Source organism: Saccopteryx leptura, chromosome 1 (genome assembly GCF_036850995.1).
Source record: "Saccopteryx leptura isolate mSacLep1 chromosome 1, mSacLep1_pri_phased_curated, whole genome shotgun sequence".
Lineage (NCBI taxonomy): Eukaryota > Metazoa > Chordata > Mammalia > Chiroptera > Emballonuridae > Saccopteryx > Saccopteryx leptura.
The window spans coordinates 386748620-386820066 of record NC_089503.1 but is presented as its reverse complement, the minus strand read 5'-3'; the positions used below and the strand labels follow the sequence as shown (position 1 = coordinate 386820066).

General features: G+C 50.1%; 1 protein-coding gene and 1 pseudogene across 1 annotated transcript; both read left to right on the top strand.

Moving 5' to 3' along the window:
* Nucleotides 1–13300: 13300 nt before the first annotated feature.
* LOC136388492 (patr class I histocompatibility antigen, A-2 alpha chain-like) lies at nt 13301–26392 on the top strand (annotated as a pseudogene).
* Nucleotides 26393–40608: 14216 nt separating this feature from the next.
* LOC136387726 (class I histocompatibility antigen, Gogo-C*0203 alpha chain-like) lies at nt 40609–69824 on the top strand. Its single transcript, XM_066359696.1, has 4 exons — nt 40609–41158; nt 41353–41637; nt 68799–69074; nt 69661–69824. Exons 1-4 carry the CDS (start codon nt 40957–40959, stop codon nt 69699–69701), a joined length of 804 nt encoding a protein of 267 aa, XP_066215793.1. The 5' UTR covers nt 40609–40956; the 3' UTR covers nt 69702–69824.
* The last annotated feature ends 1623 nt before the right edge of the window (nt 69825–71447 follow it).

Genomic DNA, 71447 nt, shown 5'->3' with positions numbered 1-71447 from the left:
CACATCCAGGTCAGAATTTTAAAAATTAGAAATGTCATATAATAAATGTAAATCCTTTTCTTTTCATACAATAATGAACAGGCCTGGACCAAAACTAAAAAGCTAAGCCTTTTTTTTTTTTTTCTATTTTTCTGAAATTAAATCAAGGAGGAAGTCAGACAGACTCCCGCATGCGCCCAACCGGTTCCCACCCAGCCTTCCCACCAGGGGGCGATGCTCTACCCCTCTGGGGTGTTGCTCTGTTGCAATCAGAGCCATTCTAGCACCTGGGGCAGAGGCCATGAAGTCATTCTCTGTGCCCAGGCCCACTTTGCTCCAATGGAGCCTTGGCTACTGGAGGGGAAGAGAGAGACAGAGAGAAGAGAGGAGGAAGGGGGAAGAAGCAGATGGGCACGTCTCCTCTGTGTCCTAGCCAGGAATTGAACTCAGGACTTCCACATGCCAGGCCAATGCTCTACCGCTGAGCCAACTGGCCAAGGCCTAAAAAGCAAACCTTTTGAACGCATCAACATATAGAAGAGTCGGACTTATCCTCTAGGTCTGCATTCATCTGGCAGCCCAGCCCCCCGTCCTAGGGACACAGGGTGTGACAGGCGTGCCTCTGGTTAGAAAGGCTCACAGCCACACACACAAATCTCCTCACACACAGCCCTGCTCCTACAGTTCACACTGACGGTGGGTCGGTGGGTGTTGTTTTCTGTGGCAAATTATTGTGAAGGTGAAGAGAGGGTCTAATTTTGGTCTAATTATTCATTTTACATAAAGTATAGAGCAGCTATTTTCAATGGGTCTGAAACAAGAATTTTTCAAACATGCAATTACTGACTATTTTGTCAGGGGCACTGACCTCTTTTCCTCTAAATTGTCAAATAAAAAATGGCAACAACCAACACAACAATAGCAATCCATCAAGTGTGAATGAATTAAAATTAAACATATTTTTTTGGTCAGATAGGCAGAAAATATAGTTTTTGGTGTACTACAAAACTTTAGCAATTAGTTTCTGTGTGCTATGAGATGAAAATGATTGAAAATTGCTGTATTAATTCTTGTTCAAATGTTGAACTAGCCTTGCACACCTGGGACAGATCCCACGTGGCTGTGATGGACAGTTCTCCGTATACACTGTGGGCTTGATGTGCTGATATTTTGTTGAGGATGTTTATGTCTGTGTGATGACAGATATCAGTCTGCAGTTTTCCTATAATGTGTGTCTGGTGTTGGTATCAGGACAATGCTGCCCTCACAGAATGAAGTGGGAGGTATTCCCCTCCCATCTTCTGAAGGAGACTGTGGAGAATTCATATAATTTCTCCCCCGGACGTTTGGTGGAATTCACCAGTGAACCCATTGGGGCTTGGTGCTTTCTGTTTTGGGATGTTACTCATTTTCATTCAATTTCTTTCTTCCTTCCTTCCTTTCTTTCTTTTTTCTTCCTTTCTTTCTTTTTTGACAGAGACAGAGAGAGAGTCAGAGAAAGGAAAAGCTACGGATAAAAGGACAGGAAAAGAGAGAGACGAGAAGCATCAACTCTTCATGTCGTACACTACTTGTTAAATGATTGATTTCTCATATGTGCTTTGACCGGGGGACCACAGCAGAATGAGCGACCCCTTGATGAAGCCAGTGACCTTGGGCTTCAAAGCAGCACCCTATGGACTCAATGAAGCAACCATGGGGTCATGTCTATGATCCCACCCTCAAGCTGGCAACATAGGGGGCACCACCCGCTAGTTAGGGAGTGATTCAATTTCTTTCATAAATATGATTCTGTTTGGATTGTCTGTTTCATTTCACTTTTGCAAATTATTTTTGAGTAATGTTCAATTTACACAGGAGTTGTAAAGGTAGAAAACAGAGCTCCCGTGTGCCCGTCACTCAGCTTCCCTTAATGTTAACATGTAACAGAGTCATGCTGAGACTAAGAAACTCAGCGATTTAACATTGGACACACTGTCAGCTGAGCTACAGACTTTGTTTGAATGTCACCACTTTTCCCAGTAACGTCCTTTTTCTGTTCCGGGATCAAATCTGGGAACCTGAATGCACTAAGTTGTTGTGTCTCCTTAGTCTCCTCTGATCTGCTGAATTATTTTCCCTGTTTTCATGACCTTGAAAGATTTGAAGGATCCTGAGCAGATAATTAGCAAAACGGCTCTCATTGTAGGTTTGTTTGATGTTTGTCATGATTAGGTTGGGGATGTGGGTCTGGGGAGGAATTCCATAAGGACAAGTGTCTTCCTCATCACATCTTGTCAGGGGATGCGTGATATTAACATCACTTTTCTACATGATTATGGTGATTTCTACATCATTTCTCCATGTAAAATACAGGTGATCTTTGAACATGGGTAGTAGGGTCACATTTACTCTACTCTGTAGAAAATCTGTGTATAACTTTTGACTTGCCGAAAACTTAACTACTAGTAGACCTTACACATAACATAGTTTATATATTATATAGCATTATATACTATAATCTTACAGTAAAATAACTAGAGTAAGGGAAACGTTGATCATAAAATCTTATAGAAGAGAAAATACATTTACAACACTGTATGTATTTATTAAAATAATTCTGTGTGGGCCCTGGCTGGTTGGCTCAGCAGTAGAGTGTCGGCCTGGCGTGCAGGAGTCCCAGGTTCGATTCCAGGCCAGGGCACACAGGAGAAGCGCCCATCTGCTTCTCCACTCCTCCCCCTCTCCTTCCTCTCTGTCTCTCTCTTCCCCTCCCGCAGCCAAGGCTCCATTGGAGCAAAGATGGCCCGGGCGCTGGGGATGGCTCTGTGGCCTCTGCCTCAGGTGCTAGAATGGCTCTGGATGCAACAGAGCGACGCCCCAGAGGGGCAGAACATCGCCCCTGGTGGGCATGCCGGGTGGATCCCGGTCGGGCGCATGCGGGAGTCTGTCTGTCTGCCTCCCCGTTTCCAGCTTCGGAAAAATGAAAAAAAAATTAAAATAAAAATAATTCTGTGTGTAAGTGGATCGGCACAGCTTAAACCAGTGTTCTTCAATGGTCAGTTGTTGTGAGTTACAGTTAGTCATTTTTCACTTTCCATGGTCTATATTTTGGAAGCAGGTCACCAAGTCCAGCCCACATTCAAGGGGAGGAATTAAGCTCCACCTGCTGGGAGGGGGATTCTCTTCATGTAGAATTTGGAAATCTAAGAAAGTCTTGCCCTCACTGAAGTCTCAGTCACTTAGAGGAGCATGCACTCATGGTCCCTGCTTTGTATGTGGGCTACACTTTCTCATCGTGTCACGTGAGCTCACACTGTCCCCACTGTGCTCACAGCAGCTCTTTCAGGTTGGCCCCGACGTCCCTTGACATGCTGCACATGTGGGGTACACCCCCTCCCTGGCACTGCAAGATGTTCCCAGCTCATCCTGTATTTTCTTCTGTCTTAGCCCTAAAATTAACCATTTTACTAGGAAGCCCTGGTTCTTTCTATTGTGGAATGGTATTTAGAGACCAAGATCTGTCCATCACTGATGTGTCTCTTCCCCCAGGTTCTGTTCCACTCAGTCCTGAGTCCACAGTCAGGAAGTTCCTGCCCACAGCCAGGAAAGTCTGCTGTTGGCAGGTGAGAGACCAACACGCAGCCTCCCACAGTGTGACTGCCCACACCGTCCACTTCAGTCACCACAACCTGGGAAACCCTGGGCTCAGGAAAGCGACAGCAGAGATGATGGGGGCTTCCCACATCCACTCCCCATCTTTATTTCCTCCCTCCTCTCCTGGTCTTCCTCCACACAGCAGTGCCCCCACCCCCAGCTCCAGGACTTCTAACACCCAGGGCAGGAAGGAGACACCATGGCCCCAGTGACCCCATGTGTGCCCACCTCTGTGCCCACTGCGGTTTTATCACCTGCCCTGTGCAAAGTCCTGGGTACGTGCAGAGGGCGATCCAGGAATGTCTTTCCATCAAATTTCTGCATGGTCAGTTTCTCAAGTCTGCTCAATAGTCACCTCAGTGGGACCCACTCTGACCACCTTATTTAAAAGTGCCACGTCAGGGTTCTGGTCAAGATGGCAGAGCAAGTAGACAGTGTGCTGGCCTCCTCCCATGACCACATCAAAATCACAGCTGAATTACAGAACAATGAACCTGGAGAACCCTGTGAAGTCCGCCTGAGCAGGAGTCCTATAACTGAGGGCATAAAGAAGGAGCCATGTTGAGACAGTTGGAGGGTGGAGACAGGAAATGGGCTGGCCCCGCACCCACATGTGGCAGTTGAGGATCAGGAGAGAGATCTCAGCTACAGAGGTTCCCCCAGAATTGTGAGGGGTCCCAGTCCCACACGAGGCTCCCCAGCCCGGAGCATCAGCGCTAGGAAGAGGAGCCTCCTCAACACCTGGCTGTGAAAATCAGGGATTCCATCTGACTGGGTGAGACAGGGGCGGCTGGAGTCCCAGGTGTTCCTCTTAAAGGGCCAGCACAGACACCCTTGGGCACTCACCCTAGGCTCCAGAGGAGGGACGGTGGCTCAGGGGGTGCCAGAGACATGTAGGGAGAGACTGAGTTGTGTGGCTTCAGACCGAGGGTTGGAGGGACAGCAGTCCCCCCACCAGGCAAATATGACACTTCATTAGCCTGGTGAACACCATTTGTCTCAGCCTAAGACCCCACCTCATCCAACACCTGTGCACCTGAGGCTCTTTCAGGGACTGAGCCTTACAGGCAGCAGGCAGGTGGCAGTGAGTTTCAGGGTGTCCTCTTCCTTTTGCTGGCCTGCCCCAGGCCTGGTACTGGGGGCAGCTGGCCTCAGTTCACAGCGTGGCCTCTCCCATGTGCCTCCAGGCCCAGCACAGGGAGCTACCAGCCACGGATCACTGTAGCTCCTCCCAGGTAGTGTTGGACCTTCGCCTGCACTGCAGCCCCTCCTAAGAGGCCCCAGAACCAACACACTCAGTGGCCGGCTTCAGACACAACACAGCACCGCACTATTAGCTCCACAAGCAGAACAAGAACAGGGCATTTTTGGCAGACACAAGGCTGCTCTGCTGAGTCTTATTTTATTAGGACAGCCCCCCAAAAGCAGCTCTTATGCTGTGGTTGTGGACAGTACTCACAGCCAGTCAGCCTGAGGGTCAACCCCACCCACAGATGTGCCAACACCAATCAAGGCTCAACAACAGGGCACACGAAACTCCTACAAGGGTCATTCGTGGAACACCCAGCTCAGGGGACCAGGCGACTGCACCTCTGGGCCCCCACAGGACACCTCCTACATCAGGTCACCCTGCCAAGACTGGGAATCAGAGCAGATTCATCTAATACATAAAAGCAAAGGCAGAGAGGCAGCTGAGATGAGGGGACAGAGGAACAGGAGCCAAATGAAGGCGCAAAACTAAAGTGCAGAAACAGAACTGAACAGAGTGGAGACCAGCGTCCACTAGAGGCGAGTCCACAGCACTGGTGTGAGGGGCTCACGGAGCTCAGTGAGGACTTCAACCAGAGAGGAGAAGGAGAGAAGGGACACAGGAACCACTTAGAGAATCCAGTCAAAGTGAAGAACACGTTAGATCAGCGGTCCCCAACCTTTTTAGGGCCACGAACCACTTTAATGTCAGAAAATATTTTCACGGACCTGCCTTTAGGGTGGGACGGATAAATGTATCACGTGACCAAGACAAGCATCAAGGGTGAGTCTTAGACGGATGTAACAAAGAGAATCTGGTCATTTAAAAAAAATAAAACATCGTTTAGACTTAAATATAAATAAAATGGAAATAATGTAAGTTATTTATTCTTTCTCTGCGGACATGTACCAAATGACCCATGGACCGGTACCGGCCCATGGCCCGGGGCTTAAGGACCACTGCGTTAGATGGAATCAACAGCAGAACAGATGAAGCAGAAAACTGAATCAGCGATTTGGAAGACAAAGAACTAGGAAACACCCTCTTGGAACACACACACACACACACACACACACACACACCCAAAGAACGAGGAGAGTTTAAGGGACCTCTGGGACAACATCGAGTGTAACAACATCCGCATCATAGGGGAATCGGAAGAAGAGAGAAACAAGGCATTGAAAACCTGTACTAGAAAATAATGACTGAAAACTTCTCTAACTTGGGGAAGGAAACAGACACAGACATCCAAGAACGACAGAGATTCCCAAACAGGATGAGCCCAAGGAAGCTGACACCAAGACACGTCACAATTAAAATGACAAAGGTGAAACAAAAAGAACCTTTTTAAAATTTTTTATTTAGAAAATCAAATGTGCCTGACCAGGTGGTGGTGCAGTGGATAGAGTGTCGACTTGGATCAGAGGACCGAGGTTCCAGACCTCAAGGTTGCCAGCTTGAGCACAGGCTCATCTGGTTTAAGCAAAAAAAGAAGAAGAAGAAGAAGAAAAAGCACACCAGCTTGGACCCAAGGTCGCTAGCTTGAGCAAGGGGTTCCTCGGTCTGCTGAAGGCCCCGGTCAAGGCACATATGAGAAAGCAATCAATGAACAACTAAAATACCACAATAAAAAACTGATGACTGATGCTTCTCATCTCTCTCTGTTCCTGTTTGTCTGACCCTATCTATCCCCCTCTCTGACTCTATCTCTGTCTCTGAAAAAAAAAAAAAAAAAAAAAAAAGAAAAGAAAAGAAAAGAAAGAAAGAAAATCAAATGTAATGGGGTCACATTGATCATTAAGAGTACATGGGTTTCAGGTAAAAATTTCCTATGGTGTTTGAACTGTTGATTTTGTTGTGTATCCATCACCCAGAGTCAGATCATTTTCCATTACTGAGTATTTGTTCCTCTTTCGTCTCCTCCCTCCACCCACTCCCCACCTCCTTCTTCCCCTGGAAAACTCTTCACTTTTCTCTATCTCCATGAGGCTCTGTTATATATGACACCTGTGTCTGAAATCACCCAGTGCTTAGCTTTTTCTGACTTACTTATTTCACTCAGTGTAATATGCTCAGGGTCCAGCCATGTTGTCCTAAATGGCAATGTGTCATTTCTCGTGGCTGAGTGGTGTTCCAGTGTATATATGGACCACATCTCCTTTATCCAGTCCTCTCTCAAGGGACACTTTGGTTGTTTCCATGTCTTGGCCACTGTGAATAATGCTGTGATGTACATGGCAGTGTCTTCGTGTACCAATTTTTTTAGTTTTTCTGGGTGGATACCCAGTAGAGGGATTGCTGGGCCATATTTTAGTTCAACTCTTCATTTCCTGAGGAACCACCATCCTTTCTTCCATACCAGTCTACATTCCCACCAGCAGGGAGTGAGAATTCCTTCTTCTCCACAGCCTCTCCCACACTTGTTACCTGTCTTGTTGACAACAACCAGTCTAACAGGTGTGAGGTGGTATCTCATTGTAGTTTTGATTTGCATTTCTCTCAGAGCTAGAGAAGATGAGCATCTTTTCATATATCTGTTGGCCTGACACAGGACGGGGTCCCCTCCGTGTTCAAGGCCCTGTTCTGTGCTGGGAGCAGAGGGAGACCCCAGGAAGCCCCCGCTGAGCAGCAGAAAGGGAAGCTGGTCTTCCGTCCTCAGCGCTGTGACCACACGGGGGCGCCCCGCGAGGCCCCCAGACGCTGACTGCGCGCTGGGAGGGTCTGGGCCGCAGTGGGTCAGGGGCAGCTGACCAGAGGCTGGGCCTCCCTGGGGGTGAAGAGGCCTCCGGGCGTCCTGGGCTCCGCAGGTGTCAGGGTCAGGGATGGGCAGGACTGAGGGGGAGCAGCGCTCCGGGCCCTGTGCCGTCTCCGAGGTGCCCCCTGCCCACTGCGACCCCGCTCTCCAGCCCCGTGATGAGGACACGACTCCCGGGAAACTGGAAAGAAACGTTTCTTCTGCTCTGTGTTTACAGCGCTCCTTCTCCATGTGCAACAGTAACAGCACTTGTGTGAGATTCTCTCAGGAAGGACACACAGAAAATGGTCACAGGCTCATCCCTGGCGGGACACCTGGGAGCCCGGGGCTGCGCAGGGAGGGACACGTCCCGTTTCAACTCCTGGAAAGTCTGCAGTGACCTTTACAAAATGTGTTACATTTGCAGGACCCTTTCCAGACGGGCTCAAGGGACAGAGCAGTGGCTGTGAGAGGGCCCCCCCCAGGTCCCCGGTGTTCCTCCTGCACAGGCGCCCAGGGTGCTCACACCTCAGAGCCCTTGCTGAGGCCCAGGGCCAAGGACCTGTCACCAGGCAGCACCTCCCTCCCTGACCGTCTCCCCAGGTCCTCCTGAGGGGCCTCCCTGTCCTGCCTGGGTCACCTCATCCTCCCTCTCCCCTCGCTGCTGGGCTTTTGTTCACACCCAGGTCACTAGCACACTTTACACTGTATCTATTTGTTACAATCTGTCCCTTCCTGAGACTGTAAGCTCTGTGAGGACAGGGACAGGGATGTGATGTCCACAGCTGCATTTCCACTGCCCTGAAATGTCCCGTTGTTGTGTTGAGTGAATGAGTGAGTGAGTACACTCAGACTGCCACACTCACGGCTGCACACCGACACACTGAGTGTACAACCGTGGCACACTCACACACAGCAACACACTCAAACACATGGACATGCTCTCACACGTACACACAGAGACACACACTGACATCCTCACACAAACACTTAAAGCCTAATTTTCGTTCAACAGCATGTTGTGAATGTTTCCCATGTTATTATGCATCATTATTTAAAAATTTTCTCTAAGTTACTATGATATATTTCAAACATACCTAAAGTTTATAAAAACTTCATTTAATCACTTTAATATTTTGCTATGTTTTCTTTACATAATGTTTCTATAATTTTTGTTAAACTATTTGAAAGTAACCTACTAACATCATGACCTTCACCCCTAAACATTTCAATATTAATTTCTTTTTTTTTTTTTTCAATATTAATTTCTTAAAAAATAACATTTTCTTTCAAATAATGTCATTGTTACACTGAAGAAAATAGCTGTAATTCCCTAATGGTGTAAATTGTCAAAGTCACACAAAGTCCTCTGTGTCATCCACCCAGAGCCTCTCACGTGGAGAAGAGGAGCGCTCAGGGCCTTGTGCCGTCTCTGAGTGTCCACCCCTCCCGGCCACCCCTCTCTCTGTCCCCTTGATGGTAACACCAGAGAAAACAGAGAAGTAGGAACATTTCTTTCACTTCCTATTTCTCAGTTTTTTTAAACTTGGATTTTGAAATGGAATCATCTCTAATTTGGGAACAATCTTCATGTCTACATAACCGTCCACAGTGTGGACATGCACACGGGGCTCTGGGGCTCAGAGCACAGCCCCCTGGGCCTTCTGTCTTCTCATCAGGACAGAAAGGTCCCTTGTGTCAGGGTCACACCTGGTGCCCCGGTACCCACAGCTCCAGCAGCAGGTGTCACACTGAGACCTGTGTGGGCACAGTCCCCTCTGTCAGGGTTAGGAGTGAACTTCTGAACATCATTTAAGACTTCTTCTCTCCTCCCACACTCCACTCCACAATCAGGGGGTCAAGAAAAGGTCCACACACTGGAACTAACACGGACCACCACAAACCTTCTCATCCCCATCGACAGAGCTCAAGTGAGAGCCCCAGACCCCTGCCCCTCCCACCTACCTCTCTCACACTCACCACCATCTGCCCTGAATACACCAGGATGAACCTCGTTCTCTCCTTTCCCCTGTCTGTCTCAGTCACCCCTGGTCCCCAAAATATCTTGCATGCTCATCTCCATAGGCTCCGTGCACCCCTACTCTGTCTCCCCTCACACCCTCTCCCCAGCTCCTGAAACCTTCCCACTGTGTCCTCGGAGGTCTCAGACAAGGATCAACCAAATCCGCACAGTCCTCCCAGGGTGTTCCTGCACCTGCAGCTCTGACAGGGACCTGGGTCTCCCTGAGGACATGGCTCCCTCTGAAGTCCTGCCATGGGGGTGTCTCCCTCCCACACACCTTGTGCCCTGGGCCTGGGGGTGGGTGGGGTCCTTCTCCTCAACTGCTTTGACTTTTCCCCTCTCTCCTCCCTAACATCCCCTAATCCATCCTCAGATCAGACCCCTCACTCCCCTCACTGTAATCCCTGAAGACCCCAAGGCCATTTCCCAATTACTTTTAGCTCCTGGCTCACTGTAATCATCCCCAGAGTGCCACCTCCTTGATCTTAGTGATTTCAACCTAATCAGATGTGGAAGGCTGAACACTGGTCCCCACGATGTCCAGCCTGAATGTTTGGATACGTGGACAGTCTTCCTAACACGGCAAAGGGACTTGGTGATGTAATGAAGGTTAAGGACCTTAGGACAGGGAGACCATCCTGGATCACCTGGCTGGGCCCAATCACGTCACATAAACCTAAAAGCAGAGAGGTGTCTCTGGCTGGAGTCAGAGATGCTGCAGGAGAGATGAGGGTGAGGGGATGGCAGGAGGAGGTCCCACGTGGGGGAAGGGAGTTGTGTGTGCTGCCTGGGGGGCCACGTCCCAGGACAGGAAGACATCCTCATGCGGAGCTCAGGGTGAGCTCCCAGCCTGATCACCCCAGCTAGGACACAGGGTGACTCAGTCCCACATCTGCAAGAATCTAAGTCAGACAAGCAAGTGATGCTGAGCATGGCAGTGGATTCTTCCAGAGTACCCCAGTGGAGGGCAGGGAGACCGCTGACACCCTTGTTCCCTAATTCTAGTGAGGACAATTGTCGGATGTGTAACCTGCACAACATTGAGAAAATAAAGGGCTTCTTGTTTAAAGCCACTTGGTTTGTGGTCACTTTACAGCAGGGACAGAACACACACAGCAGAGGATGGCTCAGTACATGGCCCCTCACTTCCCTGAGCTCCTCCTCCTCCATGACCCTTCTGCTCTGCTCTTCATGGGCCCCCCCCTCCATTGTCATCCCTAGATTGTCAGTTGCCAATAACCCAGCCTCCCACAGTCTCCACGCCATGCTTCCCACGCTCTGCCCTCCATCTCCCTACTCACCCCGCAGGGCGGCCTAAGCTCTGGAAACACTGGTGCGATTATTTGATCACATGTTATAATGTAATATCAGCAAACCATTCATCACAAATGTGCCTGTTTCCCAGGCCCGAGACCACCCTGTGCTACCTCACCTCCCACAATCCTTTGTGCCCACAGGGATCCCAGGTTATTATCCTATCATCTAGTCACCGTCCCTCACCCCTCGATGTCCTCTCCTCCCTCCTCACTCATCTTCAATTCCATGAGTCAGCATTTCAATCCCTCCCTTTCATCTCCCTTACCTTGTCACCCTTGCTTGGAAAAACTACACAGCCAGGAAATTCTACCTCTGCCCTCCCTGCACCTGCCCCGTGCAGCTACAGGAGGCTGGAGACAACACAGACACATGGATGCTGTCACATTAACATCATGACCCAGACCACAAGGGGCCCCACACTGCTGCCCACAATCATCCTGTCCCTGCACGGCTCCCTCAGTCTCCCCCATCCTCTGCTCAAACACCCACCCTCCTTCCCCATCTCATCACTGCCAGTGACCTTGTTTCCTGCTTCACTAAGGAAACTGAACACATTAGAAGACGATTATAACAGAATTCCAACAGCGTCTACTTGGAGACGTCACCACAGGTGAGCTGTCCACACTCCCAGCCAGAGCCGTCCCTGTGCTGGTGCTCGAGGCCTTATCCCTTCTCGTCTACATAAAGGTGCTGGTCCAGCAGTTCTTCCCTTTTCCTCTCTCGTCATTCTTTCCTCCACTAGGTCACGTGGCAGCGTGAGAATGCACACCCAGACCTCAGCCTGAGGGAGCATAACTGACCGATGGCCCCGCTGCTGTGCTCTCTAATCTGCTGCTCTGTTTGCTCTGGGACCTTGTGTCTCACTGGCTTAATCCCATCAAAGATTGAGAACAGCAGGGAAACTGAGGCAGGACTATTGCCCCTCTGAAGGCTGACTTAGGCTCCAGGCTCCCTGACACCCTCTCTGAACTCTCCTTACTCTGCCCTGGGTCTGGGACGCCTTCAGCCAACCTTCCTTCCCTCTCTCCATCATTTTGGATATGACCACATTGAGCCACTTTGTACTTCAAGGATGTAACATGCCCCCTGCTGAAATGCACAAGTGACACCACGGCTTCCCTGGGCTTCTCTGTATTGAGAACATGAGGGACTCACAGACAAACTCAGGGCTACTGAATGAAGATCATTTCACAATGTCAACAATCCAGAAGTCACAGACACACTGTGTGGGAAGTAGAATTCAGGAGCTTTGTGAGTCTGACTGCAGTGCTGGTTAGACACATTTCTGTACCAATGGGCCCAAAAATCACTTATCCTACAGATCAGCTTCCTGATGTTCAGGGTTCCCCAAGACTGTGCCTCCCCCACTGGGGTTCACAGACAACTAGGGAGGAATGGTCTCTGAGGATCTCCACCCAGTGTTTCTACAGACACAGCTCCCTCCAGGGTTAAGAGAAACCCTGTCCTCCACCTCCATTCCCAGGGCGAGCTCACTCTCTGACATCAAGTTCCCTGGGGTGAGTTTTCTACTAGAAGACGACAAGGGGAGAGATAAGCGGCGGTGGGAGGCAGAGAGTCCATTTTCAGGGGAAGGGGTTCTGGGAAGAGAAGAGGAGGAAGGGCAGGCCCAGCCTTGGTGTCTCTTTTTGGTTTCCTCACAGCCCCTGGGCCAGGACTCAGGGAGACAGTGTGACAAAGAGCTCTCTGCGCAGGAGAAGGGTTCGGGGAACCGTCCGGGCCCCAGGCCTGACTCTCAGGGTCTCAGCCCAAGGGCGAAGTCTGGGCGAGGAAGGTCAGTGTTGGGGAGTTCCCCATCTCCCAGGGTTTCACTTCTGCCTCTTACAGCCCTTTGTGGGGTCACTTTTTCGGATACTCATGACGAGTCCCCAGCGGTCCACTCCCATTGGGTCTGTACGGTTCTAGAGAAGCCAATCAGCCTCTCCGCGTCCCGGGTTATAAGGTCTCCGCCGACCCACTCGACTCAGATTGTCTCTGTACCTTGAGGGTGCATGGATGATGGGAGGTCCCAACCCTCTTCCTGTTCGTTCCTCCGGGGCTCTGGTCCTGACACCTCGACTTGGGCCAGGTAGAATGCGGGGTCGGTGGGAACCGGCCTCTGCGGGGAGGAGGCGAGGGGCCCCCAGGGCGACGCCGGAGGCCCGGGGGGCGCGAGTGTCCACTATCCCCGGCTCTGACCTTCCCAGCATTCCCCTTTTAGCCACTTTTCAAGTCTCCTCTGGGACCCCTCTCCTCTTGTCCCGCAGACCGCGAGGCACTGAGACCCGCGCCGGTAAGGGTCGCCGGGTCTCAGCCCTCTCTCCTGCCCCCAGGTCCTCACGCCCTGAGATATTCAGCAACCGCCATGCATGTCCACGGCCCCGGCCGCGGGAGGAGCCCCCGCTTCCATCACCCGTCTCTGGCTACCGTGGACGACACGGAGATTTCGCTATTCGACAGCGACCGACCGCCGAGCCCGGAGGGGCGGAGCCACGGGCGCCCGTGGAAGGAGCAGCCCGTGGGTAGAGCAGAGCGACCGCAGTTTTGGGACCGCGAGACGCGGCGCGCCAAGGGCTACGCACAGAAATCCGAGTGTATCTGAACCACCCTGCGCGGCTACTACAACCAGAGCGAGGACGGTGAGCCACGCGGGCGGGTCCCGGTCACGACCCTCATCCCCACGGACGGACCGAGATCGCCCGAGTGTCCGGGTCCGAAATCCACCCGTGACAGCAGGACCCCACATACCACCTGGGAGGAACCCACGGACTTTGACCCGGTTTCGTTTTGGGTTTAGGTTTAACCCCTGAGGGGGGTGGGATGGGGGGTGGGATGGGGGGTGGGGGGCGTGGCAGACCAGGGGCGGGGCTAGGTGGGCGGGGCTGACCGCGGGGCGGGGTCAGGGTCTCACACCCTCCAGGGGATGCTGGGCTGCGAAATGGACCCGGACGGGCGCCTCCTCCGCGGGTACAGTCAGTACGCCTATGACGGGACCGATTCTCTGGCCCTGAACGAGGACCTGCGCTCCTGGACCGCGAACGGCGCGGCGGCTCAGATCACCCGACGCAACTGGGAGCAGTTCGATTATGCAAGCACTAAGGAAACTACCTGGAGGGGGTAGTGCGTGGAGTGGCTCCGCATTCAATGGAAAAGGGGAAGGAGACGCTGCAGCGCGCAGGTACCAGGGCCGCGGGGCTCCCTCCTCTCCCCTCGGGCTGCGGCTCCTACACGGACACAGGAAATGGACCGGGTCAGAACACCCTCCTTTGGGTCGGGACATTGAGTCCCCTGGGCTTTTCAAAATCCGGGACCAGAGGACCCGACTCCCCCTTCTCTCAGGACACTTAGGTGCAGTCTCTCTGGGATGGAGGGGAGGACCAACCCTGAAATAATCCCATCAGCGGTTTCCCCATTTGACCCTGGCAGGTGGCCCTGGGACCCATGGGGACTTTCTCCCTCAGGCCTTGTTCTCTGTTCCCACCTCAGTGTGTCTCTGAGGTCTGACCCCGGCTTTTCTGAGTCATTTGGCCTCCACCCAGGTCGGGACCGGAATTTTGTTTTCTCTCCTACCTTGAGCTGGTGTCTCTCTGATTCTAGAAATTTTTGAACACTAAGAGATCATCCCAAATGCCTGTATCCAGGCTGGTGTCTGGGTTTTGTGCTCCCTCCCCCACCCCAGCTGTCCTGTACTCTCAAGGATGGTCACAAGGAGTGCTGCTGGGGTGGCCCATGAGGGATGAAAAGGTCCTGAATTTCTCACTCTTCTCCTCAGACCCCCCAAAGACACACTGACCCACCACCCCATCTCTGACCATGAGGTCACCCTGAGGTGCTGGGCCCTGAGTTTCTACCCTGCCGGAGATCACACCCTGACCTGGCAGCGTGACGGGCAGGACCTGACCAGGAAACTGATCATATGGAGACCAGGCCTGCGGGGGATGGGACCTTCCAGAAGTGGGTGGCCGTGGTGGTGCCCCCTGGAGAGGAGCAGAGCTACACGTGCCATGTGCAGCACGAGGGGCTGCCCGAGCCTCTGACCCTGAGATGGGGTGAGGAGGGGACGTGGGCACAGAGCCTCTTCTCAGGGAGTAGGGGCCTCTGGAGGACTTCAGCAGGATCAAGACTGTGTCCAGGGGTCAGGGCCGTCACTTCCCCTTCCTTCCCTTCCCAGAGCCACTTCCTCAGGATACCAATACCACTGTGGCCATCATTGCTGTCCTGGTCCTCCTTGGAGCTGTGGTCACTGGAGCTGTGGTGGGAGCTGTGATGTGGAGGAGGAGGCGATCAGGTAGGGAAGGGTGGGGTCTGAGTTTCTTGTCCCACAGAGGTTTCAAGCCCAGGAAGAAGTGTGTCAGCTTCATTAATGGTAAGTACTGTCCCCACAAATGTGCTCATCCCAGTCTGGGCCATTTGCTAACACTTTATCTTTAGTGAGACATGTGTGAAACATGAGGGACAAAGTTATCATCTGTTGTGAATATGGTAATGGGGACTGGTCCCCCAAACAGTGACAGGTCTGAGACAAGGTTCCTGCTGAGGACAGACCTGCTGGAGGGAGGTTGGTCAAGTCCCCACACATGTACTTTCCTAGGGTTTCTGATCCTGCCCTGAGTCTGTACTCACAGTTCTGGAAACCTTCTCTGGGGTCCAGGACTAGGGTTTCATTGAGACCCTCATGGCCCTGCCTCCTCCCTGGTCTCTCACGGGATGTTTTCTTCCCACAGCTGGGAAAGGAGAAAGTTATGCTCAGGTGCAGTGAATATGGAGGGGGTGGACCCCTGAGGACCCTGTGACAGTGCAGACAGGAGCCATGGGGACCTCACCCCCCATAGTTCCTCCTTTATTCTCCTGTCCTGGGGGCTCTGACCACATCCTGTTGTGTTCTACCCCAGGCAGTGACAATGCCCAGGGCGCTGTGTCTCTCACGGCTTCTAATAATGAGACCCTGATGTGGAGGGGGGGGGGGGTTGGGACTGGGTGATGAGAATTCTCTGGGACATTTGAGCATGAAGTGGACTATTGAGAATGTCCCACCAGTTACAGCTCACTGACTTGAATTTGTGATTATTTTTATCTACAGCATGAGACAGCTGCCTCTTGAACTGAGAGACGGAAGATGCATCACACACACACATACACCCCACCAACCCCATTTGTGACTTCAGGAAACCCTCTCACCTTCTGTCTCTGCAAAGGGCATCTGAACGTGTCTGCATTCCTACTTCAGCATAGTGTGAGGAGGTGGGAGCCTGGCCCACTCCTGCCCATTTGCTGTTGTTACTCAGGGTCTCATGAAGAGGAGCCACAAAGGAGTGAGTCAGCAACATACTATGCAGTGGGGGACCCCAATCTCTCCAGGAATTGAGGTGCCTTGGAGAGATCAGCTATCTCATTTATTAAGCAGAAAATGACATCATGCGTGAGAAAACTAACAAGCAGAATACAGTGTACAATTTCATTATTTATTTTTGCAAAACTGATTTAGATTTACATTGCCCCTTTCTGAGACGTAACACAGCACCAGTCTGCTGTCTGATTCCATGACCTGCAGAGAGCTCAGCAGAGCGAGCAGATAGCATCCTTGAGCCTTCTCTGGGGCGTGACCGCCCTCAGTCATGTGTGCTCGGTCTGGACCTTCACTTTCTGAGGATGGAACAGAAAGTCACTCGGTGCTTTGGCCTTTCCTCCAACATGCTCCCACGTCCCCTCCCCACACTTCCCTGTGCAGCAGAGGGGGGCTGGGCCTTCCCCGTCCCAGTCTGTACTTCATGGAGCACTGAGCTGCAGCTTCTTACCCCCCTTATGGAAATAAGAATCTCTAGCTGTGAACATGTATTTTCATTTCTTGCCCTGAGGGTTGGTTGGGTTAATTAAAAGAGAAGGCCCTAAAGTTTGAGAGGAAATAAATGGAAGCACTGAGAATATTCCAGAACAGAGAAGGCTGTGAGGAACGAGCGTGGTCAGGTCTGTGCCAGTTGGTGCTCAGTGCATCGTGGGCTTCAAAGTGGTCAGTCTGCAGTGGGTCACCTCTCTGCTGCCTTTGTCCTTCTCTCTCCAGTAGAACTATTGTCCCCAGGACCTGTGATCACAGGGACTCAAATGTCATCCAGGCCTTTTAAATTGTCCTAATAAAGGACACGTCCAGGTCTGTGAGCAACGAGGGTTTTGTGAGGTCAGTCGGCCGAGGCCCAGGCCTGAGTCCGACTATCAGCCCCCGTCTCCTGGGTCTTCATTTGTTGTTTCTCAGTTTCTGTGGAGCAGTGTGACTGTATTTGTTCTTGTTTGGGGTTCCAGACTCATTCTCCTCTGGGTGTCCCTGCTTCCTGATGGGTTGATCTGGGGTGTCAGAGGAGTCAAGGTCACGAAAAATCTCAAAGGATGAGAGTAGATGGAGTTGCTGTCAGTGGAGATGGGGAGGCTCTGGAAGGAGCATATCTGAGGAGACATCACAGGCGTTCATTGTAAGAGGTGGTGGAGCTGAGACGTCTGTTAGAAATACAAGGGAGTCGTCCGATTGGCAGCTGGACAGAGAAGCCTGGAGATGAGGAGAGATGTCAGCTGGAGAAATAGACTTGGGAGACGACACAGAGAGAGATTTAAAGCTTTGAGGACAGAGGAGGCGACCCAGGCAGTGATGGCTGCAGGAGACAAAGGAGGAAGGACTGATCCAGACCCAGAGTCTGAGCGATTCTGCTCAGACACACACCAGAGCCGACGGCACAGTTCTGTCTTCGCGTCTAGAAGGCATGGCGACCACGGATTCCCAGACTTCCCTGTGTGCAGGGGTCACCTGCCATTTTGTTAAGACTCAGACGGTCGGGAGCAGAGTGTGAGAGTCTGGATTATAACAAGGTCGGTGCTGATGCTGCTGGTCTTCAGGTCACACGTTTAGTAGCAGGAACCCAGACCAGGGTCCCCACAGGGCTGTGTGTCAGCCTCACCTGCAGGGCTGGTTACACGGTGACTCCTGGTCTGGTGCCTAATTCTCAGGACAGTGGTCTGGGAGGGGCCAGGGTTGTAGAGAAGATGTGATGTTGGGAGTTACATGTTGTTCTCTCTGTCGTGGGGTAGAGTCAGGTGGGAGATTTAGGAAGTGGCCTCAGGTCAGTGTAATAAAATCTCTGAACACTTGCTCTCTGAAACTGTTCCCCTGATTGATTTCTTACTGAAAACAGTGGAATCCCAACTGTTTCTACTTCAGATATAAAGCAGTATTTACATGATATTGGGGTCTAATAGTATTTGGGGGAAAGCCACAGATTATATTGAGGCCACACAGCCAGGAGCAGACCCACAGTCCAGCCGAGGTCGGGTCCCACACAGGAACCACTGTCCTGCTGCTGGGCACATGTCACTGCTCACACCCCTGACTCCCTGATGCTGGACCCTGGTCCTGTGGCCAGCACTGCTGTGTCTGCCACTCCCACCACCCTTGCCCAGTGCACTCTGCACAGTCCCAGCCGCTCTGTGTCACCATGTCCTGAGGCAGAGTCCGGTATTTGGTCACCTGACTGGTGGAGCCTCATGCCGTGTCCAGATGCACTAATGTTGGGGACATGGGTTTCCCTCTTTTATGGAAGGACATGGTCATGTCTCCCACCAGACTCTTTATGTGTGGAATTCTCCTCATGTGGGAAGACAGTTCAGGTGCTGGGGTGAGGGAGGAAGAGAAATAAATTTTCAAATCTTGGAGCAAAGATTTGAGAGTAGAACCTTCTGGGACTTTGTAGGGACTCCAGTTTGGCTGGAGAACAAGTGACCAGTAAGTGACATCCCAGGTAGAAGTGACTTGCTGGCTCTTACTCTGAATTTCTTTGTGGGATGTGAGGGGTTTTTCCTCCCCTCACTCAGTTCTCTGATTCTCAGACACCAACTGTGTTTCCTACAATTCAACACAATTCCCGTGCAAACTACCTTGACTTAGCATCAGACCCCACACACTCGGGACTCCACCCCACTAGACAGCCCTCACTCTGACACAAAACTTTGAGTTCAGGCCCCCGTGTGACTTGCATTTTTGTCTGACTGTGAATAGGTTTTGATCTGTCAAGTGGATCCTTGTAGGATGGATGTAAATGCCTTCTCTTTATTTTTCTAACTCAGAACTCTCTCTGGGTAGAGAATGAACTAAGGCAAAGACCATGTGCAAAACTATTTCATGTCAAGGAACCAGAGGCTGTGTCCAGGACAAACATCAGATGGGCCAGTAATGGACGTGGAGAAGAGCCTGGGAGACAGAGCGGGGAGTGAGGAGCCCTGGGCTGGAAGGGCTGTGACGACTCTCACATCTTCTTGGGAATCTAGAGGCCATGGGCATGCCCAGTGTGGGGCATGTGATCAGAAAAGACCTGAGAAAGCCATGTGATCAGACCTCTGGCTGATTTCAATCTCTCCATAAGCAGGAATTACAGGTAAAGCAAGAGTTGTAAATGCTACAGATGGGTGTTGAAGGCATGTCCCAACTCACACACACGGAGCGCAGGTCCAAGAACTGAGAGGTGGTGTCTATTTTTCTTTGCTTCTCCAGATATTTAAATATTTCTCTGTTAATTCGCTAGCTGACATGACACTGACAGAACAGAGACTTTTTGACCAAAAATGAAGAATACAATCCATCCGAAAATAGTTTAGAAAAGTCCTAAACAACCAACTATAATTCACAATGAACAAGAAAACCAATGACCAGGTCAAAGGGGGACAAATCTGGTTTTTAGAGTTATTGCGTAATAACGTTTTTTTATATCCTAGTTCCTTTCTTAAGAAAAGTCATGAAGAATTCCATGAAATCAGAAGTACAAGCACATTCATAGGCAAAAAAAATGAAACTGACCAACTATTTATTCTTGAGGCAGCCCAAACATTTGGATTACTAGAGAAAGAATTAAAGCACAGTTTCATAAATGTATTCCAAAGAGCTAAAGAGACCACGAACCGTAAAAGTAAAGAAAAGCCAAGAAACCTAATCTTTAACCACCTAGAGAGTATCTCCAATAAAGAGATAAAATTTGTCCTGGCGGTTGCTCAGTGGTAGAGTGTCAGCCCGTGGCGTGCCAGAAGTCCTGGGTTCGATTCCCGGCCAGGGCACACAGGAGAAGCACCCATCTGCTACTCCACCCCTCCCCCCTCTCCTTACTCTCTGTCTCTCTCTTCACCTCCCGCAGCTGAGGCTCCATTGGAGTGAAGAATGGCCCGGGCGCTGGGGATGGCTCCTTGGCCTCTGCCCCGGGCGCTGGAGTGGCTCTGGTCGTGGCGGCGCCCGGAGGGGCAGAGCATCGCCCCTTTGGTGGGCAGAGTGTGGCCCCCTGGTGGGCGTGCCCCAGGTGCGATCCCAGTTGGGCGCACTGCGGGAGTCTGTCTGACTACCTCCCCCCATTTCCCAGCTTCAGAAAAATACCACAAAAAAAAAAAAAAAAAAAAAGAAGATAAAAATTTCAAAAAGGAATCAAGAAATCATCGAGTAGAAGTACAATATCTAAAATGAGAACTTTACCAGAGCGTTTCAACAACAGATTTGAATATGCAGAGAGGACAACCAGCACACTTCAAGGTATGCTCATTGAAATTATGCTGTTCTCGAGGAGCAGAAACAAAGAAAGAATAAGTAAAAATGACAGAACCCTTAGAAACTGGTGAGCTATCACCAAAACATACCAATGTACAAATCATGGGAATCCCCAAATGGAGGTGAGACAGCAGAGAAAGCACTAGGAAAAGTATGCAGGCCCTGGCTGGTTGAAAAGCAGTAGATTGTTGGCCTGAAATCTGGTTGTGATTCCTGGTCAGAGCACAAAGGGGAAGCAACCATCTGCTTCTCCACCTCTGCCCCATCCTATCTTTCTCTATCTCTTCTCTTCCCAACAGCCATGGCTCCTACTGGTTCCTCGCAAAGTTGGCCCCGGGTGCAGAGAATGGCTCCATGGCCTCACCTCAGGCACTAAGATTGCTCCAGTTACAGAGCTATGGAGCAGCGGCCCAGACAAGCAGACATTGCCTGGTAGGGGCTTGCCGGGTTGGATCACAGCTGAACAAATGTGGGTGTCTGTCTTGCCTCACTTGCCTCTTGCTTAATAATTTAAAAAAATTTTCTTTATGAAAAGTATTTGAAGAAATAATGGCATCTTTCTCCCAGAGAGAAGTGCTGGCTGGAGTCATTGTTCCTTTGTTGAGCCCTGACTTTGAAGGCACATATGGGGACCATAGCTGAGTGTCCATCAACCTACCTAACTTAATAACTAAAATAAAGAACACATTAAATGGAGTCAACAGCAGATTAGATGAAGCAGAGGATTAAATCAACAATTTCTAATACAGGTTAGCAAAAATGATGCAATCAGAACAGCAAAAAGAAATTTGAAAAATGAAGTTAGTTTAAGAGACCTATGGGACATCATCAAGCATAACAATATTCACATCATTGATGTACTACAAGGAAGAGAGAGACAGAGAGAAAGGGAGAGAGACAGCAAGGCATTGAAAAGCCTATTTGAAGAAATAATGACCGAAAACTTTCTTAACTTAGTGATGGAAATAGACATACAATCCAGGAAGCCCAGAGAGTCCAAACAAGAGAAACCCAGAGAGGTCCACACACACACGTCATAATTAAAATGCCAAAAGTGAAAGACAGAGAAGCTTAAAAGCAGTAAGAGAAAGATAATTATCTACAAGGAAACTCTCATAAGATTATCAGCTGGTTTTGCAACGATAACTTTGCAGGCCAGAAAGGTTTGGCATGAAATAGTCAAAGTCATGAAAGCAACGACGAACAGCCAAGACTACCTGACCCAGCAAAGCTATCATTAGACTCAAGTGACAGATAAAGAGATTCCCCCCAAAAGAAAAACCTTAAAGAAAAAGCTAATGGAGTTTATTATCACCAAACTGTTTTACAAGAAATATTAAAGGGATTTCTATAAGAAAATGCAAAAAAAAAGGGATATACATATGAATAATAAGGTGACAATAATGGCTTCAAATGTAAAATTAAATGCTCTAATTGAATGAAATATGGTAGCTGAATGGATAAGAAAAAAAAGGACATATATATATATGCTGTCAACCAGAGAGAGTCACTTCAGATCAAAAGACATGCAAGAGACTGAAAGAAAAGGGATGGAAATAGATATTTCATGAAAATGGAAATGAAAAGAAAAAAGCTAGGGTAGCAGTCCTTGTATCAGAGAAAATAGACATTAAAACAAAGGCTACGAACAGGAGACAGAGAAGGACCCAGCAATTCCAGCTCTGGGTGTGTATCTGAGGAAACCCAAAACACCAATTCAGAAAGACATATCCATCCACGTGTTCATTGCAGCATTATTTAGAATTGCCAGGATATGGAAGTGACCTAGGCAGTGTCCATCAGTAGAGGAATGGATAAAGAAGAAGTGGTGTATATACGATGGAATATGACCCAGACATAAATATGAATGTAACTTTGCATCTGCAGCAACCTGGATGGACCTAGAGCGTATTGTGCTGAGAGAAATATGTCAGACAGGAAGATATGCCAGAGGATTTCAGTTGTATGTGAAATCTAAACAAACAAACAAAAATACTAACCAAACAAAAGAAATGAACCCATAGATACAGAGAACATTTTGTTCTGGTGGCGGGTGGTACAGGTCTGGTGAAAAGGTGAAGGGATTGATAAGTGCATATTGGTAGTTACATAATAGTTATAGGGATTTAAAGTACAGCATAGAGAATACAGTCAATAATATTGTAATAACTTCATATGGTGTCAGGTTGATATTAGATTTATCAGAGTGATCACTTTGGAAGTGATATAAATGTCCAATCTCTAGGCAGCACACCTGAAGTTATTATAATATTGTGTGTTAACTGTAACAGAAAAAAAAGTAAATTTAAAAAAGAAATAAAGGAGTAATGAAGACATTCCCAGGTGAACAAAAACTGATTAAGTTCATCGTACCTACCTGACATGCTAGAAGGATCCCTTTACGCTGAAACAAAAAAGCACTAAAAAGTGATTTCAAATTAGATAAAGAAATAAAGAATAGTACATGGAACTGCATAGCTAAACACAAAAGCCAGTACTGTTGCTTTTTTATTGGTAGCTATTTTCCCCACATGATTTAAAAGACAATATGATGCACAGATGTCCATCAGCTGATGAATGGATAAAGAAATGGTGGTGTAACCATAAAATGGAATATGAGGTGAACATTTAAACAACGAAGTACTCATCGATACTACAGTATGGATGAACCTTGAAGACACTGTGATAGTGAAAGAAGCCAGACACAAAAGCTCCGTGTGGTCTGATTCCATTTACATCAAATATCCAGAAGAGGCAAAGGGAGACAGAAAGCAGATCAGTGACTCCGTGGACGGGGCAGTGGGGATGGGGGTGACTGATTACTGGGTAAGTGACTTCCTTCTTGGGGGACAAAATTGCTTTGAGACTAAATCATGGTGATGGTTGCATAACACTGTCTGTGCACCAAGTGCCATTGAATTGTACACTTTACAATGGTAAAAAAAAGTGGTAAATTTTATGTTATGTCTATTTTATATTAATTTTCTAAAGGCTTCGAAATTCATTCCAAACACTTCTGTGTGGTAAACTGAGGTGGCTTTAGCTCTGCCCGTCTGTCCTCTCCCATCAGGACTCATCTGCTCCTCAGAGCTGCCCTTGGTCTTCCGCCTGTGGGACCCCGTCCTTCAGAGCCCCCTCTGGGTCAGCAAGGTCTAAACCCAAACCGACCTCCTGCCTGGAATCCAAACCCTCAGGTGCAAGTTCCAGGGATAATTTTCAGGGGGCGTTAGGAGATGGTCTTTTTAAAAATTATCAGTATCATTTAAGACCTTTATGAACAGGTGCTTGCAGTTTGTTGACTTCCTAGAAAGAATCAAGTTGTATATTTTTATTACAAAATAAAAGTGAGGTTCGTAAAAATCTCAGCTTGACCAGATATGAAACAATTTAAAAACTTTTAAAGGTGTATTGAGAACAACCAGGCTTTTTCTTTTTTCATTTTTTTTTTAAAGCGCGTTTGTCATGACCAAAAAGAGACGTCTTTAGGTAAAAACGACAACGACAGAAACCCCCGTGCTGCATAGATGATGCAGATGTTTCCAGTTATCTGGCCAACGGGCGAAAAGCCAGCCCTCAGGTCTTCAGCTCCAATCCTCTGCTCCCTTCTTGTTGCTGGGACTCCGTGTCCATGTCTTCTTGCTGCTGACTGACCCGATGAGGCAGAGAAGGTCAGCCCACACTCACTCAGCCCGCCCTGCTCGGCCCCAGAGCAGGGAGTTCTCAGCTGGTGGACAGGCTGCTTCTGTCTCCCTGCCGCCTTGTGGTTTAGGGTTTTCTGGGCGTCTGTGTCGGTCATTGAAGTCGCCCCGGCACCGACCTGGAGGTGGCTGCTGACCTTGGGTCTCCTCTCCTTGATTTTCCTTGTCTTCTGAGTCCCCGGCCTCTCCAGGCTCTGTGGTGAGAGGGGCCCCTGCGGAAACGTGGCTGTAGCCCCGATACCCACTCTGCTCACTGGTCCCCCTGCTCTCCTGCCCCGTGGTTGTCAGCGCCCCGCATCCCCTCTCCCTGCACGGGGACGAGTACTGAGGTCCACGCCCACCGGGTGCCCGCATGGGGTAGGTGGGAACCCTCGCCTGCGGGAGGGTCGGTGCTGTTGGGCCTGGCCTTCAGCCCATTCTCTGGTGTCTCATACTTTTCCCCTGCCCACCATTCTGGTCATTCTGTTGATGGAGTGGACAGCGTCTGTACTGGGTCCAGTCTGTGGCAGAGGTTTCCTGCCTTGTCGCTGGACGCCGGGGGGGGGGGGGTGTCTGAGACATTGCGGCTCTCCGCACCCTTTACTTCTTCACCAGCATCGAGCTTCCAGTCTGTCCATCTCCTACCCTGTATGAGGGGTGCTCCCAGGGGTCACCTCTCATGGCAGTATAATGTGCAAACATATCTTTCTTGGTGGCATTCTTGCTGAATGAGACCATATCTGTTCTTTACACTGAACCATCTCACTTCTCCCAAACCCTTCCTTGTGATGACCCTTCCTGTCCCTCCCTTCCAGCAGGTGCATTCATTCGTGCACATCACCGCTCCCTGCTGCTCCCTGTGGTGCCTGGCCTGGTACCTGCAGGGCTGTGCCTGGGGGTGTCCAGTGGTTGGGGTGAGGTGACGGGGACAGGGCCGGCTGGGCAGCGGCGGCTCCTCCTGGGGTGCAATGGCCACGAGACCCACGGAGGTTGGGGGGCTGCTCAGGGCTCCCTGGGGTCTGCCCTCCGCTCCAGCTACTGACCAACTCGATTGTCTTATTAACAAGAGTCCCTGCGGATGATGGCAGTGACTGGCCTTAATGTGAGCGTGTCCTGCTCACAACTGAACGCGTCATTTGGTTTGTGCAGGTGGGTTCAGCGGGGGACCAGAGGTGGCTCTAGGAACACTGGGCCCCTGTCCCTCGCTGTTGGCTGAGTGACCACCCAGCTGCCCCCACATTAAAGAAAGGCGGGCGCTCTTACCTTAGCCCCACATTCAGCTGTGTCCCATTGGGGCGGACACCTCCAGTGAGACCCATCCTGGGGTCTCACTGCTCCGCCCAGTGTTGTGGAGCCTCCGTCCACGTGGCTCAGGCCGGGGCGGCTCCACAGGGGGCTGAGTGTCCTTGACTTCTCAAGGACAACATTGTCTGTGCCCCCAGGACCAGCAGGCAGTAATCTGTGCATTGAGGACTTCTCTAGCGGGCAGGGCACGAGCGGGCGCCAGGGGGCAGCAGAGACCGAGACACACGGGTCCGAAGGCACTGTTTGTGGAGGGGTTTCACAGGGATGTGTTTGCGGGAGAGCTTCCTGCGCAGAGAAGGAGTTAGCTCCAGCCCTGTAGGGTCTCAGGGATGCGGTGTTGTCCCGTGCTGTGGGAGATCCACAGGGGGAAGAAGTAGGAGCATGTTTGTGTGTGTGTGTGTGGGGGGGGAGTGCGTCCTCCGGGTCGGGGTGCAAGGCAACCCCGGGTGTTTCGGATGCGAAACTGGAACACACACCCGTGCACACGGGCGTCTATTGTCGCCCTCCTGCTCCCGCCGCCAGGCGTCCAGCACGGAGAGGGGCGTCCCGACGGGGATGAGACCCTAAAATAAATGTCCATCTGCCAGGACGGGCCGGAGCCAGGACGCGCTGTGTGAGGTCACAGCCTAAGTCCAGAACGCGGGGCCCTTTCTAAACGCACTCCTGTCCGAGGCCTGTGCCTCTCACTGTCCCCGTGCTGGAGTTTTACATCAGGTGCAGAGTCACTGTCCCTGAGCGTCTGCAGCAGGCGGACAGGAGCCTGACCCTGGGTCTGTTCTGCGTGGAGCAAGGTGCCGGCCGCGTCTCAGGCTCTGAGCTGGGGCTCCGCTTCCTGCAGCGAGACCTTCCTGCGTCTGCGGAGCAAGGACAGTCAGGACGCCTGGGAGGGGGGCGAGGTGTGTCCATCTCCTGACCACTCCCCTGTCTCACATAAGGGACAGACACGGGACAGCAATGCCCCAGACAGCCGGAGGCCACTGAAATCAGACGGAGGGGAGACAAGACGGCCTTAGGGAGGGGGAGTCCCCAGGGGGACCCTTATCCCAGCTGGACACACGAGGTCTCCAGGGACTCGGCTCGTGCAGGGGTCACTCAGTGCTGGACTAGTCTTCACACCGCTCCCGACTGAAGTCCCAGTGACAGGATCCCAGGATGGAGAAGTTTATGTCACTGTCTGAGGTGCTTTTAGTGGCTGAATACATCCTCTTTCCTCCTTTCCTTTCCGTTTCCTGGGGATTTTGAGAAACAGGGACTATTCCAGCCTTGTTCTTCCTGAATGGGGGGGGGGGTGGCAGAGGGATGAAGCCCCTTCCTTGCTCTGTGACTCCGGGGCACCTGCTGGGAAGAGCCTCAGGCCTGAGCTGGCTCTCACCCTCTGCCCCTGGGGGTGGGGGAGGGGACAGCAGACACTGTGCCCTGTGAAGGAGGCCTGGGGACCCCGTTCTCATCAGGTGGACGCAGTCTCCCACCGCGATTTTTCTTTCCGTGGACTTGGAGGAACACGGGTCTGCAACTAGACTAAGTGTTTCTTGTTCCTCCACAGGCTCCTGGTCTGACCCAAAACCATGTGTGTGTTGAAACAAGGGTTTCTCTGCGTTTCTTCGTTCCAGAGGATGGTTCCGAGACAGACCCAGCTTCCCTGGAAGATCCTGGTGCCTGGATTCGCCAGGAACTTGTTCGGTCATCCTCTCTGTTCCCACCCCCAGTTCTCTCATGGGTCCTCCCTCCCAGCTCCCTTCTGTTTAACTCCAAGGACAAGGAAACTCAGTGTCCTCGTCTGCTTCTCCTAAGAATGTGCACCCCATCATCTCTGTGTCGCCTTCAGTTTCTGAGGATTTTGGTAAACGCTGGGACTCAATGAAGAAGCTCACTGTGGTTTATTCATAGACAAGAAGGAAATGGGGGTCTCCCAGCTACTGGGGAGGGGGCACCTTGGACAGGGCCTCCCGGAACCTGCTGTGTGTCGCTGGGCTGCCCCGTGGGCATGTTCACTGCCTTCACCCAGGGAGCTCGGGGATTATTGCTCTCGGTCATTCGAGGACGAGCAGACAGTGATTCTGGACTCTCCAACCCGTATTCACACAGCACTGATTCAACGTGTAACTTATTAGGAGCATGCTGTTTTCATTATCATTTAGAAATCACATTCAGGTCAGAATTTTAAGAATTAGAAATGTCATATAATAAATGTAAATCCTTTTCTTTTCATACAATAGTAAAGAGTCCTAGGTCAAAACTAAAAAGCTAAGTCTTTTTAATGCAACAACACATGTGGAAGAGACAGACTTCTCCTCTAGGTCTGCATCCATCTGGCCGCCCAGCCCCCCGTCCTAGGGACACAGGGTGGGACAGGCGTGCCTCTGGTTAGAAAGGCTCACAGCCACACACACAGCTCTCCTTCTCACAGGCGGCCTTGCTCCTACCGTCCACACTGATGGTGGGTGTTGTGTTCTGTGTCAAATTATTGTGAAGGTGAAGAGAGGGGACATTTTTGTCTAACTGTTCGTTTGGCATAAGGTATAGAGCAGTTTTTTCAATGGATGTGACACAAGAAATTTAAAAGATGCAATTACTGACTATTTTTTCAGCGGCACTGATCTCTTTTCCCCTAAATTGTCAAGTTAAAAAATGACAACAGCCAACACAACAATAGAAATCCAACCAGTGTCACTGAATCAAAATTATATGTATTTTTGGTCAAATTGGCAAAAAATATACTTTTCGTTGTACTCTGAAATTTTAGTAATTCATTTATGTGTGCTATGAGATGAAAATGATTGAAAATGGCTGCATTAATTCTTGTTCAAATGTTGAACTAGCCTTGCACACCTGGGATAGATCCCACGTGGCTGTGATGGACAGTTCTCCGTATACAGTGTGGGCTTGATGTGCTGATATTTTGTTGAGGATGTTTATGCCTGTGTTGATGACAGATATCAGTCTGTAGTTTTCCTGTAATGTGTGTCTGGTGTTGGTATTAGGACAATGCTGACCTCACAGAATGAAGTGGGAGGTACTCCCCTCCCATCTTCTGAAGGAGACTGTGGAGAATTCGTATAATTTCTCCCCCGATCGTTTGGTGGAATTCACCAGTGACCCCACTGGGGCTTGGACTTTCTGTTTTGAAATGTTACTCATTAGTGATTCAATTTCTTTCTTTCTATTTTTTTTTTTTTTTGGAAGAGACAGAGAGAGTCAGAGAGAGGGATAGATAGGGACAGAGAGGAAAGGAGAGAGACGAGAAGCATCAATTTTTCATTGTAGCACGTTACTTGTTCAGTGATTATTTCTCATATGTGCCCTGACCAGAGGGCTACATCAGAGTGAGTGACCCCTTGCTCAACCCAGCACCCTTGGGCTTCAATCCAGTGACCTTTGGGTTCAAGCCAGAGACCGTGACATCATGTCTATGATATATGATCAACCAGCGACATTAGGGTTTTGAACCTGGGTCGTCCGTGCCCCAGTCCAAAGTTCTATCCTCTGTGCCACCGCCTGGTCAGGGAGTGATTCAATTTCATATATAAATATGGTTCTATTTTGGTTGTCTATTTCATTTCACTTTTGCAAATTATTTTTTTTAATATTTTATTTATTGATTTTTTAGAGAGAGAGGAGTGAGAGAGAGAGACAGAGAGAGAGAAGGGGGAGGAGCAGGAAGCATCAACTCCCATATGTGCCTTGACCAGGCAAGCCCAAGGTTTCGAACTGGCGACCTCAGTGTACCAGGTCGACACTTTATCCCACTGCGCCACCACAGGTCAGACCTGCAAATTATTTTTGAGTAACGTTTGATTTACACAGCAGTTGTAAAGGTAGAAAACAGAGCTCCCATGTGCCCGTCACTCAGCTTCCCTTAATGTTAACATGTAACAGAGCCATGCTGAGACTAAGAAACTCAGTGATTTAACATTGAACACACTGTCAGCTGAGCTACAGACTTTGTTTGAATGTCACCACTTTTTCCAGTAACGTTCTTTTTCTGTTCCGGGATCAAATCTGAGAACCTTAATGCACTAAACTGTTGTGTCTCCTTAGTCTCCTCTGATCAATTATTTTCCCCGTTTTCATGACCTTGAAATACTTGAAGGATCCCGAGCAGATAATTAGCAAAATGTCTCTCACTGTAGGTTTGTTTGATATTTTCTCATGATTAGGTTGAGGATGTGGGTTTGGGGAGGAATTCCATAAAGACAAGTGTCTTCCTCATTGCGTCTTGTCAGGGGATGCGTGATATTACCATCACTTTTCCACATGATTATGTTGATTTCTACCAAGTTCCTCCCTGTAAATACAGTTGATCTTTGAACAACATGGGTGGTAGGGTCACCATGCACTCAGCTCAGTAGAAAATCTGTGTATAACTTTTGACTTGCTGAAAACTTAACTACTAGTAGACCAGACGCCTTACCAACAATGTAGTTTATATGTTAAATAGTATTACATACTATAATCATACAATAAAATAGCTAAGAGTAAAGGAAATGATAACAAAATCGTAAGGAAGAGAAAATACACTTACAACACTGTATGTATTTATTAAAATAACTCCGTGTGTAAGTGGACCGGCACAGCTCAAATCCGTGTTGTTCAATGGTCAGTTGTTGTGAGTTACAGTTAGTCATTTTTCACTTTCCATGGTCTATATTTTGGAAGCAGGTCACCAAGTCCAGCCCACATTCAAGGGGAGGAATGAAGCTCCACCTGCTGGAAGGGGATTCTCTTCATGTGGAACTTGGAAATCTAAGGAAGACTTGTCCCTGCTCCCTCACTGAAGTCTCAGTCACTCACAGGAGCATGCACTCATGGGTCCCTGCTTTGTATGTGGGCTACACTCCCTCACCCGTGTCAGGTGTGCTCACACTGTCCCTGCTGTGCTCACAGCAGCTCTTTCAGGTTGACCCCGACGTCCCTTGACATGCTGCACATGTGGGGTACACTTCTGTACCGCAGACCAGCATGGCTCCTAATAATGGTGCAGAATTAAGGAAACACACATATCAAAACAAAAATGATGGGACACAAAGGACTCTTCAACATGCCTGGCAGTATCCGAGTGCCCCATAGCCCCAGTTCACTTTATTATATAGCCATATGCAAATCAAGGACCCTGATACAAAGTTGCACATCTAAGGCTAAGACAGGAACTCTCCCAAGGCAAAAACAGGATACATTACTGAAATATACCAACATCTGAATCAAACAAAGAGTCAGAGGAAGGGCATGTATATTGCTTCCAGCAACCCAAGGAAGCAAGTAGAGTGGGTACAAATACTCAGCATCAAAGCCAAATATGGAGATGGAGAGGGGAGAACTTAGCCTTTTGCTAAGCCTCGAATCTACAATGGCTTCTTGCCATTTACAGTGCACAACACTTCTCCCTGGCATTGCAAGATGTTCCAGGCTCATCTTGTATTTTTTCTGTCTTAGCCCTAAAATCAGCCATTTTCTAAGGATCCCTGGTTCCCTTTATTGTGGAATGGTATTTAGAGAACAAGCTCTGTCCATCACTGATGTGTCTCTGCCCCCAGGTTTCGTTCCCCTCAGTCCTGAGTCCACAGTCAGCAACTTTCCTGCCCACAACCAGGAAAGCCTGCTGTTGGCAGTTCCCAGACTAATGCTCAGCCTCCCACAGTGTGACTGCCCACACCGTTCACTGCAGTGACCACAATCTGGGGAACCCTGGACTCAGGAGAGTGACAGCAGAGACAATGTGGACTTCCCACATCCACTCCCCATCTTTACTTCCTCCCTCCTCTCCTGGTCTTCCTCCACACAGCAGTGCCCCCACCCCCAGCTCCAGGACTTCTAACACCCAGGGCAGGAAGGAGAGACCATGGGCCCAGTGATCCTGCAGAAGTCTGCCCGTGTGTGCCCACCTCTGTGCCCACTGCGGTTTTATCACCTGCCCGTGCAGAGTCCTGGGTACGTGCAGAGGGTGATCCAGGAATGTCCTTCCATCAGATTTCTGCATGGTCAGTTTCTCAAGTCTACTCAATGGGCAACTCAGTGGGACCCACTTTGACTACCTTATTTAAAAGTTCCACGTCAGGGTTCTGGTCAAGATGGCGGAGCAAGTAGACAGGTGCTGGCCTCCTCCCATGACCACATCAAAATCACAGCTGAATTACAGAACAGTCAACCTGGAGAACCCTGTGAAGTCCCCTGAGCAGGAGTCCTATAACTGAGGGCATAAAGAAGGAGCCATGTTGAGACAGGATGGAGGGTGGAGACAGGAAGTGGGCTGGCCCCGCACCCACATGTGGTGGTTGAGGATCAGGAGAGAAATCTCAGCTGCAGAGGTTCCCCCAGAAGAATGAGGGGTCCCAGTCCTACATGAGGATCCCCAGCCCGGAGCATCAGCACTAGGAAGAGGAGCCCCCTCAACACCTGGCTGTGAACATCAGGGATTCCATCTGACTGGGTGAGACAGAGGCGGCTGGAGCCCCAGGCGTTCCTCTTAAAGGGCCAGCACAGACTCCCATGGGCACTCACCCTAGGCTCTGGGTGCCAGATACACGCAGGAGAGACTGAGTTGTGTTTAGAATGAAGGCTGAGGGACAGCTGCCACTTTCCTGTGTTGATCCCCCCCCCCCCCCGCCAAACATGACTCTGCATTACCCTGGTGAACACGACTCGTCCCAGCCTGAGACCCCACCTCATCCAACTCTTCTGTCACCTGAGGCTCTTTCAGGGACTGAGCCTGACAGGTAGGTGACAGGCAGCAGCTGTTCCTATCCCAATCCTGGACCTGGGGCAGCTGGCCTTGGTTCCCAGCATGGCCTCTCTCCTGTGCCTCCAGGCCCAGCACAGGGAGCTACCAACCACGGATCACTGTAGCTCCTACCAGGTAGTGTTGTGCCTTGGCCTGCACTGCAGTCCCTCCTAAGAGGGCCCAGATCCAACACATTTAGTGGCCGGCTCCAGACACAACACAGCACCACCCTATTAGCTCCACAAGCAGAACAAGCAAAGGGCAGTTTCAGAAGACACCGGGCTGCTCTGCTGAGTCTTATTTTATTAGGTCAGTCCCCAAAGGGCAGCTTTTATGCTGAGGCTGTGGCCAGTACTCAGAGCCAGTCAGCCTGAGGGTCAACCCCACCCACAGAGAAGCCAACACCAAAAGAGGCTCAACAACAGGGCACACTCATCCCCACACAAGGGTCATTCGTGGAACACCCAGCTCAGGTGACCAGCAGACGGCACCACTGGGCCCACAGGACACCTCCTACATCAGACCACCCTGCCAAGACTGAGAATCAGAGCAGATTCATCTAATACAGCGGTTCTCAACCTGTGGGTCGTGACCCCGGCGGGAGTCGAACGACCAAAACACAGGGGTCGCCTAAAGCAATGAGAATACATTCCGAATCATAACTGTAGCAAAATTACAGTTATGAAGTAGCCACCAAAATAATTTTTTGGTTTGGGGTCACCACAACATGAGGAACTGTATTGCGGGGTCACAGCATTAGAAAGGTTGAGAACCACTGCTCTAATACATAAAGCAAAGGCAGAGAGGCAGCTGAGATGAGGAGACAGAGAAACAGGAGCCAAATGAAGGAGCAAAACCAAAGTGCAGAAACAGAACTGAACAGAATGGAGACCAGCGTCCACTAGAGGAGAGTCCACAGCACTGGTGTGAGGGGCTCACGGAGCTCAGTGAGGACTTCAACCAGAGAGGAGAAGGAGAGAAGGGACACAGGAACCACTTAGAGAATCCAGTCAAAGTGAAGAACACGTTAGATGGAGTCAACAGCAGATCAGATGAAGCAGAAAACTGAATCAGTGCTTTGGAAGACAAAGAACTAGGAAACACCCTCTTGGAACAGAAAACACAAATATACATATATACATATCTCCAAAGAATGAGGAGAATTTACGGGACCCCTGGGACAACATTGAGTGTAACAACATCTGCATCATAGGGGAACCGGAAAAAGAGAAAGCAAGGCATTGAAAACCTGTATTAGGAAATAATGACTGAAAACTTCCCTAACTTGGGGAAGGAAACAGACACAGACGTCCAAGAACGACAGAGATTCCCAAACAGGATGAGCCCAAGGAAGCTGACACCAAGACATGTCACAATTAAAATGGCAAAGGTGAAACACAAAGAATCTTTCTTAAGTTTTTATTTAGAAAATCAAATTTAACGGGGTCACATTGATCAATAAGAGAACATGAGTTTCAGGAAAAATTTTTCTATGGTGTTTGAACTGTTGATTATGTTGTGTACCCATCACCCAGAGTCAGATCATTTTCCATTACTGAGTATTTGTTCCTCTTTAGTCTCCTCCCTCCACCCACTCCCCACCTCCTTCTTCCCCTGGAAACCACTTCACTTTTCTCTATCTCCATGAGGCTCCGTTTTATATCGCACCTGTGTGTGAAATCACCCAGTTCTGAGCTTTTTCTGACTTACTTATTTCACTCAGTGTAATATGCTCAGGGTCCAGCCATGTTGTCCTAAATGGCAATGTGTCATCATTTCTCATGGCTGAGTGGTGTTCCAGTGTCTATATGGACCACATCTTCTTTATCCAGTGCTCTCTCAATGGACATTTTGGTTGTTTCCATGTCTGCGTCACTGTGAATAATGCTGTGATGAACATGGTGGTGCGTGTGTCTTCGTGTACCAATTTTTTTAGTTTTTCTGGGTGGACACCCTGTAGAGGGATTGCTGGGTCATATGTTCAACTCTTAATTTCCTGAGGAACCACCATCCTTTCCTCCATACTGTCTGTACCAGTCTACATTCCCACCAGCAGGGAGTGAGGGTTCCTTCTTCTCCACAGCCTCTCCAACACTTATTACCTGTCTTGTTGACAACAGCCAATCTAACAGGTGTGAGGTGGTATCTCATTGTAGTTTTGATTTGCATTTCTCTCAGAGCTAGTGAAGATGACCATCGTTTCATATATCCGTTGGCCGACAGAAAATGGGTCCCCTCCGTGTTCAAGGCCCTGTTCTGTGCTGGGAGCAGAGGGTGACCCCCGGAAGCTCATGGTGAGCAGCAGAAAGGGGAGCAGGTCTTCCGTCCTCAGCGCTGTGACCACACGGGGGCGCCCCACGCAGCTCCCCGACGCTGACTGCGCGCTGGGAGGGTCTGGACCGCAGTGGGTCAGGGGCAGCTGACCTGAGGCTGGGCCTCCCTGGGGGTGAAGAGGCATCTGGGCGTCCTGGGCTCCGCAGGTGTCAGGGTCAGGGACGGGCAGGACTGAGGGGGAGCAGCGCTCCGGGGCCCTGCGCCGTCTCCGAGGTGCCCCCCTGCCCACTGCGACCCCGCTCTCCAGCCCCGTGATGAGGACACGACTCCCGGGAAACTGGAAAGAAACGTTTCTTCTGCTCTATGTTGACAGCGCTCCTTCTCCATGTGCAACAGTAACAGCACTTGTGTGAGATTCTCTCAGGAAGGACACACGGAAAACGGTCACGCGCTCATCCCTGGCGGGACCCCTGGGAGCCCGGGGCTGCGCAGGGAGGGACACGTCCCGTTTCAACTCCTGGAAAGTCTGCAGTGACCTTTGCAAAATGTGTTACATTTGCAAGACCCTTTCCAGTCCGGCCCAGGGGACACAGCGGTGGCCGTGTGAGGGGCCCGGACCCCAGTGTTCCTCCCGCACAGGCACCCAGGGTGCTCACACCTCGGAGCCCGTGCTCTGTCCCCGGGCTGAGGACCTGTCACCAGGCAGCACCTCCCTGCCTGACCGTCTCCCCAGGTCCTCCTGAGGGGCCTCCCTGCCCTGTCCTGCCCAGGTCACCTCATCCTCCCTCTCCCCTTGCTGCTGGGCTTTTGTTCACACCCAGGTCACTAGCACACTTTACACTGTATCTATTTGTTTACTGTCTGTCCCTTCCTGAGACCGTAAGCTCTGTGAGGACAGGGACAGGGATGTGATGTCCACAGCTGCATTTCCACTGCCCTGAAATGTCCCGTTGTTGTGTGTTCAGTGAGTGAATGAGAGAGTGCACTCAGACTGCCACACTCACGGCTGCACATGGACACACCAAGTGTGTATCACACTGACACACTCACACACAGAGACACACACACAAATGCACTCACATAGAGAGACATACAGACATCCTCACACACATACTAACAGGCTTATACACATTGACATGCTCAAAACACAGACACATACAGACACACACACAGACATGCTCACACACACAGACACGCTGACATCCTCACAGAGATGCTTAAAGCCTAATTTTTATTCAACACGATGTTGTGAATGTTTCCCACGTTATTATACATCATTACTTAAAATTCTCCAAGTTACTGTGATATATTTCAAACATACCTAAAGTTTAAAAGCACTTAATTTAATCACAATAATATTGTGAAAGAACTAGATTTAATTACTTAACATTTTGCTTTTTTTATATATGTAATGTATTTCTATAATTTTTGTTAAAATTTTTGAAAATAACCTGCTAACATCATAACCTTCACCCCTAAACATTCCAGTATTCATCTCTTAAAAAATAACATTATCCTTCAAATACTATCATTAGTACGAAGAAAACAATTCTAATTCCCTAACAGTATAAAGTGTCAAAGTCACACAAAGTCCTCTGTGTCATCCCCCCAGAGCCTCTCACGTGGAGAAGAGGAGCGCTCAGGGCCTTGTGCCGTCTCTGAGTGTCCACCCCTCCCGGCCACAACTTTCTCTGTCCCCTTGATGCTAACACCACGTAAACTGAGAAGTAGAAACATTTCTTTCACTTCCTATTTCTCAGTTTTTTTAAACTCAGATATTTTAATGAAATTATCTCTTATTGGAAACAACATCTTAATGTCTACATAACCGTCCACAGTGTGGACATGGGGCTGCAGGCTAAAAGCACAGCCCCAGCCCTGGCCAGTTGGCTCAGTGGTAGAGCGTTGGCCTGGCGTGCAGAAGTCCCAGGTTCGATTCCCGGCCAGGGCACACAGGAGAAGCGCCCATCTGCTTCTCCACCCCTCCCCCTCTCCTTCCTCTCTGTCTCTCTCTTCCCCTCCCGCAGCCAAGGCTCCATTGGAGCAAAGATGGCCAGGGCGCTTGGGATGGCTCCTTGGCCTCTGCCCCAGGCGCTAGAGTGGCTCTGGTCGCGACAGAGCATCGCCCCCTGGTGGGCAGAGCATCGCCCCCTGGTGGGCAGAGCATCGCCCCCTGGTGGCGTGCTGGGTGGATCCCGGTCAGGCGCATGCGGGAGTCTGTCTGACTGTCTCTCCCCGTTTCCAGCTTCAGAAAAATACAAAAAAAAAAAAAAAAAAGGCACAGCCCCCTGAGCCTTCTGTCTTCTCATCAGGACAGAAGTGGTCCTTCTGTCAGGGTCGCACCTGGTGCCCCAGAAGTCACACCTTCAACAGAACATGTCACACTGAGACCTGCTGTGGGCACAGTCCCCTCCCTCAGGGTTAGGAATGAACTCCTGTACATTCTCTAAGACCTTTCTGTCCTCCAACACTCCACCCTACAATCAGGGGGTTAAGAGCTGTCCACACACTGGAACTCACAATGACCACCCCAAACCTCCTCATCCCCACCGACAGAGCCCAAGTGAGAGCCCCAGACCCCTGCCCCTCCCACCTCCCTCTCTCACACTCACCACCATCTGCTCTGAATCCACCAGGACTGACCTCACTCTCTCCTTTTCTCTGCCTGACCCTGTCACTCCTGATCCCCCAAACATCCCGCATGCTCATCTCCACAGGCTCCGTGCACCCCTACTCTGTCTCCCCTCACACCCCCTCCCCAGCTCCTGAAACCTTCCCACTGTGTCCCCCGGAGGTCTCAGCCCAGGATCAGCCAAATCCACACAGTCCTCCCAGGGTGTTCCTGCACCTGCAGCTCTGACAGGGACCTGGGTCTCCCTGAGGACACGGCTCCCTCTGAAGTCCTGCCATGGGGGTGTCTCCCCTCCCACAGACCTTGTGCCCTGGGCCTGGAGGTGGGTGGGGCCCTTCTCCTCAACTGCTTTGACTTTTCCCTCCCTCCTCCCTAACATCCCCTAATCCATCATCAGATCAAAGCCCCCACTCCCCTCACTCTAGGTAATCCCTGGGGACCCACAGGCCATCACCTCATTTCTTTTAGCTCCTGGCTCACTGTCACCCTCCCCAGAGTGCTATGTCCTTGACCTGAGTAATTTCAACATAATCAGATGTGGAAGGATGAACAGTGGTCCCCAAAGATGTCCAGCCCAAATCCTTGCAGCCTGTGGACAGGCTTCCTTACATGGCAAAGGGACTTGGTGATGTAATGAAGGTTAAGGACCTTAGGACAGGGAGACCATCCTGGATCACCTGGCTGGGCCCAATCATGTCACATAAACCTAAAAGCAGAGAGGTTTCTCTGGCTGGAGTCAGAGATGCTGCAGGAGAGATGAGGGTGAGGGGAGGCAGAGAGGTTCCACGTGGGGGAAGGATTGTGTGTGCTGTGGGGGCCACGTCCCAGGACTGAAGACATCCTCTGGGAGCTCAGGGTGGCTCCAGCTGACACCCAGCAAGGAAACAGGGACTCAGTCCCACATCTGCAAGAATCTAAGTTCAGACAACACAGTGAGTGAGCTTGGCAGTGGATTCTTCCAGAGCCCCGGTGAGGACATGTCGGATGTGTAACCTGCACAACCATGAAATAATAAAGAGTTGCTGTTTAAAGCCACTCAGTTTGTGGTCACTTTACAGCAGGGACAGAACACACACAGCAGAGGTGCTCAGTCCCTGGCTCCTCACTTCCCTGAGCTCCTCTCCTCCATGACCTTCTGCTCTGCTCTTCCTGGGCCCCCTCCCTTGTCATCCCCTAGGTTTGTCATTGCCAATAACCCAGCCCTCCCACAGTCTCCACGCCATGCTTCCCACGCTCTGCCCTCCATCTCCCTACTCACCCCGCAGGGCGGCCTAAGCTCTGGAAACACTGGTGTGATTATTTGATCACAGGTTGTAATGAAATATCAGCAAACCATTCATCATACATGTGCCTGTTTCCCAGGCCTGAGACCACCCTATACTACATCACCTCCCACAATCCTTTGAGCCCACTGGGATCCCAGGTTATTATCCTACCATCTAGTCACCGTCCCTCACCCCTCAATGTCCTCTCCTCCCTCCTCACTCATCTTCAATTCCATGAGACAGCATTTCAATCCCTCCCTTTGATCTCCCTTCCCTTGACACCCTAGCTTGGAAAAACTACACAGCCGGGAAATTCTACCTCTGCCCTCCCTGCACCTGCCCCGTGCAGCTACAGGAGGCTGGAGACAACACAGACACATCGATGCTGTCACGTTAACATCAGACCCAGATCACAAGGGGGTCCACACTGCAGCCCACAATATCCTGTCCCTGCACGGCTCCCTCAGTCCCCCATCCCCTGCTCAAACATCCACTCTCCTTCCCCATCTCATTACTGCCAGTGACCTTGTTTCCTGCTTCACTGAGGAAACTGGACACATTAGAACAGGGGTCTCAAACTCAACTCAGCATGTGGGCGCGCAGAGCAAGATCACAGCCGTTTGGCGGGCCGCACTAGGTCTACAAAAGGCAACTGTTACGCAACACTTTTCTCACTGCAGTTGAAAACAAAAAAAAAATCAGTACAAGGACAATCGTACACGCAGTTTACTCAGTGTCACAAAATGACCAGAAACTGTAGTTCGCATCACAACTGCTGTTAATTAAGCTAATATCTAGCTAGGATGCTAGAGAAATGAAAAAATACAAGTAGGCCCCTAGGCTTACTTAATTTTATCCAAAATATTTTGAACTTCGTGGATTAGTCTGCGGGCCGCACAAAATTGTTCGGCGGGCCGCGGGTTTGAGACCCCTGCATTAGAAGATGATTGTGCCTGATCAGCGATGGTGCAGTTGACAGTTCATCGAACTGGGACGTGGAGAACCCTGGTTCGAGACCCTAAAGTAATCAGCTTGAGCACAGATTCATCTGTCTTAAGCAAAACTCACCAGCTTGGACTCAAGGTTGCTGGATTGAGCAAGGGGTTACTCGGTCTGCTGTAGCCCCGGTCAAAGCACATATGAGAAAGCAATCAATGAACAACTAATGTGCCGCAACAAAAACTTTATGCTTCTCATCTCTCTCCCTTCCTGTCTCTCTGTCTCTGTCTCTGTCTCTGTCTCTCTCTCTCTCTCTTCCTCTCCCTCTCTTTCTCTCTTTGTCAAAAAAAAAAAAGAGAAAGACTATTGTTACGGATTTCCAACACTGTCTACTTGGAGACTTCACCACAGGTGAGCTGTCCACACTCCCAGCCAGAGCTGTCCCTGTGCTGGTGCTCGAGGCTTCACCCTTTCTCGTCTATGTTAAGGTGCTGGTCCAGGAGTTATTCACTATTTTCTCCTCATTCTTTCCTCCACTAGGTCACGTTGCAGCATGAGAATGCACACCCAGACCTCAGCCTGAGGGAGCATAACTGACCGATGGCCCCGCTGCTGTGTTCTCTAATCTGCTGCCCCATTTGCTCTGGGACCTCACTTCTCACAGGCCCCTTCCCATCAAAGATTGAGAACAGCAGGGATACTGAGGCAGGACCATTGCTCCTCTGAGAGTTAACTTATGATCCAGGCTCCCTGACACCCTCTGTGAACTTTCCTTGCTCTGTCCTGGGTCTGGGACGCCTCCAGCCAACCTCCCTTCTCTCTCTCCATCATTTGGATGACCACTTTGAGCACTTGTAACTTCGAGGATGTACATGCTCCTGTTGAAATGCACAGTGACACACGGCTTCCCTGGGCTTCTCTGTATTGAGGTGGGTGGGGGGGAGTCACAGACAAACTCAGGGCTACGGAATGAAGATCATTTCACAATGTAACAATCCCGAGTCACAGACACACTGTGTGGAAAGTAGAATTCAGGAGCTTTGTGAGTCTGACCGCAGTGCTGGTTAGACACATTTCTGGACCAAGGAGCCAAAATCACTTCTTTACAGATCAGCTTCCTGATGTTCAGGGTTCCCGAGACTGTGCTCCCCACTGGGGTTCACAGACAACAGGGAGACTGGTCTCTGAGGATCTCCATCCCGTGTTTTCAGACACAGCTCCTCCAGGGTTAAGAGAAACCCCTGTCCCTCCACCTCCATTCCCTGGGCAAGGTTACTCTCTGGCATCAAGTACCCTGGGTGAGTTTTCTTCTAGAAGAGTCCAGGGGGAGAGATAAGTGGTGGGAGGCAGGGAGTCCATTTTAAGGGTATGGACTCTGGAAAGAGAAGAAGAGTAAAGGACGAGCCCAGCCTGGGGGTCTCTCCTTGGTGTCTTCACACAGCCCCTGGGCCAGGACTCAGAAAGACAGGTGACAGAAAGCTTTCTGCACAGGAGGTGGGGTCAGGGCACAGTTTCGGGTCCCCAGGCCTGGCTCTTGGTTTCTTTGCCCGAAGGCAGAGTCTGGAGGAGACAGTGAGTGTCTGGGAGTCGACATCTGCCAGAGGTCACTTCTCCCTCTCACAACCCGTTCGGATCCCTCTTTCCGGATACTCATGATGAGTCCCCAGATATCACTCCCATTGGGTGTCCAGTTTTTAGAGAAGCCAATCACCGTACCTGAGGTCCCCGGTTATAATGTCTCCGCTGACCAGGTGGACTCAGATTGTCCCCAGACTCTGAGTATTCTGGTCATGGGACCCCCATTTCTCCTGCTGCTGCTCCCGGGGGCCCTGGTCCTGACTCGGACCTGGGCGGGTGAGTGCAGGCCGGGTGGGAGCGGCCTCTTCTTGGAGGAGCGAGGGAACTCGAGAAGTGCTCAGGACCCGGGGAGGGCGTGTGTCCTCCGCCCGTGTCCTGACCCCTGCTCTGTTCTGGCCCCTTTTCCGTCTCCGGGGCTCGGGACCCGCACAAGGCGGTGATCACAGTTCTCATCCCCTCCCCGTCCCCAGGTCCCCACGCCCTGAGATATTTCCGCACCGCCGTGTCCCGGCCCGGCCGCGGGGAGACCTGGTACATCGAAGTCGGTTACGTGGACGACACGCAGTTCTTGCGGTTCAACAGCGACGCCGCAAGCCCGAGGGCGGAGCCGCGGGCACCGTGGATGGAGCAGCCGTGGCTGGAGCAGGAGCACCCGCAGTATTGGGACCGCAAGACGCAAATCTTCAAGGACCACGCACAGCATTACCGAGGGAGCCTGATCGCCCTGCGCGGCTACTACAACCAGAGCGAGGACGGTGAGCCTCGCGCGTGCGTCCCGGTCACGACCCCCTCCCCACGGACGGGCACTGGTCGCCCGAGTGTCCGGGTCTGAGCTCCACCCGAGACCGGAAGACCTCCCACCTCACCCGGGAGGAGCCCGCGAGACTTTGACCCGGTTTCATTTACGGTTTAGCTTTAAATCCCCGCGGTCAGCGCGGGGGCGGGGCCGAGTGGGGGGCCGAGTGGGCGGGGTCAGGGTCTCACACCCTCCAGGCCAAGCTTGGCTGTGAAATGACCCCGGACGGGCGCCTCCTCCGCGGATACAGTCACGTCGCCTACGACGGTACCGACTACCTCGCCCTGAACGAGGACCTGCGCTCCTGGACCGCGGCCGACGCAGTAGCTCAGATCACCCGGCGGGAGTTGGAGGAGATCGGTCAGGCGGAGCGCGTGAGGATCTACCTGCAGGGGGAGTGCGTGGAGTGGCTCCGCCTTTTCCTGGAAAAGGGGAAGGAGACGCTGCAGCGCGCAGGTACCAGGGCCGCGGGGCTCCCTCCTCTCCCCTCGGGCTGCGGCTCCTACACGGAGACAGGAAATGGACCGGGGTCAGAACACCCTCCTTTGGGTCGGACTTGGAGTTCCCTGGGTTTTCAGATCTGGGACCAGAGATCGACTCCCCCTTCTCTCGGGGACAATTACGTGCAGTCTCTCCGGGATGGAGGGGAGACCAACCCTGAAATAACCCATCAGGGGCTCCCCTTGAACCTGGCTGTGGCCCTGGGACACATGGAAACTTTCTCCCTCAGACCTTGTTCTCTGTCCCCCACGCAGTATGTCTGAGGGCCGACCGGCTTTTCTGAGTAATTTAGTCTCCAGGCAGGTTGGAACCAGAAACGTATTTTCTCCCCTCAGGTCCTGTCTTCTACCCTGGAGTGTGTCCCTCCAACTCTAGAACTTTCCAAAGACAGAAGAGATCATCCCAGGGGCCTCTGTCCAGGCTGGTGTCTGGGTTTTGTGCTCCCTCCCCCACCCCAACTGTCCTGTCCACTCTCAGGATGGTCACAGGAGTGCTGCTGGAGTGGCCCATGAGGGATAAAAAGTTCCTGCATTTCTCACCCTCTCCTCAGACCCCCCAAAAGCACAATTGACCCACCACCCCCCATCTCTGACCAATGGAGGTCACCCTAGAGGTGCTGGGACCCTGGGCTTTCTACCTGCGTGAGATCACCCTAGACTGGCAGCGTGAGGGGGCAGGACCTGACCCAGGACATGGAGCTTGTGGAGGATACCAGGCCTCTGGGGGATGGGGAGCATTCCAGAAGTGGGCGGCCCGTGGGTGGTGCCCCCTGGAGAGGACAGGAGCAGTACACGTGCCATGTGCAGCACTAGGGGCTGCCTCGATGCCCCTGACCGGAGATGGTGGTGAGGAGGGGACGTGGGCAAGAGCCCTCTTTCCTCGAGGAGCAGGGGCCTCTGGAGGACTTCAGCAGGGTCAGGGCTGTGGCCGGGGGGTTGGGGCCCTCACCTTCTCTTTCCTTCCCTTCCCTTCCCAGAGCCTCCTCAGGCCACCATCCCCACTGTGGTCACCGTTGCTGTCCTGGTCCTCCTTGGAGCTGTGGTGGGGGGAGCTGTGATGTGGAGGAGGAGGCGCTCAGGTAGGGAAGGGTGGGGTCTGAGTTTCTTGTCCCACAGGGGGTTTCAAGCCCAGGAAGAAGTGTGTCCACTTCATTAATGGGAAGTACTGTCCCCACGCCTGTGCTTCCCCAGTCCGGGGCTGTTTGCTAACATTGACTGTTTAGTGAGGCACGTGTGAACATGAGGGACAGATTTATCACCTTGATGAGTCTGGTGATGGGGACCTGGTCCCCAACAGTCACAGGTCAGAGGAGAAGATCCTGCTGAGGACAGACCTCCTGGAGGGAGATTGGTCCAGTCCCCACACATGTATTTTCCTCAGGTTTCCTGATCCTGCCCTGGGTCTGCAGTCACAGTTCTGGAAACTTCTCTGGGGCCCAGGACTAGGGGTTCCTTTAGGACCTCATAGCTCTGCCTCCTCCCTGGTCTGTCACAGGCTGTTTTCTTCCTGCAGGTGGGAGAGGAGGGAGCTACGCTCAGGCTGCCAGTCAGTACAGAGAGGGTGACCCTGTGACCCTCTGTCAATGGAAATGGAAGCCATGGACCTCACCCCTCATAGTTCCTCCTTTATTCTCCTGTCCTGGGGGCTCTGACCATGTCCTGTTGTTCTATACCAGGCAGTGACAGTTCCCAGGGCTCTGATGTGTCTCTCAGGGTTTGTAAAAGTGAGATCCTGATGTGGGGAGGGGTTGGGGCAGAGGTGACAGGTCTGGGTAATAGGGCTTCTCTGGGACATTTTGAGCATGAGGGGAGGTATTGAGAATGTCACCAGTTACAATGACTGACCCGAGTTTGTTTGTGATTATGTTCTTCTTCAGCGTGAGACAGCTGCCTTGTTGGGGACTGAGTGACGAAAGATGCATCAAACACACACCCACCAACCCAATTTGTGACTTCAGGAACCTCTCACTTCTCTTTCTGCAAAGGGCATCTGAATGTGTCTGCATTCCTATCAGCATAATGTGAGGAGGTGGGAGGCTGGCCCACCCCTGCCCCCAGGTCCCCTCCCCACACTTCCCTGTCCAGCAGAGGGGGGCTGGGCCCTCCCCATCCCTGTCTGTACTTTGTGGAGCACTGAGCTGCAGCTCCTTACTCCCTTATTGAAATAAGACTCTGGGTGGGAATTAGTTTTTTCACTTCTTGCTGTGGGGGTTGTTGGGTTAATTCGAGAAGAAGACCCTAAAGTTTGAGAGGAAATAAATGGAAGCACTGAGAACTTTCCAGAACCTGTGTGTTTGCTGTGCTGAGTCTGTTGCAGGGACAGGAGAGGCTGTGAGGACCAAGCGTGGTCGGGGCCTGTGCCCAGTCAGTGCTCAGTGCTGAGAGCAGCTCAGTAGTCAGTATACAGGAAAGGAAGGCACTGCAGCTCTTAAGAAAAAACACACAAGCCCTGGCCGGCTAGCTCAGCAGTAGAGCGTCGGCCTGGCGTGTGGAAGTCTTGGGTTTGATTCTCGGCCAGGGCACACAGGAAAAGCTTCCATTTGCTTCTTTACCCTTCCCCCTCTCCTTTCTATCTATCTCTCTCTTCCCCTCCTGAAACCAAGGCTCCACTGGAGCAAAGTTGGCCCCAGGCGCTGAGGATGGCTCCAGGGCCTCTGTCTCAGGTGCTAGACTGGTTCCAGTTGCAACAGAGCAACACCCAAGATGGGCCGAGTAGTGCCCCCTGATGGGCGTGCTGGGTGGATCCTGGTCGGGCACATGAGGGCATCTCTCTACCTCCCTGCTTCACATTTCAGAAAAAAAAAAAGAAAATAAAAAACACACAAGACACAACATACAGAAAAGTTAGGTACAGGCAATTCCAAGCCCCTAGGACCCAGAGCCCAGATCTCTGCAACCTCATCAAATTTATTTGTGTCTTTGCTCATCAAGTAAATTAGCAGAGCCTGGGTCAGATGAGCCTAGAATGGATCCAGGTGCAGAATTAATCCTTTCAGGTGTGCAGGAAGTGGCTACAGGGATCTGCTGCTTCCTATAAACAGTCACAGTAGTGCTGGTCAGAGCAGCGTTCTGCCCCCACAGGACTTGGCGTTCCAAAGTCCACACCAAAGATGGTCTCAGGGCAGCATCCTAATCTCTGGCCATTTTCTTACATGTCCCCTTTTTGTTTTTGTGTCTCTGTGTTAGCAGTTTTGCAGCCTCTCTCTGTGTTGATTGTCTGAGGTATTGTTGTGAGCATCTGAGGCCTAAAGAAAACATATTAAAATAATACATATCCTAATGAGACCTCCCAATAATCCAGTACCATTGTTTTATCCAGAAATAGAATTAAGGGCTTGCAGACCATCAGCAATGCCACGCTCAGTGTTAATTAGACACACTCCATCATTAAGTCTCCCGGGAATTGCAAGTCTCATTCTCCTTGCTACAGTCTCCAACTGCATACCCCCTAGGGGCCCAGTCAATCACAGTTCCATAGGAACCAGTAAGTAGCAAAACACTATCAGGCCCGCGACAATCTTCCCAGTGCATTTTCTCAGTGGATGGAGTCCAAAGTGCAGGCATGGTCAGCTGTAGCACTGCCTGCAGCTAAGGGTCCTGGAAGATTAGTAAGTGAACAAATATGAGTGATATAGAAAAGGAAGCAGCGTTGTCGGACAGTTTGGTGTAATTGAAAATAAAGATTAGTAAGAGGTTGTGGTAAAGAAATTTTTAACAAAGGTGTTTCAATCATCCTTGTGACTTGTACTACATAAGCAAATCACTAACAATGTTAACTGGATTGGGAAAATCCTGCAAAGCAGAAATAACAGCATATAATTCAGCTTGTTGAGCAGAAAAACCCGGGGTGGAAATCTGTTACTGTATCACCCGGGTACAGACAGCATGTCCATTACCAGAGCCATCGGTAAAGATGGTGGGACATTAGATAAAACTTCCAGCCGGGTAATATGAGGTAGGATCCACTGAGCGTGTCTCAGGAACTGGAAAAGAGAGTTTTTGGATAATTATCAATAATCCCTGGGAAATCAGCAAAAGCTATCTGCCAGTGTAAATGATTCTGAAAACAAGAAGAAACGTCAGCTCTTGTTAAGGGAAGGATGATCGTAGATGGATCACATCCCACAAGTTGTCGAATCTGTTCTCTCCCTTTGAGAATAAGTGAGGACATGAGATCAAGATGGGGAGAGAGATTTGATGGTAGAATTAGGTAAGAATAGCCATTCAACTAATTCATCATGCTGAACAATAACACCTGTAGCAGAGACGGAGACAGTCTGTTGAATCTTCTCAGGTGCTATTTTTAAGCCAACAATTTGGACCTCTTTCTCTGAAGCAGCAAAGGCTTTAGTTAATTCTTCTTGGTTTCTTGCTGCTACAAGAATATTGTTCATATAATGGGTGTTGCAGTTCTGAGGGAAATGTGACCAATCAGGTTCCAGGGCTTTAGCTACAAAGTTTTCACAGATAGTAGGGCTGGTACGCTGCCTTCTGGCAACACCTTCCACTGAAATCTTTTCACTGGCTCTTTAGCATTAAGGGCAGGTACAGAAAAGGCAAATTTTTCTCAATCTTCCTGTGCCTAAGGTATGTGAAGAAACAATGTTTTAAGTCAATCACTGTTAATGGCCACTCATTAGATATGAAAGATGGATTTGGTAACCCTGGTTGTAAAGCCCCCATACGTTGAATTACTGCATTTCCTGCACATAAATCTATCAAAACTCTCCACCTTCCCAATTTTTTTCTTCATCACAAACACTGGAGAATTCCATGGGCTAAATGATTTCTCTATATGTCCTCTTTCTAATGGCTCTAATACTAATTCTTGAAGAGCCTCCAATCTCTCCTTAGCTAATGGCCACAGTTCAGTCCAAACAGGCTTATCTGCTGTCCATTTTAAAGGCACTGCTTGGGGTTTAGAGAGGAGGCTTTTGTGAACAGCAGCCACTAGAGAAAATGCGACGGGTTCTCTGTTCCTTGTCTATGGCTTCTTGTTTCAGGCTGTAAGGACACTGTAATGCCTTGATGTTTACCGATGCCACTCTCTTTGTAACTGTCACTGGAAAAGCCATCTGTGATGCATCCCAATCTCCCTCTCTACGGGCCTGGAATATTCCTTTCTGAAGAGCCGGTAACTTGGCGGTGACTCCCTAGGTACAAGAACAGGTGGAGGAGGGGACAGCAAATTTCTGCAAAATCAATGAAAGGGGCAGATGGTGAGAAGGTTTGTCAACCATCAGAGCACCTTCAGGTTCAGTGTATTTAATCTCATATTTTCATCTCCCTCATCATCTCCCTCCTCCTCCTCCTCCTCCTCCTCATCATATTGCAAAGGTTCTAAAACAGATTGAACTGAGGTCCAAGTTTGCTGGATAGTAACTGGCAACGAATCACCTTGAGTATATAATTTTCGGCTCTTTCCTCCCTTTCCCCGTCGTGTAAATCTAGACTTCCTAAAGCAGGAACCGAGTGCAGTGCTTCTCAGTCACTTGTGATCATTCTGAAAGTTTCCTTCGCTGCTTTAGCCCCGCCAGCCATCAACTGTTTTCAGAGACAGACATAGGGATGGCATTTCATAACACTGTCCCTTTCCCCCTGGTTACCCTGTATTTTCTAGAGGACGTCCTTACCACTTTCCTGTGACTGACTAAACCGAGGCCTCTATATCCCCTTGGGGTCCAGCAGTTACTTCCTTACTTTATTTATCACCCCGGTAATCTTTCTTCCAACCGTGTTACTGTTCAAATTGGGTCCCTGTTTGGGCACCAGTTGCTGAGACCCACTCAGCAATGGATGTGCATGAAAAAAAGGCGCTGCAGGACTTAAGGAAATATACACACAGGACACAACATAGAGAAAATATGGGTACAGGGAACTCCAAGCTTCTAGGACTGAGAGCCCAGATCTCTGCGGCTTCATTGTATTTATTGTTCTCTTTACTCATCAAGCTAATTAACAGCCTAGGTTAAATTAGCACAGCATGGATTTGGGTGCAAAGAAGGATGATTAACTAAGACTTTTCAGGTATGCAGGAAAAGGCTATAAAAATCAGCTGCTCCCTATAAACAACCCTATCAGTGCTTGCAGGGATAGCATTCTGCCCCCACAGGACTTGATGTTCCAAAGTCCACACCAAGGACCTGTCTCAGGGCAGCATCCTAATCTCTGGCCATTTCCCACACCCCTTCCCTCCATCACATGGATGTGGTCACACTTCAGAAGCTCTCTGAACACCATGATAAAGGTTTGTTTTGTGTTTTCTTGGAACTTTTCCTATATGGACAGGATTGATTAAATCATTGGCCATTGGGGATTGAACTCCCAGTGGTTTGGGCAGTGAGGCTGAAAGTTCCAACCATCTGAGCAAGCTTGTCTTTCTGGTGAACAGCCCCATCCTGAAGCTACCCAGGACCCTCAGCCATGGGCCATCTCGTGAGCATCCCAGGAGTTTATGAGTGTTTTATGACCTCTTTGCCAGGAAGCAGGGTGAAGACCAAATATTTTTCATCATTTCACAGGTGTTTGACCAAAGACTCATTGATAGAAAAAGTAGCATAGCAGTTAATAGACGCCGGCACACCCACTGCTTAGGTTTGATTGAGGCCAACACTCAAAGTGAAAAACTATGACTGCCCCAGGAAGTCCACCAGATGAGGAAGGGGTAAGCCAGATTCCCAAAGCATCATACATTTTATTCCCACAAAGAGATAAAACTATTGTTCTAAAGGCTGGCACATTACTAGAAACCCATTTGGTCACTAACAATTAGTCCAGTCCAGCATTTAATTGAGGATATTCACATGGCCAAAAAAATTATAAAAATTGATCACAATTTTTGGTCAGAGGGGAAATTCAAATTAAGTCATATGTGCTATTGCTGCACCCCTCCCAGAATGGCTACAATGAAAACCTTAGACCAAGTAAATTGTTGGCAAGGATTAGGACTAATTCAATCTCTCATGTACTGCAAGTTTGAGAGTCAGTTGATTCAAATACTTTGAGAAATACTTTGGTAGAAGTTACTACAGCCAGACATAGGCTCGCTTTGGGGCCCAGCATGTCCACTCCTAGTTGTATACCCAGTAGACATACACACAAATGTGTGACAGATAGTGTGAAGAACTTATTCAGAGCTGCACAATTTGTAAACCTGGTTATAACAAATGCTCATAAGTTGCAAAAGACATGGTGTGTGGTCTGTTCACATAATAAAATCCTCCGTGACCATGAGAGTGAACACACTACAACCTCACACTATTATAATACTGTGTGTTTACTCTAACAGAAAAATTAAAAAGTAAATGTAAAAAAGAAATAAAGGAGTAATGAAGACATTCCCAGGTGAACAAAAGCTGAGGAGTTCATCTCACCTACCTGTAATGCTGGAAGGATCCCTTTACGCTGAAACAAAAGGACACTAAGAAGTGATTTCAAATTAGATGAAGAACTAAGAACAGTACATGGAACTGCACAGCTAAACATAGAAGCCAGTACTGTCGCTTTTTTATTGGTAGCTATTTTCCCTACATGATTTAAAAGACAATATGATGCACAGATGTCCATCAGCTGATGAATGGATAAAGAAATGGTGGTGTAACCATAAAATGGAATATGATGTGAACATTTAAATAATGAAGTACTCATTGATACTACAGTGGTGCAATGAACCTTGAAGACACTTGTGATAGTGAAAGAAGCCAGACACAAAAGCTCCATGTGGTCTGACTCCATTTACATCAAATATCCAGAAGAGGCAAAGGGAGACAGAAAGCAGATCAGTGACTCCAATGGACGGGGCAGTGGGGATGGGGGTGACTGATTACTGGGTAAGTGAACTTAGTAAATGGTAAAAAAAAAAGTGGTAAATTTTTATGTTATGCCTATTTTGTATTAATTTTCTAAAGGCTTGGAAATTCATTCCAAACACTTCTGTGTGGTAACCTGAGGTGGCTTTAGCTCTGCCCGTCTGTCCTCTCCCATCAGGACTCATCTGCTCCTCAGAGCTGCCCTTGGTCTTCCGCCTGTGGGACCCCCATCTTCAGGGCCCCCTCTGGGTCAGCAAGGTCTACACCCCAAACCACCTCCTGCCTGGAATCCAAACCCCTCAGGTGCAAGTCCGGGAGGTAATTTTCGGGAAAATTAGGAGACGTCTTTTAAAAAAATTATCAGTATCTATTTAAGGACCGCTAGGAACAGGTGCCTTGCAGTTTGTTGACTTTCTAGAAAAAATCAAGTTGTATATTTTTATTAAAAGTAAAATGAAGGTTCTTAAAATCTCAGCTTGACCAAATATGAAAACAATTTATGAACTTTTAAAGGTTGTACTGACCAAAACCAGGCTCTTTCTTTTCTTTTCTTTTTTTTTTAAAGCACGTCATCATGAACAAAAAGAGAGGGCTTTAGGTAAAAACAAACAATGACAAAAGCACCCTGCTGCGATAGACGATGCAGGTGGTTCTAGTTATCTGGCGGGTGGACAAAAAAGCCAGCCCTCAGGTCTTCAGCTCCAATCCTCTGCTCCTTTCTTGTTGCTGGGACTCCGTGTCCATGTCTTCTTGCTGCTGACCTGACCCGATGAGGCAGAGAAGGTCAGCCCGCACTCACCTCAGCCCGCCCTGCTCGGCCCCAGAGCAGGGAGCTCTCAGCTGGTGGACGGGCTGCTTCTGTCTCCCTGCTGCCTTGTGGTTTAGGGTTTTCTGGGCATCTGTGTCGGTCATTGAAGTCGCCCCGGCACCGACGTGGAGGTGGCTGCTGACCTTGGGTCTCCTCTCCTTGATTTTCTTTGTCTTTGGTGTCGCCGGCCTTTGCAGCCTCTGTGGCGAGGGGGGGGGGGCCCTGCGGAAACGTGGCCATAGCCCCGATACCCACTCTGCTCACTGGTCCCCCTGCTCTCCTGCCCCGTGGTTGTCAGCGCCCCGCATCCCCTCTCCCTGCACCAGGTCTGAGTACTGGGGTCCACGCCCACCGGGTGCCGCATGGGGTAGGTGGGAACCCTCACCTGCGGGAGGGTCGGTGCTGTTGGGCCTGGCCTTCAGCCCATTCTCTGGTGTCTCATGCTTTTCCCCTGCCCACCATTCTGATCATTCTGCAGGTGACGGAGCGGAGGACTCGGGCCACGTGGACAGTGTCTGTACTGGGTCCGGTCTGCTGCACATTTCCTGCCTTGCGCTGGACGCTGTGTGTGTGTGGAGGGTTGTGACAGGTGAGGTCTCCGCACCCTTTACCTTCACCAGCATAGAGCCCCCCAGTCTGTCCGTCTCCTACCCTGTGGTGGAGCTCCCCGGGGTCACTGTCCTTCAGGGCAGTCTGCTGTGCAGATGCATCTTCCTTGGTGGCATTCCTGCTGATGAGACCATCTCCGTTCTTTACACTGAACCATTTCACTTTCCCCAGAACCTTCCTTGTGATGACCTTCCTGTCCCCTCCCCTCAGGCAGGTGCCACTCATGTGACATCACCGCTCCCCACTGCTCCCTGTGGTGCCTGGCCTGGTACCTGCAGGGCTGTGGGTGGGGGTGTCCAGTGGTTGGGGTGAGGCGATGGGGACAGGGCCGGGCTGGGCAGCGGTGGCCTCCTCCAGGGGTATGAGGGCCACGAGGCCCACGGAGTTTGGGGGGCTGCTCAGGGCTCCCCGAGGTGTGTCCTCTGCTCCAGCTACTGACCAACTCGATTGTCTTATTAACAAGAGTCCCTGTGGATGGCAGTGATTGGGCTTAATGTGAGTGTGTCCTGCTCACACTGAACGTGTCATTTGGTTTGTGCAGGTGGGTTCAGCGGGGGACCAGAGGTGGCTCTAGGAACACTGGGCACCTGCCCTTTGCTGGAGGCTGAATGACCACCCAGCTGCCCCCACACTGAAGAAAGGCGGGCGCTCTCACCTCAGTCCCTTCTTCAGCATGTCCCAGTGGTGGGGACGCTTCCAGTGAGATCCATCCTGGGGTCTCACTGCTCCGCCCACTGTTGTGGAGCCTCCGTCCACGTGGCTCAGGCCTGAGAGCTCTGCAGAGGAGACTGAGTGATCTTAATTTCTGAAGGACAACATTCTCTGTGCCCCCAGGACCAGCAGGCGGTAATCTGTGCATTGATGACCCTAGAAGATGGGGCGGGAGTGGGCGCCAGGGGGCGACAGAGACCAAGACAGGCTCCTGGCAAGAGGCAAGAGTGTGTGGAGGGGTTTCACCCCTGACCTGTTTCCCTGCCCTGCGTCTAGACCCGCGAGGAAGTGCTTTCTGCTGAGAGAAGGAGTTAGCTCCAGCCCTGTAAGGTCTCAGGGATGCGGTGTTGTCCTGTGCCGTGGGAGATCCACGGGGGGGGGGGGGGGGAAGAAGTAGGAGTGTGTTTGTGTGTGTGGAGGGGTTCCTACTCTGGGTCGGGGAGCAAGGCAACCCCAGGATTTTCAGATGTGAAACCGGAACACACACCCGTGCACACGGGCGTCTATTGTCACCCTCCTGCCCCCACTGCCAGGCGTCCAGCATAAAGAGGGGCGTCCCGACCGGGACGAGACCCTGGATTAAATGTCCATCTGCCAGGACGGGCCCAAGCCAGGACGCGCTGTGTGAGGTCACAGCCTTGGTCCAGAACGCGGGGCCCTTTCTAAACGCACTCCTGTCCGAGGCCTGTGTCCCTCACTGTCCCCGTGCTGGAGTTTTACATCAGGTGCAGAGTCACTGTCCCTGAGCTTCTGCAGCAGGCGGACGGGAGCCTGACCCTGGGTCTGTTCTGCGTGGAGCAAGGTGCCGGCCGCATCTCAGGCTCTGAGCTGGGGCTCTGCTTCCTGCAGCGAGACCTTCCTGCGTCTGCGGAGCAAGGACCGTCAGGATGCCTGGGAGGGGGGCGAGGTGTGTCCATCTCCTGACCACTCCCCTGTCTCACATAAGGAACAGACACGGGACAGCAATGCCCCAGACAGCCGGAGGCCCCTGAAATCAGACAGGGGGAGACAAGATGGCCTGTGGGAGGGGGAGTCCCCAGGGGGACCCTTATCCCAGCCAGTCACACGGGGTCTCCAGGGACTCGTGCTCGTGCAGGGTCACTCAGTGCTGGACTAGTCTTCACACTGCTCCCGACCGAGGTCCCAGTGACAGGACTCCAGGATGGAGAAGTTTATGTCACTGTCTGAGGTGCTTTTAGTGGCTGAATACATCCTCTTTCCTCCTTTCCTTTCCGTTCCGTGAGGATTTTGAGAAACAGGGACTACTCCAGCCTTGTTCTTCCTGAGTGGGTGGGTGGCAGAGGGACGAAGCTGTTTCCTTGTGCTGTGACTCCCGGGCACCTGCTGGGAAGAGCCTCAGGCCTGAGCTGGCTCTCACCCTCTGCCCCCGGGGGTGGGGGAGGGGACAGGCAGACGCTGTGCCCTGTGAGGGAGGCCTGGGGACCCCGTTCTCATCAGGTGGACGCTGTCTCTCATCACGATTTTTTTTCCCCGTATACTTGGAGGAACAAGAGTTCGCAATTAGACTAAGTGTTTCTTGTTCCTCCACAGGCTCCTGATCTGACCCGAAAACCGTGTGTGTGTTGGAACAAGGGTTTCTCTGCGTTTCTTCCATCCCAGACGGTGGTTCTGAGACAGACCCAGCTTCCCCGGAGGATCCTGGTGCCAGGATTCGCCAGGAACTATTTCTGTTGTCCTTCTCTCTGTTCCTGCCCGCAGTTCTCTCATGGGTCCTCCACCCCAGCTCCCTTCCCTTTAACTCCAAGGACAACAAAACTCAGTGTCCTCATCTGCTTCTCCTAAGACTGTGCACCCAGTCGTCTCTGTGTTGCCTTTTGTTTCTGAGGATTTTGGTAAACGCTGGGACTCAATGAAGAAGCTCACTGTGGTTTATTCATAGACAAGAAGGAAACGGGGGTCTCCCAGCTACTGGGGAGGGGGCCCCTTGGACAGGGCCTCCCGGAACCTGCTGTGTGTCGCTGGGCTGCCCCGTGGGCATGTTTTCTGCCTTCACCCAGGGAGCTCGGGGACGGTTGTTCTCGGTTATTCGAGAACGAGCAGACCATGATTCTGGGCTGTCCAACCCGTATTCACACAGCACTGATTCAGCGTGTAACTTATTAGGAGCATGCTGTTTTCATTACCATTTAGAAATCATATCCAGGTCAGAATATTAGAAATTAGAAATGTAATATAATAAGTGTAAATCCTGTTCTTTTCATACAATAATAAAGAGTCCTGGACCAAAACTAAAAAGCTTAGTGTTTAAAAATGCATCAACACATAGAAGAGACAGACTTGTCCTCTAGGTCTGCATCCATCTGGCCGCCCAGCCCCCTGTCTTAGGGACACAGGGTGGGACAGGTGTGCCTCTGGTTAGAAAGGCTCACAGCCACACACACAGCTCCCCTTCTCACAGGCGGCCCTGCTCCTACCATCCACACTGACGGCGGGTGTTGTGTTCTGAGGCAAATTATTGTGAAGGTGAAGAGAGGGGACATTTTGGTCTAACTGTTCGTTTGGCATAAGGTAGAGAGCAGTTTTTTCTTTTTTTTTTTTTTTTTTTTTTTTTTTTTTTTTTTTTTTTTTTTTTTAAATAAATTTTTATTGATGTTAATGGGATGACATTAATAATTCAGGGTACATATATTCAAATAAAATATGTCTAGGTTATTTTGTCATTAAATTATGTTGCATACCCCTCACCCAGAGTCAGATTGTCCTCCGTCATCCTCTGTCTAGTTTTCTCTGTGCCCCTCCCCCTCCCCCTAACTCTCCCTCCCTCCCTCCTGCGTCCTCCCTCCCCCCACCCCTGGTAACCACCACTCTCTTGTCCATGTCTCTTAGTCTCGTTTTTATGTTCCACCAATGTATGGAATCATGTAGTTCTTGTTTTTTTCTGATTTACTTATTTCACTCCGTATAATGTTATCAAGATCCCACCATTTTGCTGTAAATGATCTGATGTCATCATTTCTTATGGCTGAGTAGTATTCCATAGTGTATATGTGCCACATCTTCTTTATCCAGTCTTCTATTGAAGGGCTTTTTGGTTGTTTCCATGTCTTGGCCACTGTGAACAGTGCTGCAATGAACATGGGGCTACATGTGTCTTTACGTATCAATGATTCTGAGGTTTTGGGGTATATACCCAGTAGAGGGATTGCTGGGTCATAAGGTAGTTCTATTTGCAGTTTTTTGAGGAACCACCATACTTTCCTCCATAATGGTTGTACTACTTTACAGTCCCACCAACAGTGTATGAGGGTTCCTTTTTCTCCACAGCCTCTCCAACATTTGCTATTGCCCGTCTTGTTGATAATAGCTAATCTAACAGGGGTGAGGTGGTATCTCATTGTAGTTTTGATTTGCATTTCTCTAATAACTAATGAAGCTGAGCATCTTTTCATATATCTGTTGGCCATTTGTATTTCTTCCTGGGAGAAGTGTCTGTTCATGTCTTCTTCCCATTTTTTTATTGGATTGTTTGTTTGTTTGTTGTTGAGTTTTATGAGTTCTTTGTAAATTTTGGATATTAGGCCCTTATCTGAGCTATTGTTTGAAAATATCAGTTCCCATTTAGTTGGCTGTCTCTTTATTTTGATATCAGTTTCTCTTGCTGAGCAAAAACTTTTTATTCTGATGTAGTCCCATTCATTTATCTTTGCCTTCACTTCTCTTGCCATTGGAGTCAAGTTCATAAAATGTTCTTTAAAACCCAGGTCCATGAGTTGAGTACCTATGTCTTCTTCTATGTACTTTATTGTTTCAGATCTTATATTTAGGTCTTTGATCCATTTTGAATTAATTTTAGTACATGGGGACAGGCTGTAGTCGAGTTTCATTCTTTTGCATGTGGCTTTCCAGTTTTCCCAACACCATTTGTTGAAGAGGCTTTCTTTTCTCCATTTTGTGTTGTTGGCCCCCTTATCAAAGATTATTTGACCATATATATGTGGTTTTATTTCTGGGCTTTCTATTCTGTTCCATTGGTCTGAGTGTCTGTTTTTCTGCCAATACCATACAGTTTTGATTATTGTGGCTCTATAATATAGTTTAAAGTCAGGTATTGTAATGCCCCCAGCTTCATTCTTTTTCCTTAGGATTGCTTTAGCTATTCGGGGTTTTTTATAGTTCCATATAAATCTTATGATTTTTTGTTCCATTTCTTTAAAAAATGTCATAGGAATTTTGATGGGAATTGCATTAAATTTATATATTACTTTGGGTAATATGGCCATTTTAATTATATTTATTCTTCCTATCCAAGAACAAGGAATATTTTTCCATCTCATTGTGTCTTTTTCTATTTCTCTTAGCAATGCCTTGTAGTTTTCATTATATAGGTCCTTTACATTCTTTGTTATGTTTATTCCTAGGTATTTTATTTTTTTTTGTTGCAATCGTGAAGGGGATTATTTTTTTGAGTTCGTTTTCTAATATTTCATTGTTGGCATATAGAAAGGCTATGGACTTTTGTATGTTGATTTTGTATCCTGCGACCTTACTGTATTGGTTTATTGTTTCGAGTAATCTTTTTGTGGAGTCCTTTGGGTTTTCGATGTATAGGATCATATCATCAGCAAAAAGTGATACCTTTACTTCTTCTTTTCCGATGTGGATGCCTTTTATTTCTTTGTCTTGTCTGATTGCTCTGGCCAGAACTTCTAGCACCACGTTAAATAAGAGTGGAGAGAGTGGACAACCTTGTCTTGTTCCTGATTTAAGGTGGAAAGTCCTCAGTTTTACGCCATTTAATATGATGTTGGCTGATGGTTTATCATATATGGCCTTTATCATGTTGAGATATTTTCCTTCTATACCCATTTTGTTGAGAGTCTTAAACATAAAATTGTGTTGTATTTTATCGAAAGCCTTTTCTGCGTCTATTGATAAGATCATGTGGTTTTTGTTCTTTGTTTTGTTGATATGGTGTATTACGTTAACCGTTTTGCGTATGTTGAACCATCCTTGAGATTCTGGGATGAATCCCACTTGATCATGATGTATTATTTTTTTAATATGTTGTTGTATTCGGTTTGCCAGTATTTTGTTTAGTATTTTAGCATCTGTATTCATTAGAGATATTGGTCTGTAGTTTTCTTTCTTTGTGCCATCCTTGCCTGGTTTTGGTATGAGGGTTATGTTGGCCTCATAAAATGTGTTTGGAAGTATTGCTTCTTCTTCAATTTTTTGGAAGACTTTGAGTAGAATAGGAACCAAGTCTTCTTTGAATGTTTGATAGAATTCACTAGTATAACCGTCTGGGCCTGGACTTTTATTTTTGGGGAGGTTTTTAATAGTTTTTTCTATTTCCTCCCTGCTGATTGGTCTGTTTAGGTTTTCTGCTTCTTCATGACTCAGTTTAGGAAGGTTGTATTGTTCTAGGAATTTATCCATTTCTTCTAGATTGTTGTATTTGGTGGCATATAGTTTTTCATAGTATTCTACAATAATTCTTTGTATATCTATGATGTCTGTGGTGATTTCTCCTCTTTCATTTTGGATTTTATTTATTTGAGTCCTGCGTCTTTTTTCCTTAGTGAGTCTTGCCAAGGGTTTGTCAATTTTGTTGATCTTTTCAAAGAACCAGCTCCTTGTTTTATTGATTTTTTCTATAGTTTTTCTGTTCTCTATTTCATTTATTTCTGCTCTGATTTTTATTATCTCCTTTCTTCGGCTGGTTTTGGGTTGTCTTTGTTCTTCTTTTTCTAGCTCCTTAAGGTGTGAAGTTAAGTGGCTTACTTCGGCTCTCTCTTGTTTGTTCATATAGGCCTGAAGTGATATGAACTTTCCTCTTATTACTGCTTTTGCTGCATCCCAGAGATTCTGATATGTCGTATTTTCATTTTCATTTGTCTGTATATATCTTTTGATCTCGAGAGCAGTTTTTTCAATAGGTGTGACACAAGAAATTTAAAAGATGCAATTACTGACTATTTTTTCAGGGGCACTGATCTCTTTTCCCCTAAATTGTCAAGTTAAAAAATGACAACAGTCAACACAACAATAGAAATCCATCCAGTGTCACTGAATCAAAATTATATGTATTTTTGGTCAAATTGGCAAAAAATATACTTTTTGTTGTACTCCGAAATTTTAGTAATTAGTTCATGTGTGCTATGAGATGGAAATGGTTGAAAATGGCTGCATTAATTCTTGTTCAAACGTTGAACTAGCCTTGCACACCTGGGATAGATCCCACGTGGCTGTGATGGACAGTTCTCCGTATACACTGTGGGCTTGATGTGCTGATATTTTGTTGAGGATGTTTATGCCTGTGTTGATGACAGATGTCAGTCTGTGGTTTTCCTGTAATGTGTGTCTGGTGTTGGTATTAGGACAATGCTGCCCTCACAGAATGAAGTGGGAGGGGGATACCTTCTGAAGGAAACTGCAGACAATTGGTATAATTTCTCCCCCGATTGTTTGGTGGAATTCACCAGTGAACCCACTGGGGCTGGGTGCGTTCTGTTTTAGAATGTTACTCATTAGTGATTCAATTTTTCTTTTTTTTTCTTTCTTTCCTTCTTTTTATTATTTTTTTTGACAGAGACAGAGGGTCAGAGAGAGGGACAGGTAAGGACAGACAGACAGGAAGAGGGAAAGACAATAAGCATCAATTCTTTGTTGCAGCACATTACCTGCTCAGTGTTTGATTTCTCATATGTGCTGTGATGAGGGGGGGGCTGCAGCAGAGAGAGTGACCCCTTGCTCAAGCCAGCGACTTTGAACTTCAAGCCAGCGACCATGGGGTCATGTCTATGATCCCACGCTCAAGCCAGCAACATCACGGTTCTGAACCTGGGTCCTCCGAATCCCAGCTTGATGCTCCATCCACTGCCCCACTGCCTGGTCAGAAAGTGATTAAATTTCTTTTATAAATATAGTTCTCTTTGGATTGTACATTTCATTTCACTTTTGCAAATTATTTTTGAGTAGTGTTTAATTTACACAGGAGTTGTAAAGGTAGAAAACAGAGCTGCTGTGTGCCCATCACTCAGCTTCCCTTGATGTTAACATGTAACAGAGTCATGCTGAGACTAAGGAACTCAGCAATTTAACTTAAACTCTAGTATCAGCTGAGCTACAGACTTTATTTGAATGTCACCACTTTTTCCAGTAACATTCTTTTTCTGTCATGGATTAAATCTGGAAAACCTAATGCATTGAGTGGTTGTGTCTCCTTAGTCTCCTCTGCTGATGAATTATTTTCCCGTTTTCATGACCTTGAAACATTTGAAGGATTCCAAGCAGATAATTAGCAGAATGTCTCTCACTGTAGGTTTGTTTGATGTTTTGTCATGATTAGGTTGGGATGTGGGTTTGGGGAGGAATTCCATAAGGACAAGTGTCTTCCTCATCACATCATGTCAGGGGATGCTGATATTAACATCACTTTTCCACATGATTACAGTTATTTCTACAGAGTTTCTCCATGTAATTACAGTTGATCTTTGAGCAATATGGGTGGTAGGGTCACCATTCACTCTGCTCGGTAGAAAATCTGAGTATAACTTTTGACTTGCTGAAAACTTAACTACTGGTAGACCAGACTCCTTAACCGTAATGTAGTTTATATGTTATATACCATTATATACTATAATCATACAATAAAATAGCTAGAGTAAAGAAAATGTTGGTAATAAAGTCATAATGAAGAGAAAATACATTTACAACACTGTGTGTATTTATTAAAATAACTCCGTGTGTAAGTGGACCGGCACAGCTCAAACCCGGTTGTTCAACGGTTGGTTGTTGTGAGTTACAGTTAGTCACTTTTCACTTCTTATGCTCTATATTTTGGAAGCAGGTCACCAAGTCCAGCCCACATTCAAGGGGAGGAATTAAGCTCCACCTGCTGGAAGGGGATTCTCTTCATGTGGAACTTGGAAATCTAAGGAAGACTTGTCCCTGCTCCCTCACTGAAGTCTCAGTCACTCACAGGAGCATGCACTCATGCGTCCCTGCTTTGTATGTGGGCTACACTCCCTCACCCGTGTCACGTGTGCTCACACTGTCCCCGCTGTGCTCACAGCCGCTCTTTCAGGTTGATCTGACGTCCCTTGACATGCTGCACATGTGGTGTACACCCCTCCCTGGCATTGCAAGATGTTCCAGGCTCATCTTGTATTTTCTTCTGTCTTAGCCCTAAAATCAGCCATTTTCTAAGGAGCCCTGGTTCCTTTTATTTTGGAATGCTGTTTAGAGACCAAGATCTGTCCGTCACTGATGTGTCTCTGCCCCCAGGTTCCGTCCCCCTCAGTCCTGAGTCCACAGTCAGCAGCTTCCTGCCCGCAGCCAGGTCAGCCTGCTGTTGGCAGGTGGTGAGACCAATGCTCAGCCTCCCACAGTGTGACTTCCCACACCAACCACTTCAGTTACCACAACCTGGGAAACCCTGGACTCAGGAGAGTGACAGCAGAGACAATGGGGGCTTCCCACATCCACTCCCCATCTTTACTTCCTCCCTCCTCTCCTGGTCTTCCTCCACACAGCAGTGCCCCCACCCCCAGCTCCAGGGCTTCTAACACCCAGGGCAGGAAGGAGAGACCATGGGCCCCAGTGATCCTGCAGAAGTCTGCCCGTGTGTGCCCACCTCTGTGCCCACTGCGGTTTTATCACCTGCCCCGTGCAAAGTCCTGGGTACGTGCAGAGGGCGATCCAGGAATGTCATTCCATCAAATATCTGCATGGCTCAGTTTCTCAAGTCTGCTCAATTGTCACCTCAGTGGGACCCAGTCTGATCACCTTATTTAAATTGCCACATCGGGATTCTGGTCAAGATGGCAGAGCAAGTGGACAGTGTGCTGGCCTCCTCCCATGACCACATCAAAATCACAGCTGAATTACAGAACAATCACCCTGGAGAACCATGTGAAGACTGGGAATCAGAGCAGATTCATCTAATACATGAAAGCATACGCAGAGAGGCAGCTAAGATGTGGAAACGAAGAAACAGGAGCCAAATGATGAAGCAAACAAAGGTGCAGAAACAGAACTGAACAGAATGGAGACCAGCGTCCACTAGAGGAGAATCCACAGCACTGGTGTGAGGGGCTCACGGAGCTCAGTGAGGACTTCAACCAGAGAGGAGAAGGACAGAAGGGTCACAGTAACCACTTAGAGAATCCAGTCAAAGCGAAGAACACGGTAGATGGAGTCAACAGCAGATCAGATGAAGCAGATAATTGAATCAGCAATTTGAAAGACATGGTACAGAAAACACCCTCTTGGAACACAAGAAAACCAAATATATGTATACATATCTCCAAAGATCGAGGAGAGTTTAAGGGACCTCTGGGACATCGAGTGTAACAACATCAGCATCATAGGGGAACCAGAAGAAGAGAGAAAGCAAGGCATTGAAAACCTGTATTAGGAAATAATGACTGAAAACTTCCGTAACTTGGGGAAGGAAACAGACACAGACGTCCAAGAACAACAGAGACTCCCAAACAGGATGAGCCCAAGGAAGCTGACACCAAGACACGTCACAATAAAAGTGAAAAAGGTGAAACACAAAGACTCTTTTTTAATATTTTATTTAGAAAATCAAATTTAATGGGGTCGCATTGATCAATAAGAGAACATGGGTTTCAGGTAAAAATTTTCTATGGTGTTTGAACTGTTGATTATGTTGTGTATCCATCACCCAGAGTCAGATCATTTTCCATTACTGAGTATTTGTTCCTCTTTAGTCTCCTCCCTCCACCCACTCCCCACCACCTTCTTCCCCTGGAAACCACTTCACTTTTCTCTATCTCCATGAGGCTCCGTTTCATGTAACACCTGTGTGTGAAATCACCCAGTTCTTAGCTTTTTCTGACTTACTTATTTCACTCAGTGTAATATGCTCAGGGTCCAGCCATGTTGTCCTAAATGGCAATGTGTCATCATTTCTCATGGCTGAGTGGTGTTCCAGTGTATATATGGACCACATCTTCTTTATCCAGTCCTCTGTCAAGGGACACTTTGGTTGTTTCTATATCTTGACCACTGTGAATAATGCTGTGATTAACATGGGTTTGTGTGTGTGTGTGTGTGTGTGTGTGTGTGTGTGTGTGTGTGTACCAATTTTTTGAGTTTTTCTGAGTTGATATACCCAGTACAGGAATTGTTGGGTCATATGGCAGTTCAACTCTTAATTTCCTGAGGAACCACCATCCTTTCTTCCATACTGGCTGTACCAGTCTACATTCCCACCAGCAGGGAGTGAGGGTTCCTTCTTCTCCACAGCCTCTCCCACACTTGTTACCTGTCTTGTTGACAACAGCCAATCTAACAGGTGTGGGGTGGTATCTCATTGTAGTTTTGATTTGCTTTTCTCTCAGAGCTAGTGAAGATTAGCATCTTTTCATATATCTGTTGGCCTGACACAGGACGGGGTCCCCTCTGCATTCAAGGCCCTGTCCTGTGCTGGGAGAAGAGGGAGCCCCCGCTAAGCAGCAGAAAAAGGAGCTGGTCTTCCGACCTCAGCGCTGTGACCACACGGGGGCGCCCCCCTGGACGCTGACTGCGCGCTGGGAGGGTCTGGGCCGCAGTGGATCAGGGGCAGCTGACCTGAGGCTGGGTTCCCTTGGGGAGAAAAGGCTTCCGAGCGTCCTGGGCTCCGCAGGTGTCAGGGTCAGGGACGGGCAGGGACTGAGGGGGAGCAGTGCTCCGGGCCCTGCGCCGTCTCCGAGGAGCCCCCTGCCCACTGCAACCCCGCTCTCCAGCCCCGTGATGACGACACGACTCCCGGGAAACTGGAAAGAGACGTTTCTTCTGCTCTGTGTTTACACCGCTCCTTCTCCATGTGCAACAGTAACAGCACTTGTGTGAGATTCTCTCAGGAAGGACACACGGAAAACGGTCACGCGCTCATCCCTGGCGGGACACCTGGGAGCCCGGGGCTGTGCAGGGAGGGACACGTCCCGTTTCAACTTCTGGAAAGTCTGCAGTGACCTTTGCAAAATGTGTTACATTTGCAAGACCCTTTCCAGTCCGGGCCCAGGGGACACAGCGGTGGCCGTGTGAGGGGCCTGGACCCTGTTCTCTGGTGTTCTTCTGGTACAGGAGTCCAAGGTGCTCACACCTTGGAGCCCCTGCTTTGTCCCTGGCCTGAGAACCTGTCACCAGGCAGCACCTCCCTCCCTGACAGTCTCCCCAGGTCCTCCCTGCCCTGCCCCGGGTCACCTCAGCCTCCCTATCCCCAGGGTACTCAGCTTTTGTTCACACCCAGGTCACTAGCACACTTTACACTGTATCTATTTGTTTACTGTCTGTCCCTTCCTGAGACTGTAAGCTCTGTGAGGACAGGGACAGGGATGTGATGTCCACAGCTGCATTTCCACTGCCCTGAAATGTCCCGTTGTTGTTGTGTTCAATGAATGAATGAGTACACTCAGACTGCCACACTCACGGCTGCACACCAACACCCTGAGTGTGCACCACACTGCCACGCTCATACAGAGACACACACACACTGACACACACACAAATGCACTCAGACACACTGACATGCTCATACACACAGACACATACAGACAAACTCAGACACAGACACATATGGACATCTCTCACATACACAGACATATGGTCACACACAGTGATATGCTAACACACACGTACACACTCACACACTCAGATACACACACACTGACATCCTCACACAGATGCTTAAAGCCTAATTTTCATTCCACACCATGTTGTGACTGTTTCCCACGTTATTATGCATCATTATTTAAAATTCTTTCTCCAAGTTACTGTGGTATATTTCAGACAGACCTAAAGTTTGAAAGAATTTAATTTATTCACTTTAATATTTTCAAACAACTAGATTTAATCACTTCAACATTTTGCTATATTTTCTTTATGTAATGTATTTCTTTAATTTTTGTTAAAATATTTGAAAATAACCTGCTAATATCATGAAATTCACCCCTAAACATTCCAACATTCATCTCTTAAAAAATAACATTTTTCTTCAAATAATATTATTACACTAAAGAAAACAACTGTGATTCCATAACAGTATAAAGTGTCAAAGTCACACAAGGTCCTCTGTGTCATCCCCCCAGAGCCTCTCACGTGGAGAAGAGGAGCGCTCAGGGCCTTGTGCCGTCTCTGAGTGTCCACCCCTCCTGGCCACCCCTCTCTCTGTCCCCTTGATGTTAATACCACGGAAAACTGAGAAACAGAAAAATTTCCTTCACTTCCTATTTCTCAGGTTTTTTAAACTCAGCTTTTGAAATGAAACCATCTCTTATTTGGGAAAACATTCCATGTCTACATAACCGTCCACAGTGTGGACATGCACATGGGGCTACAGGCTAAAAGCACAGCCCCCTGGGCCTTCCATCTTCTCATCAGGACAGAAGGGACCCTTGTGTCAGGGTCACACCTGATGCCCCAGAAGTCACATCTCCAACAACAGGTGTCACACTGAGACCTCCTGTGGGCACAGTCCCCTCCCTCAGGAGTGAACTCCTGCATATCCTTCTCCTTCCACACTCCACCCCACAATCAGGGGGTCAAGAAAGAGTCCACACACTGGAACTAACACTGACCACCCCAAACCTCCTCATCCCCACCGACAGAGCCCAAGTGAGAGCCCCAGACCCCTGCCCCTCCCACCTCCCTCTCTCACACTCACCACCATCTGTCTTGAATCTATCAGAACTAACCTCGATCTCTCCTTTCCCCTGTCTGTCTCAGTCACCCCTGGTCCCCCAAACATCCTGCACGCTCATCTCCACAGGCTCCATGCACCCCTACTCTGTCGCCCCTCACACCCCCTCCCCAGCTCCTGAAACCTTCCCACTGTGTCCCCCGGAGGTCTCAGCCCATGATCAGCCAAATCCGCACAGTCCTTCCAGGGTGTTCCTGCACCTGCAGCTGTGACAGGGACCTGGGTCTCCCTGAGGACACGGCTCCCTCTGAAGTCCTGCCATGGGGGTGTCTCCCCTCCCACAGACCTTGTGCCCTGGGCCTGGAGGTGGGTGGGGTCCTTCTCCTCACTGCTTTGACTTTTCCCCTCTCTCCTCCCTAACATCCCCTAATCTATCATCAGATCAAAGCCCCCACTCCCGTCATTGTAGGTAATCCCTGGGGACCCCCAAGCCATTGACTCATTTCTTTTAGCTCCTCAATCACTGTCACCCTCTCCAGAGTGCCACCTCCTTGACCTCGGTAATTTCAGCATAATCAGATAAGGAAGGATGAACAGTGGTCCCCAAAGGTGTCCAGCCTGAATCCTTGCAGCCTGTGGACAGGCTTCCTTACATGGGAAAGGGACTTGGTGATGTAATGAAGGTTAAGGACCTTAGGACTGGGAGACCATCCTGGATCACCTGGCTGGGCCCAATCATGTCACATAAACCTAAAAGCAGAGAGGTTTCTCTGGCTGGAGTCAGAGATGCTGCAGGAGAGATGAGGGTGAGGGGAGGCAGAGAGGTCCCACTGGGGGAAGGATTGTGTGTGCTGTGGGGGCCACGTTCCAGGACTGAAGACATCCTCTGGGAGCTCAGGGTGGCTCCACCCGACAACTAGCAAGGAAACAGGGACTCAGTCTCACATCTGCAAGACTCTTTGGTCAGATAACCAAGTGAACGATTTTGGCAGCGGATTCCTCCAGAGCCCCAGTGAGCAGTAGAGACATGCTGACCCCTTGTTCCTAGTCCAGTGAGGACATATAAAAGGTGTAACCTGCACAACCGTGAGATAATAAAGGGCTTCTGTTTAAAGTCACTCAGTTTGTGGTCACTTTACAGCAGGGACAAAACACACAACAGAGGATGCTCAGTCCCTGGCTCCTCACTTCCCTGAGCTCCTCTCCTCCATGACCTTCTGCTCTTCCTGGTCCCCCTCCCTTGTCATCCCCTAGACTTGTCATTGCCAATAACCCAGCCCTCCCACAGTCTCCACGCCATGCTTCCCACGCTCTGCCCTCCATCTCCCTACTCACCCCGCAGGGCGGCCTCAGCTCTGGAAACACAGGTGCGATTATTTGATCACATGTGTAATGTAATGTCAGCAAACCATTCATCACAAATGTGCCTGTTTCCCAGGCCTGAGTCCACCCTGTGCTACATCACCTCCCACAATCCTTTGTGCTCACTGGGATCCAGGTTATTATCCTACCATCTAGTCACCGTCCCTCACCCCTCAATGTCCTCTCCTCCCTCCTCACTCATCTTCAATTCCATGAGACAGCATTTCTATCCCTCCCTTGTCACCCTTGCTTGGAAAACTACACAGCCAGGAAATTCTACCTCTGCCCTCCCTGCACCTGCCCCGTGCAGCTACAGGAGGCTGGAGACAACACAGACACGTGGATGCTGTCACATTAACATCATGACCCAGACCACAAGGGGGTCCACACTGCTGCCCACAATCATCCTGTCCCTGCACAGCCCCCTCAGTCTCCCCCATCCTCTGCTCAAACACCCACCCTCCTTCCCCATCTCATTACTGCCAGTGATCTTGTTTCCTGCTTCACTGAGGAAACTGAACACATTAGAAGATGATTATTACAGATTTCTGACACTGTGTACTTGGTGACATTACCACAGGTCAGCTGTCCACACTCCCAGCCAGAGCTGTCCCTCTACTGGTGCTCGAGGCCTCATCCCTTCTCGTCTATTTAAAGGTGCTGGCCCAGCAGTTCTTCCCTTTTCCTCTCTTGTCATTTTTTCCACCAGTAGGTCACATGGCAGCGTGAGAATGCACAACCAGACCTCAGCCTGAGGGAGCATAACTGACCGATGGCCCCACTGTTGTGCTCTCAAATCTGCTGCCCCATTTGTTCTGGGACCTCGCTTCTCACAGGCTCCTTCTGGTCAAAAATTGAAAACAGCAGGGAAACTGAGGCAGGACCATTGCCCCTCTGAAGGCTGACTTAGGCTCCAGGCTCCCTGACACCCTCTGTGAACTTTCCTTACTCTGCCCTGGGTCTAGACGCCTCCAGCCAACCTCCCTTCTCTCTCTCCATCATTTGGATGACAGCACTGAGCACTTGTAACTTCGAGGATGTACATGCTCCTGTTGAAATGCACAGTGACACAGGGCTTCCCTGGGCTTCTCTGTACTGAGGACGTGGGGGACTCACAGACAAACTCAGGGCTACTGAATGAAGATCATTTCACAATGTAAAAATCCGGAGTCACAGACACACTGTGTGGGAAGTAGAATTCAGGAGCTCTGTGAGTCTGACTGCAGTGCTGGTTAGACACATTTCTGTACCAAGGGGCCAAAATCACTTCTTTACAGATCAGCTTCCTGATGTTCAGGGTTCCCAAGACTGTGCTCCCCACTGGGGTTCACAGACTACAGGGAGACTGGTCTCTGAGGATCTCCATCCCCTGTTTTCAGACACAGCTCCTCCAGGGTTAAGAGAAACTCTGTCCCTCCACCTCCATTCCCAGGGCGAGCTCACTCTCTGATATCAAGTTCCCTGGGGTGAGTTTTCTTCTAGAAGAGTCCAGGGGGAGAGATAAGGGGTGGGAGGCAGGGAGTCCATTTTAAGGGTAAGGATTCCAGGAACAGAAGAGGAGGAAAGGGCGGGGCCCAGCCTGGGGTCTCTCCCTAATGTCCCCACACAGCCCCTGGGTCAGGTCTCAGGAAAACAGGGTGACAAAGAGCTTTCCGTGCAGGAGGAGGGGTCAGGACACAGTCCCGGGTCCCCAGGCCTGGCTCTCGGGGTCTCAGCCTCGCGAGGGTGGAGTCTGGAGGAGAAAGTGAGTGTCTGGGAGTCCACATCTGCCAGGGGTCACTTCTCCCTCTCACAGCCTGTTCGGATCCCTCTTTCCGGATACTCATGATGAGTCCCCAGATATCACTCCCATTGGGTTTCCAGTTTTTAGAGAAACCAATCACCTTACCCAAGGTCCCTGGTTATAATGTCTCAGCGGACGCGCGGGACTCAGATTGTCGGCAGACTCTGAGTATTCGGGTCATGGGGTCCCCAACCCTCCTGCTGCTCTCGGGGGTCCTGGTTCTGACCCCGACCTGGGCGTGTGAGTGCGGTCAGGAGAGAACGGCCTCTGAGGGGAGGGCGCCTCTCCACCGCCCTGGTCCCGACTCCTGCTCTGTTCCCACCCCTTTCCGTTTCCCAGGCTCGGGGCCCGCACAAGGCCGTTGATAACTTTTCTCAGCCCCTCCCCGTCCCCAGGTCTTCACTCCCTGAGCTATTTCAACACCGTCGTGTCCCGACCCGGCCGTCGGGAGCCCCGGTACATCACTGTGGGCTACGTGGACGACACGGAGTTCGTGAGGTTAGACAGCGACGCCGGGAGCCTGAGGATGGAGCCACGGGCACCGTGGGTGGAGCAGCCGTGGGTGGAGCAGCCGTGGGTGGAGCAGCCGTGCCAACAGTATTGGGACGAGCAGATGCGGAGCTTCAAGAGGGACGCACAGACTTTCCGAGTGAGTCTGAACACCCTGCGCGGCTACTACAACCAGAGCGAGGACGGTGAGCCACGCGGGCGGGTCCCGGTCACGACCCCATCCCCACGGACGGGCCGGGGTCGCCCGAGTGTCCGGGTCCGAGCTCCACCCGGGACCCCCCCCCCCCCCCACCACCGCACCCTGGAGAAGCCTGCGGGGACTATGACCCGGTTTCGTTTTTGATTTTATTTTAATCCCCGCTGTCGGGACGGGGGGCGGGGCCGAGTGGGCGGGGCTGACCGCGGGGCGGGGTCAGGGTCTCACACCCTCCAGGGGATGTACGGCTGCGAAATAGACCTGGACGGGCGCCTCCTCCGCGGGTACAGTCAGTTCGCCTACGACGGTACCGACTACATCGCCCTGAACGAGGACCTGCGCTCCTGGACCGCGGCCGACGCGGCGGCTCAGATCACCCGGCGCAAGTGGGAGGAGGGCGGTGAGGCTGAGCGCTTCAGGATCTACCTGGAGGGGGAGTGCGTGGAGTGGCTCCGCCTTTACCTGGAAAAGGGGAAGGAGACGCTGCAGCGCGCAGGTACCGGGGCCGCGGGGCTCCCTCCTCTCCCCTCGGGCTGCGGCTCCTACACGGAGACAGGAAATGGACCCGGGTCAGAACACTCTCCTTTGGATCGGGACATTGAGTCGCCTGGGTTTTCAGATTGGGGACCAGAGGATGACTCCTCCTTCTCTCGGGGACAATTAGGTGCAGTCTCTCTGGGATGGAGGGGAGACCAACCCTGAAATAACCCATCAGTGGTTCCTCTTGACCCTGGCAGTGGCCATGGGGACCTTCTCCCTCAGGCCTTGTTCTCTGACCCCCACCCAGTGTGTCTGAGGTCTGACCCGGCTTTTCTGAGTCATTTGGCCTCCACACAGGTTAGAACCAGAAACCCTCTTTATCCCCTCAGAAAACTGCCTCCTACCCTGGGCTGTGTCACTCTGACTCTAGAACTTTCCAGACATTAGGAGATCATCCCAGGCTCCTACGTTTTGGCTGGTGTCTGGGTTTTGTGCTCCCTCCCCGACCCCAGCTGTCCTGTCCACTCAGGATGGTCACAGGAGTGCTGCTGGAGTGGCCCATGACAGATGCAAAGTTCCTGAATTCCCCCTCATCTCCTCAGACCCCCCCAAAGACACACGTGACCCACCACCCCATCTCTGACCGTGAGGTCACCCTGAGGTGCTGGGCCCTGGACTTCTACCCTGCGGAGATCACCCTGACCTGGCAGCGTGACGGACAGGACCTGACCCAGGACATGGAGCTTGTGGAGACCAGGCCTGCGGGGGACGGGAGCTTCCAGAAGTGGGCGGCCTTGGCGGTGCCCCCTGGAGAGGAGCAGAGCTACACGTGCCATGTGCAGCACGAGGGGCTGCCCGAGCCCCTGACCCTGAGATGGGGTGAGGAGGGGACGTGGGCACAGAGCCTCTTCTCAGGGAGCAGGGGCCTCTGGAGGACTTCAGCAGGGTCGGGGCTGCGGCCTGGGGGTCAGGGCCCTCACCTTCCCTTCCCTTCCCAGAGCCTCCTCAGGCCACCATCCCCACTGTGGTCATTGTTGCTGTCCTGGTCCTCCTTGGAGCTGTGGTCACTGGAGCTGTGGTGGGAGCTGTGATGTGGAGGAGGAGGCGCTCAGGTAGGGAAGGGTGGGGTCTGAGTTTCTTGTCCCACAGGGGGTTTCAAGCCCAGGAACAAGTGTGTCCACTTCATTAATGGGAATTACTGTCCCCACAAGTATGCTTGCCCAGTCTGGGGCTGTTTGCTAACACTGACTCTTTAGTGAGGCACGTGTGAACATGAGGGACAGATTTATCACCTTGATGAGTCAGTGATGGGGACCTGGTTCCCAACAGTCACAGGTCAGAGGGGAGGGTCCTGCTGAGGACAGACCTTCAGAAGGATGGGTGGTCCAGTCTCCACACATGTACTTTTCTTGGGTTTCCTGATCCTGCCCTGGGTCTGTACTCACAGTCCTGGAAACTTCTCTGGGGCCCAGGACTAGAGCTTCCTTTAGAACTTCATGACATTGCCTCCTCCGTGGTCTCTCATGTGAAGTTTTCTTCCTGCAGCTGGGAGAGGAGGGAGCTACACTCAGGCTGCCAGTCAGTACAGAGGGGGTGACCCTGTGACAATGTAAATGGGAGCCATGGGGGACCTCACCCCCCATAGCTCCTCCTTTAGTCTCCTGTCCTGGGGACTCTGACCACGTCCTGTTGTGTTCTACCCCAGGCAGTGACCGCGCCCAGAGCTCTGATGTGTCTCTCTGGGTTTGTAAAGGTGAGACCCTTATGTGGGGAGGGGTTGAGGAGAGGGGACAGGTCTGGGTAATAGGGCTTCTCTGGGACATTTTGAGCATGAGGGGGGAGGTATTGAGAATGTCACCACTTACAATGACTGACCCGAGTTTGTGATTATTTTCTTCTACAGCGTGAGACAGCTGCCTTGTCGGGGACTGAGTGATGGAAGATGCTTCACACACACTCACCTTCCAACCCTGTTTGTGACTTCAGGAACCTCTCACTTCTCTCTCTACAAAGAGCTTCTGAACGTGTCTGCATTCCTATCAGCATAGTGTGAGGAGGTGGGAGGCTGGCCCACCCCTGTCCCCACGTCCCCTCCCCACACTTCCCTGTCCAGCAGAGGGGGGCTGGGCCCTCCCCATCCCTGTCTGTACTTCATGGAGCACTGAACTGCAGCTTCTTACTCCTTGTTGAAATAAGACTCTGGGTGGGAAGTAGTTTTTTAGTTCTTTCCATGGAATGTTGATTGGTTAATTGGAGGAGAAGACCCTAAAAGTTTGAGAGGAAATAAATGGAAGCACTGGGAACTTTCCAGAACCTGTGTGTCTGCTGTGCTGAGTCTGTTGCAGGGACAGGAGAGGCTGTGAGGACCAAATATGCTCAGAGCCTGTGC

Excerpts from the sequence above, each read along its gene's own strand:
- LOC136387726 (XM_066359696.1), top strand. The coding sequence starts at position 40,957 with ATGATGAGTCCCCAGATATCACTCCCATTGGGTGTCCAGTTTTTAGAG. Across the intron at positions 41,159-41,352 it reads CCTGACTCGGACCTGGGCGG|GTCCCCACGCCCTGAGATAT; the intron begins GTGAGTGCAGGC and ends CCCCGTCCCCAG. Across the intron at positions 69,075-69,660 it reads GGAGACGCTGCAGCGCGCAG|ACCCCCCCAAAGACACACGT; the intron begins GTACCGGGGCCG and ends TCATCTCCTCAG.